General features: G+C 39.8%; 1 protein-coding gene across 1 annotated transcript; it reads right to left on the bottom strand.

Moving 5' to 3' along the window:
- Positions 1-32,205: 32,205 nt before the first annotated feature.
- CD28 (CD28 molecule) lies at positions 32,206-59,537 on the bottom strand. The gene is made up of 4 exons (XM_045806707.2): positions 59,379-59,537; positions 38,873-39,229; positions 38,507-38,631; positions 32,206-32,797 (listed from the first exon to the last, which is right to left on the bottom strand). Exons 1-4 carry the CDS (start codon positions 59,431-59,433, stop codon positions 32,669-32,671), a joined length of 666 nt encoding a protein of 221 aa, XP_045662663.2. The 5' UTR covers positions 59,434-59,537; the 3' UTR covers positions 32,206-32,668.
- Between the last annotated feature and the right edge of the window lie 12,552 nt (positions 59,538-72,089).

Raw genomic sequence — 72,089 nt, 5'->3', positions numbered from 1 at the left:
CTGGTTACAGTATCAGGTAATTCTGGCCTTATAAAATGAGTTTGGAAGTATTCTTCCCTCTTCAATTCTTTGAAGAGTTTAAGAAGGATAGGTATTAAATCATTTTTTAATGTTTGGTAGAATTTACCAGTGAAACTGTGTGGTCCTGGACTTTTGTTGGTAGAGGGTTTTTGATTACTGATTCAATCTCCTTATTAGTAATTGATCTATTTCGATTCTCTATTTCTTCATGATTCAGTAATGGAAGATCATGTTTCTAGAAATTTATTTCTTCTAGATTATCCAGTTTGTTGACAAGTAATAGTCTCTTAGAGTCCTTCGTATTTCTGTGGTATAGGTTTTAACTTCTTTTTCATTTCTGATTTTATTTATTTGAGCCTCTGCTCTTTTTTTCTTGATGAATCTAGCTAACAGTTTGTCAATTTAGCTTATCTTTTCAAAGAACCAACTCTTAGTTTCAGTGACCTTTTCTATTGCTTTTTATTTTAGTTTCCATTTCATTTATTTATGATCTTTATTATGTCCTTCCTTTGACTAACTTTGGCCTTCGTTTGTTCTTTTTCTAGTTCCTTTTAGTATAAGGTTAGATGATTTATATGAGATTTTTTTTCTTGTTTCTTAAGGTAGGCCTGTATTGCTAGGAACCTCTCTCTTACAGCTGTTTTTGTTGCATCCCATAGATTTTTGGACTGTTGTATTTCCATTTTCATTTGTCTCAAGGTATTTTTTTTATTTCTTCTTTGATTTTTTTCATTGATCCAGTGGTTGTCCAGCAGCATGTTGTTTAATCTCTAAATATTTTACTTTTCTATTTTTTCTTGTAATCAATTTCTAGTTTCATACCATTGAAGTCAGAAAAGATGCCTGATATGATTTGAATCTTTTAAATGTATTGAGACTCATTTTGTGACCTAAGGTGATCTATTCTGGAAAATGTCTATGTGCACTTGAGATAAATGTGTATTCTACTGCTTTTGGATGGAACATTAAGTATATATTTGTTAAATCTGGCTGGTCTCTGTGTCATTTAAGGCCAATATTTCCTTATTGATTTTCTATCTGGATGATCCACCCATTGATGTAAGTGGGGTATGAAAGTCCCTCTTATAACATTGCTATCAATTTCTCCCTTTAGGTCTGTTAATATTTGCTTTATATATTTAGGTGCTCCTATGTTGGGTGCATAAATATTTACAAATGTTATACCCTCTTGTTGGATTGACCCCTTTAGCATTATGTAATGCCCTTCTTCGTTTTTTATTATGATCTTTGTTTTACACTCTATTTTTTCTGATATAACTATAGCTATACCAGCTTACTTTTTGTTTCCATTTGCATGGAATATCTTTTTCCATCCCTTCACTTACCATTTATGTGTGTACTTAGATCTGAAGTAAGTCTTTTATGGGCAATATATAGATGAGTCTTATTTTTTTATCCATTCAACCATTCTGTCTTTTGATCAAGAATTTAGTCCATTTACATTTTAAATTATTATTGATAGGTATATACTTACTACCTTTTTGTTGATTGCTTTCCGGCAGTTTTTGTAGCGTCTGTCTATTCCTTTCTTCTCTTGCTCTCTTCCCTTGTGGTTTAATGACCTTTTTTATTTAGTGTTATGTTTAGATTCCTTCCCCATTATCATTGTGTATCTACTATAGGTTTTTTTTTAAGATTTTTTTATTTATTTATAGGACAGAGAGACAGCCAGCGAGAGAGGGAGCACAGCAGGGGAGCGGGAGAGGAAGAAGCAGGCTCCCAGCGGAGGAGCCTGATGTGGGACTCGATCCCGGAACGCCAGGATCACGCCCTAAGCTGAAGGCAGACCCTTAATGACTGCGCTACCCAGGCGCCCCACTATAGGTTTTTGCTTTATGGTTACCATGAGGTTCACAGATAATAGTCTGTAAATACAACAGTTTATTTCAAGGTGATAGCAACTAAATTTAAATGCATTCTAAAAGCTCTACATTTTTACTCACCCCCCCCACCACCAATGTTTTATGTTTTGGGTGTCATATCTTGCATCTTTTTATTTTGTATATCCCCCAACTAATTATTCTAGTTGTAACTAATTTTACTACTTTTGTCTTTTAGCCTTCATACTAGTTTTCTAAGTGGGTAATCCACTATTGTTACTATATATTCACATTTACCTATGAAAGTTTAAATTTCATATGTTTTCTTATTAGTTGGTCCCTTTTCTTTTCAGCCTGAAGAACTCCTTTAACATTTCTCATAAGGCTGGTTTAGTGGTGATGAGCTCCCTTAGCTTTTGCTAGTCTGGGAAACTCTTTAGCTCTCCTTCAAATCTGAATGAGAAACTTTCCAGGTAGAGTATTCTTGGTTGGAAGTTTGTATTTTTTTCCTTTCGGCCCTTTGAAAATATCATGTTACTCCCTTCTGACCTGCAGAGTTTCTGCCAAAAAAATCAACTGAGTCTTATGGTTCCCTTGTACATCGTAGCAAGTTGTTTTACTGTTGTTGCTTTTAAGGTTCTCTCTTTAACTTTTGACATTTTAGTCATAATGTTTCTTGAGGTGGATCTTTTTGGGCTCATCGTATTTGCAACTCTGCGTTTCCTGGAACTGGATGTCTGTTTCCTTCCCTAGATTAGGGAAGTTTTCATTATTTTTTCACGTAAGTTTTCTACATCTTTCTCTCTCTCTCTCTCTCCCCCTGAGACTCCTATAATGCACTTCATGTTGTCCTATAGGTCTCTTAAGCTATGTTCACTTTAAAAAAATTTTTTTGTCTTGCTTTCTGTTCAGTTTGGGTGAGTTCTACTGCACTGTCTTCCAGGTCGTTGATCTATTCTTCTGCTTCATCTAGTCTGGCTGTTTAACCCCTCCAGCATATTTTTCAATTCAGTTATTGCATACTTCAGCTCTGTGACTTCTATTTGGTACTTTCTTATATTGTCTATCTCTTTGTAGAAGTTCTTGATGTGTTTGTCCATTCTTCTCCTGAGTTCTGTTCTTTACGACCATTACCCTGAATTCCTTTTCAGATAGATTCCTTATCTCTGTTTTGTTAAGGTCTTTTTCTGAAGTTTTGTCTTATTCTTTAATTTGAAACATATTACTCTGTTTCCTTATTTTGCTTGACTTCTCTGTGTTTGTTTCTATGTTTTGGGCAAAACAGCTACCTCTCTCACTTTTGAATGAGTGGCTTTGTGTAGAAGATGAATCTTATTGTTCAACTTTGCCCTAGCTCTTGGTTGTCTCTTGAGCCCTTGTGATTGTCTAAGTAACCTAATTTATTGTTGATGGGTCTCAGTTGTTGAGGGCAAGCCAAGACCTGTCAATATTCCAAAGGGAGGGATTCTAGTCAGCACTCTGTATCAGGATAATTGGAATCCATCTCCTTAGGCAGCAGCTTTTGAAGTATGAAAATATATACAGATCTGAGGAACCACAATCATAGGTCCTGCTGACCTTCAGACTAGGAGACCTAGAGGTGCTTCCTGGGTGATAGTTGTAAGAACTGGGGCTTCAGATGAGTATACAAATTTCTTTCTAAGATGTACCAGTGAACTGTGGTGAGACCAAGGGAGGTCTTAAAGATGGTGTCTCCCTGACTGCATTTTCTTAGAGTACCTCTGTAACCTCTAGCCGTGTGGCAAACCTGAAGCCTATCCCTCAGGTTGAAGCTCTAAGACAATTAAATGAGCCTTTTTTACAGGCAGACTGGGGATGTGTTTCAGTCTGCTGTCTGTGCAGTACTCTGGGTGTGGTAGCCTGTCCAGAACTGTCTTTCTAATTATTATAGTCTTGTGAGCTCTAGGAACACAAACTCCTCTGGCCACCAAAGCCAGGAGATCAAGAGGCATCTCTGTGTGGACTGTGCTTACCTGCCAGCTTAGGCAAGGCTACAGGAGAGTTTTGAGGGGAGGGCACATCCTTGGGTTTAGCAATGCCTGGGAAGTGCACTTGGGGTGGGGCACAACCATGGCTGTAGCGAGGCCTGGGATGAGCACTGGGAGTGAGGCATGCTCACGGCTTTAGCAAAGCCAGGAAAGACTGCTGGCAGCTGAGATTTAGTGACGTAGGAGAAGGTGCTGGGGTAAGGCATGCCTTCAGCTTTAGCAAAGTTGTGTCCACACATGCCTGCCTACACTAGCAAGGTAGGCAGAGAGTGCAAAACTGGTGCTCACCAGTACCTCTGTCCCAAAAGAAAGTCCTAACTGGTCCCTGCTGTTCTACCAGATGCCTTGGGATTAGCAAATGAAACTCCTTCACATATAATCCAGTCTCCTCTCATACTGCTGCCTTTGTGCTAGTTCCTGGTGTAAGTGAGTCTCCATAAAAGCCCTCCAAAAGAAGCATCTCAGATCCCCATAATCCCTTGGGTCTCCTGGACATAAACCATGTTGGTTTCCAAAACCAGATGTTTTGGAGGCCTTGTTTCTCTGCTGCAGGTTCCAAGGGTTGAGGAGTCCAATGTAGGGCACAAACCCCTCACTCCTCAGGGAAAAGCTCCAAACTCTAAGCTCCTGCCCTCTTGTGTGTCACCACAAGAGGTGGGATTTTTGGTGAGACCTCATCTTTGCCTCTCCTGCTGGTCTAGATGTGGCCCTTTTATCCCTTGTTGTGGAGGCAGCTGGTTGGCTTCTTCCCAGTTCTTTTTCAGAGGGAACTATTCCACATGTAACAATAGATTTGATACACCCATGGGAGGTGGTGAATCCAGGCTCTTCCTATATCTCCATCTTGAACCACCGATGTTTTATCTTTTAAATCTGTATTGGCAACTCATCTATAATTAAATTTTGGCATATGATACGAGGTAGGGGTCAAGTTAGTTTTTTCCATTTGGATATCCAATTGACTCAATTGCCATTTATTGAAAAGACCATCCTTTACCCCATTGCATTGGAGTAACTCCTTTGTCATATTCAGGTAATAGGTCCATGTGGATTCTGCGTCTAGATTTCTATAACATTCCTTTGGTCAGTTTGCCTCTCTTTTGCAAATGCTGTTTTAACCAGTCCTGACACATCTGGTAGTGTACATCCTCTAACTACGTTTTCATGGATATTAATTTTCTAGAAGCCACTTTTCTCCCTTTTTTGGAACTTTAAGGACCACAGCTGTTCATTTCTAGTTTCCTATCATGCCTCCTATCCTCCACAATCTTTTAGAAATTACTGACAATAATCCTAGGGTGCTAATGAAGGGATATCAGATCTATGGGTTACGATCTATCTGTGCCTGAGAACTAAAATGCCCATAAGGCAACAAGGAAATGTCTTGCTATATCTTCAGGGTACCAGTAAGAAACAGATGACACACTTAAACTGGGTAATTGAAGGATTAGATTGCTTACAAAGCCCTGGGCAGTGTTTAGAATAAATGAGGAGTGATAGTACAATATGCTAGAGCTAGTAAGGGAGGGAGATGAGGAACAAAAGTATCCCCCAAGCCTAAATGAGTAAGTGGAGAGAGCTGCTGTTAGAATCCACAGAGATTACAGTATGGAATAGCTCTGATAGAAGCTATATTTGGCCTTTGATAAAGACCCACAGCCCAAAGCCAACCCAGCATGTCAAAGGGAGGGAGGATGGAGAGGGATAGAGGACAAAGGAATAAATATCCCAATCTCACTCTCCCCACCCCCATCCTCTGAAATCCTGTTGATGCCTCTCATTGACTGAACCCACCTGGGAACCAGAGAAAAGGGAGCCATTTGAATAAGTCCATACAGGGTAGCCTCCTAGACATGGAGCAAGAAGGACAATAGGGATAAGTAGATCCAGAACTGCAAAGAATAGCCAGCATAGCTCCTTTGGCCCAAAGGAACAAGAGGAGGAAATGTTACTGGAACCCTCTGCAAACTAGAATTGGAAGAGGAAGAGGGGCCATCTGGTGGAAAGCTGTAGATGTGAAGGAAGGAGGCACCAAAACAGGGGAGGGTTCAGGGAAGAACAACTCACCCCCTCTCTTATCTAGCTTTCAACTTCTCTCCCCTGTCCCCTGATTCAAACCCAAAAAGAAGCTAGTTAACAAAGGAGCTCTTGTGATATAATCCATTTAGGGCTATCTCCCAGAACATGGAGCAGAGCAGGCAAAGATAGAGATGGAAACTAACCAGCAAATTAGCTCTTAGAAATTATCTTAACCGTGTTTATTTTACATATCTCAGTTTGAAGATAGTTTTCCATTCTAGAAAACAGGGTAATGAAATAAGAATTTAATCATTTTGTCTTCTTAGTATCATTTCATATACTTCCTGGCCAAATAGTGTGCTTTTCTTTCCCTTTTCTCCTTTCTGTTAAGACGTTCTTCAAAAGTTCTTTCTTTCTTTTTTTTTTTTTTAAGATTTCATTTATGTATTTATTTTAGTGAGGTGGGGAAGAAGCAGAGGGAGAGGAAGAGTGAATCCCAAACAGAACCCTGCCAAGCATGGACCCTGACATGGGGCTCGATCTCACAAGCCCAAGATCATGACCTGAGCTGAAACCAAGAGTCGGTGCTTAACTGGCTGAGCCACCCAGGCACCCCTCTTTCTGTTATCCTTAAAATTCTTCACAAGTCATTACATTCTAAGTTTCAGACTCCCAAACATTTAACAAATATTTATGAGCTTTTGCCTCATAGAAAACCCTGTGCTAAAGAATCACCAGGTGTGTCCATGAACAAGTACAAGCCAAAGAGCAGTGCACAAGTCTCCTCTACTCCAGACCTCTATAGACATGCTGCTTCCTACAGGCAATTTCTTCCTACAGGCACCTGCAAGAGTCCCACTCTCCCTAAATACTATGCCCTGACCCAAAAATCTCCCATCCTTTTTTCTTAAAGACTTCTAAGGGCTTAAACTCTTGGAAACAAAAGCTAGAATGTCTTTTAGATGTTCCATCTTATCCACATATCTCTTCTTAGACAATGAAGTTTAGAGCCACTTTATTACTTAAATAGACAGGAAAGGAGGGTGGAAGAGAGAAATATAGTGAGAAAAAAAGAAATATAAGAGTTGATAGCTCAAACTATGACCCAGTGACATTTGGCTCTTTCTTCATCTTCATTTTTTTGGAGGTGGCCTTTTAAACTGAGCTCCTTCCTTATGGTTTTCTTAATAGTATTTTCTTTTCTCTAGCTTACTTTATTGTAAGATTATACATATAGCATGCAAATAAGTGTTCATTGACTATTTATGTTATCGGTAAGGCTTCCAGTCAACTGTAGGCTATTAGAAGTTAAGTTTTTGGAGAGTCAAAAGCTATACATGGATTTTGACTGTGCAGGGGATGGACACCCCATCCCCACATTGTTCAAGGGCCAGCTGTGTTCCAGAGTTACAGTTCTTCTTATTTTATTTTTTACCAGTATTGAAGAATTGGGTGATCAGAGTACTATGCTTAAAAAAAGAAAATACAGAAACCATAAAAATCCTAGAAGAGAGCATAGGCTGTAATGCCTCTGACATCAGCTATAGCAACATTTTTCTAGATATGTCTAGAAATAAAAGCAAAAATAAACTATTAGGACTACATCAAAATAAAAATTTTTGCATAGCAAAGGAAACAATCAACAAAACTAAAAGATAATCTACCAAAAGGGAAAAGATGTTTGAAAGTGACATATCTGATAAAGGGTTAATACCCAAAATATATAAAGAACTTATACAACTCAACACCAAAAGCCACAGTGGTTCATCAGGGAGTCCCACATTTTGCAGAAATAGCCTGCATTAGAATTCTCCCCCTGTTTAGTCATTGGCTGGTAGCAGCCCACATGAAGTTTGGGCCTCCATGTGAACACAGTGTTCGATCCCATTAGGGAGAAGCTGGGGCCATAGTCAATCATGCTCCTTGCAACAGGAAAGCTGAGTGACATGTTTTCATGTGCATCACAACTACATTAATAGGTAAAGACTAGAAAAGCTATAAGATTAACATTATATAACAAAAACATTGTTTGTATTCAGTGTCCATTTGTGAATTTAAAAGAATCCTTAGGAAACAGGACTAGAAGTGAATATACCTTACTGGTAAAGAGCACAAAGAAAGAAAGAAAGAAAGAAAGAAAGAAAGAAAGAAAGAGAAAACTAGAGCAAATCTCAAGCTTAGCAGTGAATATTGAAATCATTCTCTTTTAAATAAAGACCAAAATAGGAATACCTGCTCTCACCACTTCTGTTCAAAATTGTATTGAAGCTCTTACTTACAACAAAAAGCAGGAAAAAGAAATAAAAAACATTAGGCTTGGGAAAGAAAAGGAAGCTATCATTCATTATTCATATGTGAATATATAACATATGAACATATATAACACAAATGAATAGCCAGAAAAATTATCAGAATTAAAAAGAGGGTTTGACAAGATTGTTGGATATATGATTAATGTATAAAAGTCAATTACATTACTTTACACCACCAACAAAACATTAGAAAATATATCTCCAGTAAAGATTTTTCTCTTTTAAGGTATTACATATATTTTCCAGATTTGTTCCTAGATATCATATTTTTATTGCTTTCTACAGTGGTATTTTTTAGAAGACCAAATAAATGCAATGATCTGCCATGTATTTAGATAGGGAAATTTAATATTATAATCATGTTAATTATCCCCAAATTCACCTTTAAATTCAATGAAACTGCAATCCAAACCCCAACAGAATTTTTCATAGAACTTGACAAGCTAACATGTATAAAGAAGACCAAATAGGTAAGGTACTCCTGATGAAGAAGGCCAGAAAGCAAGATTAAGAAAGCACAATTTTAGCTCAGCAAAATAGACACCTAGACAACTGGAACAAAAGAGACAGCCGAGAAATAGATCCATACCCATATGGGAGCTTGATGAAGAGGTGGCATTGTGTATCAGTGCAATGGTGGGACAAATGGGTATCTATATGGAAAAAATAAAACCAGCTCAACCTCCTACTATATTCAAAAATCACTTTCAAACAGATTGTGGGCTTAAATATGAAAAACAAATCATGAAAACCTTTGGAAGCAAATATGTGTATGATCTCAGGTGAGAGGATTTTTTTTAAGACTTTTTATTTTAGAGAACGACTGCGTGCATGGAGGGGAGGGGTAAAGGAGAGGGAGAAAGAGAGAATGTCCAGTGGACTCCCCGCTGAGCACGGAACACAGAGCACAGAGCCAGATCCCAGGACCCTGAGATCATGACCTGAGCTGAAATCAAGAGTCAGATGCTCAACCTACTGAGCCACCCAGGCGCCCCCTATGGTAAGAGTATTTTCTAATGAGACATAAAACACACAAAACCAAAGGAAAAAACTTACACAAAGAAATTATCAATTTAATCTTAGACTTGTTTATTCAAAGTCATCATAAAGATCAGGCAAAGATAAGACACAAGATAGATCATATTTGTAACACGAATCAATTATAGGGAACTGGAATTCAGAAAATCTAAAGAATTCCTTAAAGTAAATGAGAAATCAGCCCTGCCCCACCAAAAATAGATAAATGGATAAAAGACTTGTCCAGGCATTTCACAGAAGAGAAAATACAAATAGCCCAAAAAATTGAAGAAATATACTAATTTGTAATCTGAAAAATGCAAAGTAAAACACGTTGAGATACTATTTTATACCCAGGATACTCACAAAAATTAAATGATAATGAGTTGACAAGGAAGTGGAGAAACAGAAATCTTAAACATTGCTGGTGGGAAAGAAAATTGATACAATACCTGGAAAGAATTTGGCATTATCTACAGAAGTTGGAAATTAACATAACTTATAACACAGCAATTCCACTCCTAGATATGTAGTCTTTAAAGAATATCTTCTGTGCATGCACTAGGACATACTAGCTTTCTTCCTTAAAATAGGGGAAAAACGGAATACAGCTTAAATTGGAGACTGGACTGATACATAGTCAACAGAAAAACCTTAGTTCAGTGAAAATGAATAGCATCAAAATGAATAAATAAACTGAACAGTGAGCAAAAGAGCAAGTTGCAGAAGAAAACATAAAATGACTCTTTACATAAAAGCCAAAAACATGCAAAACTAAAATGTATATTGCTTAAAGATGCATACATATATAACAAAATTAAAACAAACCAAGAAAATGACAAAACATAAACCAATATTTATCTCAGGTAAGGAGAGAGGGAGATGGAATAGAAGAAGAATACGGGAAGTTTCCAGGATACTGGCTATGTTCTACATTCTATTTCTTATTCTGGGACAGTTGTAACAGGTTTTCATTATATTATTTTGCTTTGAATCACGAGTGTGTGTACACACACATCACATGTACATTATTTGGACTCTTTTGTGTGTATGATATAGTTTATAATAAAATAACACTTAAGAAAAAAAAAAGACAAGCTCATGATGGTTTTCAACCCTTCAACCTTTCTCCTCAGTGTGCTATAGATACGATTCCCAGAAATGAAGCAAGTTACATGGAACCTTGAAGACAAGAGCCACATGCGAAAGATCGGGCGCGGGAAGACAGAACAAGCCTGGGTTTTGATCATGTGGTTGAGCCCCTGTACCAGCCCTAGACAGCCTAGGAAACTTCTTGTGATTGAGAAATTTACTACTAAAGCTGTCTTTTGTTCTCACCTGAATGAACCCTCGAGGAAAGAGTATTCATGAAACCCTCAGGATTCTAGTCCAACTATAGTCTTCTGTCTTGATCCCCTGATCACATTCACATCAGTGGGATATACTGACCCATACCCCATTCTTGTATCAAATCTAATAGCAACACGTTTACAACACATTCCCAATTTCTTCACCTGCTAGAACTTCCATTTTAACCTATACTTTCTAATTCAACCACTGGCTTCATTAACTCTGTCTCTATTGGTGTAACCCATTATGTTCCTATGCATTATCACACATGCAAATGCTGAAAATTCAGTAAAGATCCGACAGGAACTATGTTCCAGAATATTATCTGCAAATGGGATCCTACAAAAGATCTCTATAAAAATGTTTTCTATATCTATAAAGATTACATTTTTAGAGATCTCCTTACTTGAGGAAAGAAAATAAAAGTATGGCTTCTGGGCATATTGTGACCTGAATTCCTCTCCCTCCATTATTTATAAGTCTTTTTTCCTGTTATGGTTGTTTCTTGATTCTTACTATGAAAAGATCTCCCACCCTTGAATTCAATAGCTGATCTTAAAATTAGGTTTCTCATGAAGATGTTGTAGTCTAACTATATTGTGTTTCGTGTGGCTATATGAACATACATTCACACATGCACACAGAGTCACATGCATATGCATTAAAGATTAAAACTTTGATTTCGAGAGCAGTATTGTGAAATTTTTCACATGCCATTAAGAATTCTTGTTAAAAGCTTTTGGCTGTGACTATTTAGAAATCTTTCTGGGAACTGACAAATTTTACTGCCCTTGTTTTTATCCATGATCCAGTTACCAAATACAGGGATAAAATATTCTGCTGCTCAGTTGTGGCGTTGTGTCCTTTCTTCCCAATGATTAAAGTGTTTAGTTAAAAAGAATGTTAACTGAATCATTCAAATCATTATAAACATGGAGTCATCATGGAATCCATGTCAATAAACAAAATAAACCATGTTTTCCAGCATCCACTGGAGATATTGAAGATGGATGGATTCTGCACCCTTTGGTCTGAACTTTGAGTAGCCCAGCCTACCCTTCTCTCCTTAAACTACTTTGGTCTTCTCTTAGGGCAATCCTCTGGAGTGAAATACTGGCCTAAAGAGAACAAGAAAGCTCTCCACATCCACACATCTGCTCCAGCAGGAAGTGCTGGTTGTCCAGAGAAAGACTAGGACCTTCACTGATGTTCATACAATTGCACCCTTCTCATTCCTCTCCCTCTCAGCCAGTTACATATGCTCAATTAAGTCCACAGATTCACTAACAAAATTTCTAATAGTAAAATCAATATGGGTCTGTCATTTAGATGCAAAAGGCTAAGGTTCAACTCCTTTCTCTTGTGCAGGTCCTACCATAACAATCACTTCAACTCTCTATGCCTCGGTTCCCTCATCTAGAACATTGGGACAATATGTCTACCTCAGAGTACTGCCATGAAGATCAGCAGAGAAAGTATGTGACAGCGCTTCATAAGCCAAATTGTGCTATACAAATTTAGTTTTATTATTATTTTAATTCTCAGCTTCACACTGGGTAAGACAAGGATAGAAGCAAAAAGGATCCTAAACCAACATCCCAAAATGTGATGCAGAACACTCATTCATGAGTTACTAATAGTTACTGTATATTAACAAATAAGTAAAAAGATCAAAATTAGTTGGGAAGCATTTGTCTAAAAGGTAAATCAGTTTTGGGTGAGTATTAGTACAACAACATATAGAGTTGTCAAATCACTATGTTATACGCCCGACACTAATGTAACATTGTATGTCATCTATACTTCGATTTTTAAAAAACGTAAGCCAGTTTTTTAATACAGGACTTCTCAGAACATTTAATATGCTAATGTACATGGTGACTATCTGAAGGGAATATTATCTGCAGTGTTTCCCCAAATTTTTTGACCCCCTATTGGTTTTCTTTTTCCAAAATCCTATCTTTAGCAAGCACAACTTTATCTTTTGCCCATTCTCTTCCATTTCTGCACTTGTATTTTTGTTACCTAACTCTTAGGACACACTCTCTAATTTTTTTATGTTGGAAATCTCTTAATAGGCAGAGATTACTAGATTGTCCAAAACAATGTTTTGTTGGAGCAAAAACTACATGGGTAAGCCCATTCTATATAATATAGTATAGCATATAAGAATGCGAGGGAACAGGGGTGTCTGGGTGGCTCAGTTGGTTAAGCATCCAACTCTTGGCTTCAGCTCGGGTCATGATCTCAGGGTCGTGAGATAGAGTCCTGAGTCGGACTCCATATGCAGTGCAGAGTTGGCTTGAGATTCTCTTGCTCCCTCTCCCTCCGCACCTACCCTCACTTGCATAAGTGCTCCAAACAAACAAATACATAAAATCTTTTTTTAATAAAAGGAACACAAGGGAACAAAGTATTAAAAGGAATCCAAAACAACAAAACATGAGTTACACTGTAGTTATACTTCCTGACCTACGAAACAGGTTTTCATAAAGGTAAATAATCAATCATCATAATTTAATTCAATTATTCTTTCTTGTGAAATAATACTGTGATATGAAGTCTTACTTATAGGTCCCTTTACTGTAGATTTTCAAGACCCAACATCTCAGTTTTTCAAGTTTTGAGTTACATGGTAGTTTAGGTGATGCATAGTTAAGTTTTTTCATTTAGCACATTTTAGGCCTTAGCACAACTTAAGTGGCACTCAGTTCCTTATTTGGGGCATGAAAATTTTCCACACACTCTCAAAGTCACAAATTTGCTGTCCTATGTGTGTGCATTCATATCTGCCTAAAGCACACACCTTCCCCTTCTCTCAAATGTTTTCATGCTTCTATGAGTCAGATCATAAGTTTTTGGGCCAGACCCAACACCCCTGCCCCTCTTTTTTTTCCTTTTGTATTATATGTAGTACTTGTAATCCTTCCCAAACACCCAGAGGCCACCCAGGTGTAACGTATTTGCGACTGTGGTAGTTGTCTTTCAAAATATTGCCCACACCTCCCCCAGCATGACCCCCACACTCCCACAGACCCTCATGGCTCATTCTCTCCACTCCAGCTAGGGCAAGCAGGCACAAGCTCCACCTAATTTATAAATGACTACGTTCTGCAAAGACCCATCTATAGTCAGAAAACAACCTTGGGTTTGATTTGAGTGTGAAAACCACGTATTCACTTGTTTGTTAAAAGAGTTATGAAGATGTGTTAATCACTTCAATTTCTGGACTATCCCCCCCCCAGAAAAATGAAGAAAAGAAAAACAAGTGGGAAGGAAACCTCATACAGTATTATTTCATGCCTTGACACAAAAGCTCATAGGTTTGTAGAATCTCTGAATTAGAAGAGATCTTAAGGTCACAATGGTTTAAGCACCTAGCCCACAGTGAGATTGACACGAGCACTAGTGAAAAGAGAGGAAGCTTTGAAGTTGGATGAAATGGTTGGCTTTCCACTTCTTGACACATGGCCTTAGACAAGTTATTTAACTTCCCTGGGTCTCAATTCCCTTAACTGAAAAATGCTGAAAATAGTGTTCAGGTTTATCATGAGCATAGGAGGTTGTAGATTTAAGATGCTTAACATTGAGCCTAGCACCAAACAAATGGTAGCTATCATCTTATTTATTTACTTATTTAATTCCTATATATTTGACAAATGATCATCCACCTACCTTCACTTTAGAGATGAGAAACTCCTTGCTTGTTCCGTCTTTGGAAAACTGTCTAGGAGTTTTCCTTAATGTGTCCTTAATGTTGGGGTCGCCAACTGTCCAAGGAGGAAGAGACTGGGGCTGCATGGTAGCAAGGGCTATATTAATGACTAACAGAGGAAGCTGTGGATTCAGATAAATAGGAAGAGAATACAAAAATTCAGGCTCAGTGAGGGCAGCATGTGCTCATTAGCCCTCCTACACATGCATACCCTACCCTCAAGCCCCTAGGCTTATTCACAGAAGGTTGAAAGAATTTGACTATGTAGTTGCTAGCAAAAATGTGAAGGGACTGGCAGTGGTAAGCACTTTGGAACCCACAATATCCAAGCAATTCCTAGCACAGCTCATTCTCTAGGTAAGTGACTTGTCTCTGCAGGTGAACTGCATGGGGGAAAAGTTTTAGATTCACATCTAAGAAATTACCACAAGTCATGGGCACCGATGACTTGCAACAAGTTGAAAGAGACCATGTAAAGCAAAATGATTAAGAATGTGGCTCTGGAAGTAAATTCCCTGAGTCTGAATCCTTGACAACCCACTTAAATTCTCTAAGTCTTAGTTTCATTGTGTCTAAAAGGAACAAAATAATAAAGCCAATCACACAGAAAAGTTGTGAAGATTGGATAAAACCATGAATATAATGCACATGCTATGGTGCTTGGTGCTTGTAAGCATTCTCTAAACATTGGCCAAGCATTACTCTTGAAGATTCAAATATTAACTTCTTGAATACCAATATATGGAAAGCCGCATATATATATATGGCATTGGAAGGAATTAGAGGTAATACAGGCTACAGAGACACTGAATGCAGGTGAAGGATTCCCAGCAAACACTGATATTACATTTTGACGTCTTCATCTGCAAGCTTAAGAGCATATAGTTGTTAAAGTGATCTTACATAGCAAACTATCCACCAAGTCAAGTCTCCTGATTCCAAATGTTATACCCTTTCCCCTTAGCCATGCTTTGTTTCAGGGCCCCTCCTCCCACCTTGAGGTAGAGTTTAATTCTCCTTCCCTTGAAAATGGGTTAGTCTCAGTGACTCACTTCTAACCTCTAAGGCAAACTGCTTCTGCTGAATCTCTCAAGGGATCCTTGCCCTTGGCCTCCAGCTGCCATACTATTAGGAATCCTAGGCCATATGGTGAGGATCCATGTAGGCCAATAGCCTCCAGCTAATAACATCCCCTGAAATCCTAGCCAGATACCAACATCAGCTGCCAGACTATATGAAGAAGCCTTCAAGATAGAAAGCTTTGGAAAACTTTAGAAAGCCTGGAAGCTTTCAAGCTTTCAAGAAGCTCCAGAGGCCCAAATGAGGATCACCAAGTTGAGCCCAGTCAAACCTCAAACTATAAGAGATAATAATAATAATTAATAATAATAATAATAATAATAATAATAATAATAATAATAATATATTGTTGTTGTTGTGTGCCATTAAGTTTGGGATGGTTTGTTACATACCAGTAAACAACAGAATGAAAACAGGGGTACAGAGCGAGGAGAGAGCTCTCAGACCTTTCGGTACTATTTGTAGGTGTAGGCAACAACCCTCAAAGAACCAGTTAATCCTATGGAGGAAAAAGCTCTGTCCACACATAGAAGGAATATAGTGCAAACTCTGATGATTTGTCTTTGCCCCTCTGATATCAAGTCATCCTGTGCATTTTGCACCAAGAGAAGAATCAAAGAGCTTGCTTTGCAGAAAGCAAATCCCGCTTAGTCCATTCTTTTCCATTCAGTACATAGTGCAGCAAAAAGGTCAGAGTGGAGGGTTGAAATGGCCCTTCCCCATACTTTAAAAATAAGGAATGCTCAGGGCCCTCTGTACACATACGTATGTGTGAAAGGCGACCAGAATCACTCTCCAGGCAAGATTCACTGCTCTACCCAGTCCTAGATTCCCTTCCCCAGCACTACCACCCTACCTCATTGCTTAAAGATCTTCCACCATCTATGACTTTCTTTATTCCTTCAGCTTCATTTCTCCCTTTCTACTAGTTTCCCTGTTTCCTTAAATGGCTTAAATCTTTGCCTTCTTACAACAACAACCAAACTTTCCTTTACCTAATTATTTTCCTCTTGCTCACCAATCAACAAACATTTGAGGGTCTTCCATGACCAGTTACTACTACAGAGTGTGCTGAACTCTGGAGATACCATCAAGGAGCTCCCAGACCAATAAAGGAGATCAGGAGCCAAGAAGCTGCTCTTCAGAAGGAAATTTCTTGCCAGAAGTTCTACTCTTGATTTCCCATTTTTCTCTGTCTGATCACAAGTTTTCTTGCTAGGATTTCACTTCCAGCCCCACTGTTTCACTGTAAGGAGTCTTACCGAGGCCCATACACATACATGGGGAGAGTTCCAAAACCTATGGAACGAACAACACCAAGAGTGAACAACACTAAATGTGAACTATGTATTTGATCGATAATGAAGCATCAATGGTGATTCATTGACTGCAATAATGTGCCCGTCCTGTGGGAGAGGTTGACTCTGGGGGGGGTCTCTCCCCATGTATGTGTATATGGGATCTCCTTCTACTTTTTCACCTCATTTTGCAGTGAGCCTAAAGCTACTCTTTCAAAAAATTGTGTATTAATTTTTTAAAGGTCAAATATCAGCAATTTCACAGGGTTCAACCTAACAGTTTTATTTTCTTCCTCTCCAGAATCTTCTTTAGGTCTCCACAGGTTTTCTTCCCTCAGTCCTTTTCTTAGCTGTTGGTATTCCCCAGGGTGCTGTGTTTTCTTCTCACTCTGAATACACCCCAGGAAAAAGACTTCTGTCCTGAAGATCCTGTATACCAGGCTGCAGGAAAAGCTTTTCCACATCTCTTGTCCTGTGACCACGAAGTGCGGGATGAATGCTCTGAAAGGGTGTAGGTCGCACCCCTGCCCATTTTAGACGCAGACACTGCTACCAAGTTTTGAGGAGGATTGAATGCCAGAAACTTTTCATCTAAAGAAAAGTTAATCCTTTAAATTTTTCCTCTCAGTATAAATTCAATAGATCCTTTGCAACAAGATATCACTTCCCACTACGACTAAACATCCTTTTTCTTGCTTCTCTTTCAGTTCCAATTTGTAGTTCCAGAGATGCTCACAACTTAGCACATACTTGCAATAAGTTCACATAATATTTTGAAATATTTTGCAATATTAAACTATTTAAATGACTCCAAACTTTGTATATCTGTAAGCCTAGACAACATGCATGAAGATTGAGGCTGATTCTTTACTACCATAGGTTAGGTTTCCTGGGACCAAACTCTGAGACTATGAAATTATTAGAGTTTTTACAGGGGAAAAAAAATATTCAGTAGGGAAGAGCAATGAAGGAATCAGGATTGAGCACAGGGAGAAACTGAACTGTCAGTTGCAGTTATAACAGATACCTCAGTCGATACTACTAGAAGTTCTGGGACAGAGATGGTTGGCCCTTCTGAACTGCCCCAAAACTGAACCTTCAAATTGACCCACGACTAAACAAAGGCTGTTCTAATGGAGAAGGTATAACTCTGGGTAAAGCAATTGCTTTCAGCAGAGAGCAATTCCTAGAGAGGGGACCATCAGAAGCTAACACTCCAGCAGCTCAGAAGTGAAGGGTCCTGCAGGGAATCTGGATGGCACATCTTAGCACACACCACATTTACATGGGCCACTAAATGGACATCACATGGTAGAATCGCAAAGTATACAATATTTATAAAAACATCAATACCATTTATTTAAATCTTCAAAAGAAATAAACAAAGTAATTTTATTTAAATAATTTTTTAATTGTCAAAAAAAGTCTGTGAGAATGAGGCTAACATAGTTGGAAATAAAAATGTATGCAAGCCAGAATTTGGGCCCAAAATACAGAAGTCATATATGACTCACTGTTTGTGTTTGGCACTATATGAGATATGGCTTCAAATATGCTGTGAGTGATAACTTTCTTTGAAAAAATTGAAAGACTATACACAATATTTTAGGGATTTGCCAAAAGACAGAAACCTTCATGAAACAGTAAATTTGAGCTTACAACTGCTTTTGAACACATGAACCTTACAACTGCCAACTAGATACTGTTAAAGCAATTAGACTTACCTTAGACCTTAGAATCCATTAGAAGAATGAAGTGAAATAACAGAAGATCTTCAAATAAAAAACAAATTGTGGTCTTGTTAGAAAAATGAAATTTCTTCTGTACTTGTTCTGGCTACAGTTATTTGGTATGGACTATTACTTGTTTAATATTATAAAAAGAAATAAACCTAACTGTGGATATTTTCTTTTTAAAAGAAATTTAAAGTATTTTTATTTTAGAGTAAATTATTTTTCTAAATGAGAAAAAACTACATGTGAAAAATACAACAAAAGTGGCATTTTAATAAAATATAAAGAAATGGATATGAAGAAGATCCACCCATAAGTTATCCTGAAACTAATTTCTCTACAGACTATTTTCTGACCATTTGAGATCAAGGTACAATCTCAATTTAGACAAAGAATTACAATGAATTACAAAGAATATAGATAAATTGTCTCATTTAACATTACAGTCAATGATACACAAATTGTGTTTACAATCTTGATTATAACACTTATGATTTGTGCTGAAATAAAAACAAGAAGAATAAATTTTATGGCCTTAGTATCTAATAAATTTTTTAAACTCTTTGCTAAGGTATAACAATACAGAAAAGTGCACAAATCATACGTGTACAGCTCAGTGAAGTTTCAGAGCAAATAATAACCAGCACCCTGTTCAAGAAACACAAGATGATATGTGTCTTAATTTTATTGCTCACCCAGACATCTCAGCCAATTCACAGAAGATCCAGCCATGTGCGACAAACTCAGTTGTCGTTGACAACTGCTAACTTTTGGTCTTCACACATATTTTTCTATTTTATCGTCATGAAGGTATATTTGACCCAGTAGGGGAATAGAACATATTTGTTAACACTTTGTTGTCTTGGTTTATGATGTTTAGGTATTTAGTGGGGCCTCCATCATTTGGTACTGAGCTCCATGAAGATTAGGGCTTGGTCTGCCCATGACTTCAAATTAAAAAGGCCCTCTGTTTAAGACCTCCTTAATGCTCTGCACCCTGCAGGTCCATGTAGAGAAGCATTATCTACCCACATATTTCTCCCCCTTCCCCCACCCCAGTCTAAATTTGTTTAATGCTGTTATTCTATCTCATAAATTGTATTCTTTTCTCCATAGCACCTATCTCAATCTGTAATTATGCAAATATTTGTAAGTTTACGTGTTACTGTCCATCTCCCACCTTTCTGAAAGCTCCATGAGGTAAAGAAACTTACCTGCTGTCACCATTTTATACCCGGCATTTAGCTCATAGAAGACACTCAATAAATATGTGTTGAAGGAATAAATGAGAAAATGAATAAACTATGGATTGATGCCTGACTCAAAAATCCATCTCCCAGCCCAGGTCTGACTCCTGAGAGCCACAATTCTGTGTCCAGCTGCCTCAGAAGGCATCTCTACCTGGATTCCCAGAAACATGTCAAACTCAACATATCCAAAGTGAAATTCATCATCTTCCTTCCCCGCTAAAATTAGTCTCCTTCTGCATCCCTATCTTAGAGTGTAAGTACCACCTGGTGTAGCACCCGTTAGCACCCAGAGAGCACACTTTCCCTCCCTCTAATAACTTCTAGTCAGCCGCCATCCTAACCTTTCCAAGTACCTTCCACTAACCCCTCCCTCCATCCCACATTCTTGCCCCCGTACTACAACAGCTACCAGAGCACCCTCACATTCCAGCAAAATTCTCTTTCCAAAATGCTAATCTAATTAGGTCCCTCGTATGCTTAAAACTCTTCGAAAAAATTGGGAGGGTGGGAGTTAGTGGAAGTGAGCTAAATTCTTCATCTTTCACTGTGGAGAGTCCATAAGTACTGTTAACTTTGATAAATCAAGAAATATGAGCATAAACATATTTAGAGTTATGAAAATAAATAGAAACTGTAAAAACTGAAGACTGGAACTGTAGGGGAGAGGAAGACTTTTAGTTTTCATTTTGTGGCTTTCCATATGTAAGTTTATTAATTATAAATTATAATAATTTAAAGTAAAGAGATGATAGATAGATAGATAGATAGATAGATAGATAGATAGATAGATAGACAGATAGATATTATTAGCTTTCCAGTGCCCTTGGGATAAACTCCAAATTTTTTGGCATGCTTTTGTCATAGTTTGTTGTCAACCCCACTGCTACTCTTAGCTCTTACACTCTCCCACATTTAATCTGCTCTCCAGCCACTCTGAATTCACATGCTGAACTCCTCAAAGGCACCGTGCTTGTGTTTTTGCACAAGTTGGTCTCTCTGCCTGAAATGTAAATCTCCTCTCTGTGATCTGGTTAAGTCTCCCTTGTCCTTTAAGATTCAGCTGGTGTCACGTGCTCCACGAACACTTTCCTGAGTCTCCCCAACTCTTCCCATGGGTTAAATGATGCTGTACCCTTGAGCTCCGATATCTCTCTATTCATTGTTTATAATAGATCAAGAAAACATGGGAAAGGTACTGTATCTCCATAGCCTGGAAGTTTCCTGAGGATGGGGGTTATATCTAACTCCTGTGCCAAGTTCACTGCAGGCACCAAATGAGTGTTTCATAGGTATTGATGAATGAACAATGAAACAACAGCTTACATCACTAAAATGAAGAGTTACAAGCGAAGGACTAGTTTCCTTAAAGGGTCCACATTAAAAGGCAACAGTACAGCTGAAAAGAATAAACAAAATTATGAGTTGACAGTTCACAGAAAATGAAATATAAATTACTCTTAACCATATGAAAAGATAATGAATCTGATTCATAAAAAAGGAAATGCAAATTAATTCAGTGATGAGATATCATTTTTAAACTTTCAAACTGGCAAAGATCAAAAGTGTTGATAACACTGCATTATTGGAAATAAATAGGATGACAGCTTCTCTCAAACATCAGTATGACCTCTATGCAAAACAAATGGACAATATTTCTAAAAATTAAAAATGCAAATACTCCTCCTCGAAGCAATTCTATTTCACACAAGTTTGAAAAGATGTGTATACAATAATACTCATTCTAGTCCAGAGCCATATCTGAAGTTCCAGTCCACAATAATTTTTCACCTCTGTATTTGAATTCTGTATCATTTAATTGGAGCTTAGTATTTACTGTTTATGACCAGTTATTTCTCTAACCAGATAGTAAATTTCTGAGGTCAGGACTATGTGTTAAACCTCTCTGTCCTTCTCAGTGTCTATCACTATCATGAACACATGGGTTCAGTTTACATTCTTTTCACAGGACGCAAGGCTTCCTCCAGGAAATCCCAAAGCCACTCTAGAAGTTAATGTGTCATTCCAAGGAAGATCAGTGTTACCGAGTAGCCACTGCCAGAAGCTAAGAGAGACTGAAGCAATCAGGGTCAAGCCTAGTAAATCTACTTTGACCTTCTGATAAGATTTCATTAAAAGAAAGAGAGGGTTTTTTTCCCCCTAATTTTAAGCCACTGGTCTAAATTAATAACGTAATCTTTTAATTTATATTTTTAACAAAGTACATTTTGTGTTTTTTTAATTTAATATATTTTTTAAATACTTACTGTCTTACACCTACCAGGACCTCCCTCTCCTACTGGTCCCTGGAGTTTAAGGAGTGTTAAGAAATACAGGAACACTAGGGATGTACTGTATGGTGACTAACATAACATAATAAAAAATTATTATAAAAAAAAAGAAATACAGAAACAGAAGGAGACTATTCAGCTAGAAGAATCTTGAAAGACTTAACTGGTGTGTAGTGTCCTATACTGCAAGGAAGTAAGCCAATGTTCCTGTTCTTCACATATATATTTAATTCAAAAATAACTATAAATTCCCCATACTTCTTTCAAGAGGTTCTCCTTTCATATCATCTATTCATATAATAGAAGGAAGAGAAGGAGAAAGTCTTACTGATCTCTTGTGGGGGTCTTGTATCTTCTGCTGTTCTGTAATCTATAACACCCTAACAGGCATCGTGTTCAAGGAAACAAGCTTTCCAAGTTTCACATGTCACCAGATATGAATACTGTCCTGAGTGTGGTAATAACATTTAGTTATTCAGAGTTATCAGGGACTAATTATTGAGCAGGTCAACAAGACAAGATTCTGTTTAGTCAAGTTCTGTGTATCCCCAAGTAATATAATCTATGAGTATTTATGAACATCAGTAAGCATGAAGATGGAGTTACTAGTTAAATGCTTTAAGCTTCTCACAATAGAAAATCCAACTCAAATACCTTAAATAGTACAGCTGTTTATTGTCTCACATGACAAGAAGTTGAAAAAAGAACAGCTTCCGTGTCGGTTCCATCTGCAGCTCAACAATGTCATCAGAACCCGGGTTCCGTCCCTCTTCCTGCTCTGTCTGCCTCAGCATGTTCTTCTCAGGCTAAGCCCTCACAGTCCTAAAATGACTGTTCCAGATGCTGCTTACAGACACAACACTCTGTAGCAGAGAAGAGACTCTTTATTTCCACAGACCTCTTTTTAAGAGCGAGGAAAAACTTTCATGGAGGCTCCTAGAACACACTGCAATGGCTATTGGTCAGAATGTTGTCACGTGTCCCTGCTTATAACAGTCAGTAATGAGAAGATAGGACCACTTTTCTGGCTTAAACCAATCATTATCCCTTCCTGGAACTCCCCAGAAGCACGTGAAGGGTAGATACCTGAACACAATTAGAGTTCTGTTTGTTGCCAAAGAAGGGGAAATGGGTATTGCTTCAGAACCTCTGAACAATGTCTGAAAATGTATATACTAATAGAATACATTTCACCATTTTTAGAAATGCTAAATCTTTATCAGTAGTCCCCAATCTTCCCAGTCTTTTCATAGTAGCTAGTTCATCTAATCTGTCAAAGACCAAAACAGGTTGCAGATATTTATCAGTTAAAAGATGTTCATTCATCCATCCATTTAGTCATTCAGTTAAGAGTACCTGGGCACCTATCATATTCAAGATAGAGTTCACCATGGGAGACTAAATAATATAAAGTTTATGTCATCAAGAAGTTTATTATTTCAGGGGTGCCTGGGTGGCTCAAGTCTGTTAAGCATCTGACTCTTGGTTTTGACTCAGGCGATGGTCTCAGGGTCGTGAGACTGAGCCCGGCATTGGGGCTCCACACTGAGCATGGAGCCTACTTAAGATTCTCTCTCTCCCTCTCCCTCTGCCCCTCCCCACTGCTCACACGTTCCAAAAAAAAAAAAAGAAAAAGAAAAAGTTCATTATTTGGAAAATGACAAACTCTAAAAATGATGTAATAGTTTCTTATGTTATAATGTGAAGGTGCTTTTTAAATTAAATTCACGCAGAAAGCCTACAAGTTCCAAAAATTTTTCAAGATTTCCAGCCTAAACTCATGAATAAAATTCATTATTTTCTTAAGAGAAAGTGATGGAAAGCTTTGTGATAAATTGTTGGATTTAAAAGTTATAGGAAATTGTAGGTTTATTCCAAATAATGCTTATTGACAAATATCGAACATAAAATATTTATATCTATAAAACAGGAATGTGATGACGGGCAAAAACACAAAACAAGGGCATTTATTTTGGAAAGATTATCCTGGCAGAGTAATAATAAGGAATATGGAAACTATTATAAATATCAGACTTGACGTCATTTAGTCTAAACCCCTCATGTACTGATAACTATAAAATAAGGGTAGACTCTGCCATTAACTGAAAAGTTCCAAGGACATCCCAAGAACTAACTCCAAACCTAGTGTTCTCCAGGTCGCAGATTTTTTCTTCTGAGATCTGAGCCAGGAAGTTTCTTCTCACATTACTCCTAAAAAACAACCTTCCTTCAACCCCACCAAGTTGTTATTTCAGGAAAAACCAACCAACTGAATTAAACTGTGTAGAAAAGACTAAAGAAGGGACCCAGGAGAGGAATTTTTATGGAAATTAAGAATCATTCCACTTTTTTGGTTGATTTTTAACTCTTGTTCATCCTAGATAATTCCGGTTTTGAGAATGAGGATCAAATTTATTCTATAAAGAGCTCAGTAACCAAGTGGCAGAGAGGCAAGCATTCTGTCAGTGCCTCAGTAGCCCATATGTGTGGGCATTAGAGAAAGGCGCTCTCCCCCAGTGGACATAGCTCTTGCAGGTGAGCAGCTTAAGGGGATCCTCCTACGGGATTTCAGCCCCCTCTAGTCCCCTGGCTCGGGGCCCTTGTCCACAGCATACAACACATAAATGTACACAGTGGCCCTGCATGAGGGAGAAGAAAAATCTTGGAATTCCTGAGGCTGTTCATGCAGACCCAAAACTCGAATGTCATAAACAAAGTCAGGATAAATTCATTCTGCCAGAATCTTTATTCATTACTGACATCCTAGACTGTCGGCATAATGATCTTAATCATCTGACCTTTTAGAGGCAATTTCCTGATCTTGGCTGGATAGATCAGGCTAAATGCTACATTTGGCCCTATTTTTAAATTGCCCAGATGGTGTGAATGGGTGTGTGGCTTGGGGTGCCCACATATACTGGACTGCTTCCAGGGACTGTTTGTACCTTGGGTGTAACGAGCAGCTGTAGACGGGAGTCAGGAGTGGGGATGAGGGAATGGTAAGGGCCAGGTCAGTGCCCTTATCTGAGTAAAACCGATTTCACCAGTTACCTGTGTAAATTTGGATTCCAAGGGGGTCACTCTCGGTCATCCATAAAATGGCAGCCAAGTGCAGACTGAAAGCACTGGTGATGGGCAGAAAGTAGGGGGCGAATTCTGAGACAGCTGCTTCTGACCTCTGCTGCACCCAGCCCATGTTGGACTTGACTGTGTTATGTGTGGAAGAGTTCATAGGGAATGTAGTCCTGTTCATTACATAAGACAAGGTCGTATTTTTTGCCCCCCACCTGCTGTGACTCAAAATTTACTTTGTTGCCTTAGAGATGAGAAGGATTTGATGCTTAGAAAAGGAGGAGAGAAGGTAAACAGGACTTGTGAGGAGAGTAACCACAATTCCCAAGATTTGTAGGCTTTTGGCAATAATGTGCAGGGGACTCCATCATTCTTTATAATCTCCCGTTCCTTCCACCTAAAATGGCTTTCCCTCCAAAGCAGTTTCTTCTTCCTTCTTCTTGAATGAGCTGTGCCCTTCTTTCAAAACAGGTATTTAACATTCACCACCCCCAAGAAGCCTTTACACATCCAAACTGATTGCTTCCAGCCCTAAAATTGCAGATGGTGGCTGAAACTCAAAGACACACTTGTAGCTAAAATTGTGGCTTGGGTCTAAGTCAGCGAACTGCAGCCTGCAGGCCAAATCCAGCCCACAGCCTGCCTTTGAACAGCTCATGAGCTAAGAATGGATTTTACGTGATAAATGGCTGGGGAAAAAAATCAAAAGAATACTCATATTGTGTGACATATGAAAGTTATATGAAACTCAAATATCAATGTCTACAAATAAAAGTTTATGGGAACGCAGACACGCTCATTTGTTTACGTATTGTCTATGGCGGCTTTCGCACTCCAGTGACAGGAGTTGAGCAGCTGCACAAGACTGTGTGTTTGCAAAGCCTAAACTAGTTACTCTCTGGCCCTCTCCAGAAAAAGTTTGTCAATCCCTGATCTAAGACATTAAATGTATTAGCAATGTGAAATAAGAACATCTCAAAGAAGTAAATTTCAGGCAAACTAACCAACCAAAGGCTATCAAATACACCCCTGAAGGCGTGAGCCCATAATTAAGACTAAGTGGTTATCCAGAGGAGGAGCAGACATTTAAAGTAGAAGGGGAAGAAGAAGGGCTAGATGAAGTCTACATTTTATACTCGGCCAGGGAGGAGATAATGATGCCCGTGTTGCTTGCTGCCACATCCCCAGGACCTGGCACACTTCTTGGAGCTGAGCAGGGGCTCATGAAGTAGTTCTTGAGTAAATGAAGAGGAAGGGAGGAGGAAGAAGCATAAAACAAGTGAAACAAGGGTTGGGAGTGGAAAAGGGTCCCCAACAGCAAGCTCAAGTGTGTCTCCCCTTGTATAACAGGCCGCAGGTTCTCAAGAGTTAGAAGCTAACATACCATTTGGAAGCTAACATAACAGATGTTAAGTATGCGCCCAGGAGACATGAAAGAAATGACTTCACTGTAGTAATGGCCACGATGCCCATTCGAGCCCACCTTTTCCACCCCTTCCTCCAACACCGGACACTTACATATTTTGTCCAGAGACTAAATTGAGACTTGGAGACTAACAAGGGGAAGGAAATCGAATATAAAGCTCATGAAATAAACAGCACTACTTGTTGATCTTTGATTAACTGGCTCTTCTTTCCGAAACAGGGCCTCTTTTTCTTTCTCTCTTCTCTTTGCTTGCAGGTGACACCCACACATATCCTTCAGTGTCGGCAGAGATGCTCACTCAGATAACAACTGGAGTTCGTGCTGCACATTTTCATCTTCATGTGTCATCATCACCAAGTAAAACCACAACTATAGGAAAACAAAGCTGTTTGCTGCTCTTTTGTCTCAACTGACATTTCCAGCCAGCTCTCACAACTCGTTCTCTGGAGCCAGAGGAGCGTTTGAGTCTGTCATTGAGATAGCATTGTCAGGCGCAGTGTAAGGAGAATCCAGTCCACCCCTACTCTGGGATAAATTCACCCTTCTGTGACTTTTTGTCCCCTCGAATTCCTGGCGCACCGCAACCTTTCACACTTTCAGCCGACAAATAGGCTAGGAAACAGGGCTTGGAAAGCATGCAGTCTGGCCTTCAGAGTGGCCTCAATAACGGGGTCAGCTTAGAAAAGACAAAGTATTGTTGGATCACCCATATTTCATCCCAGGCATTTTTCAAGTATGGAGGCCAAGTGTCCACACACCCTGAAAAGAACAAAAGGACCGCAGAGAAAGTGTGCTCTGGACAGTGGTCTGGGTTTCTAAGTGCTGAGAGCCTGTGAATCTTCGAAGGGAAAGCACGTATTCTTTGGGATGCCAAATCAGAGAAAGTTGAGAGATCCACCCCCTCAGATTTGTTCCTGAAGAACCAAGCTTCTTTTGAGGACCAGGAAAACTGAAGAAAGGTCAAGAGTTAGTGCCTCAGTTTAAGAGACACCGATAAGTTACCAAACAAGGGTCTGGTCTCTCAGACCATCCCTTTTGCTGCTGCTTAGTGGGATAGTTAAGCATCCATTATGATGGATCCAGAAGTTTCTTTGATTTTCTCACTCATCCTTTATCTTTGATCTGGGCAAGATGATATCAGAGAAATGGTACTCTTTAAAAGAAATCCCTATACTTTATCATACTGGAGGAAAAAAGTTAATTCAGGGCTGTGAGCAATTACACCATTCACATAGTTATGTAATTAGAACATGGTGGGAGGTCTGCTAGGTGAAGTTATGACATTTGTATCTTATTTCTCTTTGAACTTGGGTTTCGAGGTACTAGAACCTTTTACAGAACTAAGTTACACTATTTTTATTAGCCCAACAAAGGAGTGCTTATTGAGCAGATTCACTTAATGGCTAGTTTTGACCAACCTTGTCCCTTTCTGATTGAATTGTTTTGTCCAGTTGAATTCATGAGTGACTAGCTAAGTTCAGTCTTTCCTGGAGTGGAACAACACATTTAAACTCATCTGTGTCAAGTTTACCTTTATTTAACTTCATGAGCTCTATTTCAACAAAGAAGAGTCTCTTTGGAGAAGAACTCATGGCACACCGATTTGACTTCAGGCCACCTTCAAAGCACAATTTGCAATGAAGTAAATAGGAGCTGCTATGTAAATTACCAGACCAGCTCTGTGTCTCTTGTTCAAGGGCTTTCCCCTACCCACAAGATAATAGCTCTGTGTATGTGTGTCTGTCTGTGTGTGGTGATTAATATGTCTGATTTGAATTTTCAACTTACTCCAAGGGCCACAATTTTGTTCATTGTTGTTCTTTTATTTTTAAATTATCGCAAGCCATTAGAGTGTTCAGTTATGAACATAACAGATAAAGAAGCTGAAATTGTCTGTCCCCAGCATTCTCATCTTTGAGCTCTTTTTGATTCACAGCCAGGCGAGACATCTATAGAATTTGTTGGGACCAAAAAAAAAAAGAAAGAGAAATGAGTAGCAGCTCAATAGTAAGATGGGGATTTAAACTACAAAGGCAATATTTTTAGAAGTCTTAGTCTAAAGGAATGTTTAAAACAGAGTCAATACTCCATTAAGAGTAGATTTGGGGACTTCAGTGGAAAATCAGCTTACTCTTGACTGTGGCTTACTTAGCATGACTTTTCAAGATGTTTCTTTCTAACACCATTGGTTTTCCTCACTGCACAAAAATTTCTAAAATGTGTATGAACTTCCATCCCTCAGGTTTTCTTTTACCAATTTTGGCTGTGTATATGTATTACCTCCTATTTCACTGATAAAATGGATTTTGATATTTATTAATAGGAAAGTAGAAAACAGAACTGTCTCTTCTCAGATTGTGATTAGTACATTTAAACTGACCATTAATCCATAAGGTATATGAAATTCATTCATTCAATCAATAAATATTTATTTTATGCCAGGTACTATTGTAGGCACTAGGGATATGGCAATCAACAAAGCAGACAAAGTTCCATCTCTCATGGAGCTTACATTCTAGTTTGGGGAAACAAACAATAAACAAATAAATAAGTAAAAAATCTAGTGTAAGAGAGGGTGAAATGCTATGGAAAAAAGGCAAGCCAAGAAAGCAAATAGGGTTTGGTGGGGCGGGGCAGGGAGGTGGTTAACTAAGGTAGACGGTGACATTTGAGCAAGGGCCTAAAGGAAATGAGGGAGCAAGCCAGGTGGATATCTGGGAAAGAACATTCCAGACCGAGGAAACAGTATGTGCAGAAGCCCTGAGGTGGGAACATGCTTGTGACGTCTGAGAAGGAATATGTCACTGAGTATGCATATACCTATAACAGACATTTCCTAAGCCTCATATCTCAAGACATCACGCGGCCAGGACTTGAGAAAGTCCTTGCCACCGTCCTTGACTTGGGTTAATAACAGGTCTACGGCAGTGATGACCCTGGTTCTGGGTCCATCACTGCCACCATCTCCAACCTCCAGCATGTTGAATCTAACACTTTGGGATCAGTCCCCGGGTAGGCTGTAGTTCCTATCCAGCAATACCAAAACCTGGAATGAGGGATCTGACATCCATTCAACCATCAACATTCCCATTAAATTAGCCATGAGAACTAGTGGTTCAGTTAGTGAACCCAAAGGACTGAGGGGGTCAAAGCTGAAGTCTGATTTCTCTCACAGGGTATGCACATCACACAGAATGCACACATCCCAGAGATATAAACCATTGGTTTGATGAGAAATTGTGACTAAAGTCAAGTAAACAAACAAGGCTTGTACCTTGCTTGAAATAAAACTAATATATGAAAGTCTGGATTCTTTTTTAAAAACCTAAACTGGAGATTTATAAAAAAATATTTATCCCACACCATTTTTAAATAGCAAGTTTTCTCCAGATTCATGGCCAAAAGTCAAGCATACATCCTCTGAAAGACAAATACTAAAGCACAAAGTAAAAACAAGCACATGGTAGTTAGAAATTTTACCACTGAATACACAGAATATAATGTACACTTGGTCTCTTTAACTTGGCACGCTCAACCAAAATAAGTGAGCTCACAATCAAAAATTATAGAAATACTGTTAATTATGAGACTCTTACAATAATAGCAGCAAATGACATTGTTTTCTTCATAATTATCACATCTGAAACTGTAAAACCATTGCTCCAACCACTGTTTTTAAACCATTTCTTGGCTCATACTAATAGTGAAAACGGACTTCCCTATTAACATTTCTACTTTGGCTCTGTTCAGAGTGAGTAAGAGAAATCTAAAGTGTGATTCATCTTTAGTAAACCTATTTTTCCCATCAGAAAATAAAACCATTTTTTTAACCAAAGATCAAATCTTTCCATTTTTTAAATTTATTTTTTGCTGTTGCTCTTTATAAAATTCTCTAGCTCTATCATTTTCAAATCCAATCCAGTAACTTGGATTAAAGAACTCTGTGTGCCAAGAGGCGAGCAATGCAGCCCATGTGCCAGCATAAACTCAAAAGTTCTTTGTCACCCAAGTACTAGTGAGTTTGACCTTCTTTGGATTAATTATATTCGTGGAATAGAAGCCCATTTCAAAGTCAACTGAAGTACAATATTTTCTGTCTGGAATCATAGGATTCCCCTCCCCACATCACAAAAAAAATTAAAGACCTCTTTCTATACATAAAAGTGGGAGGCAGAACACTGTACATTTCATTACAAGCTAAAGTACACCAAAACAGGAAAATGGTGGAAGTTAAGAGGCTCTCAAATTTTATAGCACCTTACCCCTGGGTAGTGGGTTTAAATTTGTGTTACAATATTTTTTCTCTTCTTGGAGCATTGCCCAGTTTATCTTTTTTTTTTTTAATTTTTATGTATTTACTTGAGAGAGGGTGAGAGAGAGAGAGACAGAGAGAGCACAGAGGGAGAGGGAGAAGCAGACTCCCAGCTGAACAGAGAGCCTGATGCAGGACTTGATCCCAGGACCCTGAGATCATGACCTGAGTTGAAGGCAGATGCTTAACCCACTGAGCCACCCAGGAATCCTCAGTTTAATCTTTATACATTACTTATACAGCAATAATAATAGTAGCTAACATCATTTGTCAGATATGGTACTAGTGCCATGGACAAGCAGGGGGAAAAAAAAAAGACAAACTTGGGCCATGCCCTGATGGAGATTATAGTATAGGGACAAACAATCATGATCGCGACCTCCATTTTATAGTTGAAAAGTAGAGTCTTAGAAAGTCAGTGACTCTCCTAAGGCCAACTAGAAATGAGACTTGAACCAAATCTATTTTATCTCCTTCTAAAACCTAGACTCCTCTAACATCTGAGTAAACTGAAGCACTGAACAAATTGTAAAGGCAGCAGTAAAGCTGTTCTTCAAGGTCCCCAGGCACAGCCAGTTGACCCCAACTAGAAGCAGAAAAATATCCATGGTCATGACAAGATCAGGTCTTACAGGGTCAGGCTTTGCAGGGTATCTTGAGAACTTTGATGCTGTCTTAAAAGACACACTCCAAAATACTTCTCCATGTCAATAGACCTCCAGCTGAACCCACAGAGTTCTGGAGCTCTAGCCCTAAGGCATATAAAGTCACTGTAAAGGAACTCTCGCCATGTCTCCTTCTCCCTGCTGTCTTCTGGCAATCTTCCACCAGATGTTGGCCACCCCCTCAGTACATTGGCAAGAGTCATGTGATTCCCTTCTATTCTCCTCCTCCAGAAGGAGTTTCTTGGGACTCATCCCCCACGCCCTAATGAATACCAACCCCCTTTTCACAGTATCAGCACTGCTCTGGATGCGCTTTCAGTGTCCCACTTCAGATTTCCACGCAGACAACAAAGAAACCAACCAGGCAAGCCTGAAATACAGCAAACAGAAATCCCCCTATACGATTGGACTAGAATGATCTGCTAAAGAAGTAACTCTTCAGAATATTCAAATGATTTTGACCTCAAGTGGCTTCATTTCCTGACACATTCTTCCTTGGTATGGGAGGACTATTTTATTCTTTTCAAATCATATTGTGAATACTGCACTGAATTCCCATCACAAGGAGTAAGGAGAGCAAGACTGTTTGCTTCAAATTGCTTCGAAAAAATTCCATTGGTCAAAATGACTAAATATGACCAGAGTACATAAAAAAAAATGTCTATATCTTTCTAAACTAAAACAGTATTAAATAGGAACTAAGTGGCTCATTTCATGAATGAGAGACAGTGTTTTAATGATTTTTAAAATGTATGAGTCTCCCTCCCCTCTCCCCCACTCTAACATATCCCCACCCTAAACCCCCACTTAACCAAAAGGAATGAGTTTCAAACCTTTCCTCTCCATCTAAAAAGTCCTTCCATATCACACTTCACTTGACCACAATGTTCAGGTGAGTGAGATAGGAGTGAAATGGAAAGCAGATTTCAAGGCTAACAGAATCCATGGGGTTTTTGTTTTGTTTTGTTTTGTTTTCTACTGTAACCTCTTAAGTCAATAAATACATGGTAAGTTGGAATTTGGGTCATGGCACTACAAGATAGAGCCTGCCACAGGAATATTCTTTAACTTCATTTCAGAGTCTCAAAATAAAGTTATTTGGTCTAGTCATTCTAGAAAAATTGGCAATAAGAGCCTAATAAGAGCCCGTAAAAGGAGCCCGTGGCCGGCTGAAGACGAGGCGGGTTTTTCCTATCCAGAGCAGTTGTGTTGAGCAGGTGAAGAGCTGCCAGCCGGCTCGCATCTGGATAGGCGTCCATGTCAGGAGCGGTATGCCGCAAAGTCGCGTGCTGGGGCATAGGGTTGGTAGTGCCTTCGGGTGGGCCCCGGCCTCCGGGGGGTCATATTCATGTAGTCACTCTGAAGGATCCTGCTCCTCTTATTCTTCATCTGCAGAAAAGAGAAGTGTCACTGTGAAGGGGGCCGGGGAACAGAGGGAGATGGAGTGGGAGGGGTTCTAAGACTTGTTGGGGGGAGAGGGGGCAACTACTCAGAACATAGACTGTCAAAGGAAGCCGAAAATACCTGAATTCATTGAGCACCTTGGACTAAGATAGTGCCTAATCAAACCTAACTACTTGGGACTTTTCTAAATTAACATGCAAAATATGAATCAAAGAAGGTATTTTAGTGTATCAAAGAAGGTATTTCAATGTACCCATGTTACCCTCAATGCAGTCATTTGATCTGAATTCCAAAAGCGTATCTAATTAATATATCCACTGTTGATATGTAAATACTCTTGAAGGCCCTTCCTCCTTTGAAAAGGTTAAGCATCCCCACTGCAATCTTCTTACAGCTGCCATTTGCTTAACAAGCTGTTTTTCCATCATTAATCCAAAAGGACCTTCAGCCCTCTAGAGTCTGAAATAATCATAAATTCATAGCCCCGGAGTCCAAATTAGTGGAGAGGTATAGTTCAAGATAACTAGTTACATTCCTATTCTCTTATGTCTATGTACATTTCCATAAAGACAATAGTGTCACTCAATCTCTGTTCCTGAGACTCAGCTCCTTCTGGATGAATTTCTTTTTTTTTTTTTAATTTTTTTTATTATATTATGTTGGTCACCATACAGTACATCCCTGGTTTCTGATGTAAAGTTCGATGATTCATTAGTTGTGTATAACACCCAGTGCACCATGCAATATGTGCCCTCCCCACCACCCATCACCAGCCTATCCCATTCCCCCACCCCCTCCCCTCTGAAGCCCTCAGTTTGTTTCCCAGAGTCCATAGTCTCTCATGCTTCATTCCCCCTTCTGATTACCCCCCCCCCTTCTTTATCCCTTTCTTCCTCTACCGATCTTTCTGGATGAACTTCTATCAGGGATGAGGGAAGTAGGGGCAATACTAAACCCAGAGCAAGAGTTATATGCACCATGAATCTTAACATAGTTTTGACTGGAGATGAAGAGCATCTTTTCTGAACCAATGTGATGGTAAAATTTACATGTTTGATAAAAGACCCATAAAAATTCTAAAAATAGCTACCCAGGTTTCTGAATTCAGAATTCCCTATTATGAAAAAAATATGTCTATTTCTGGGCACCTAGGCCTGATGCGTAAGTAGATACATGGCACATGAATGACATGAGCCCTTGAACAAGTGAGCAAGCGGCTTCTGCCCTGGCTTTATTTCCATGAACTCCTCCCTGAGCCTTGTCAAATGAGCATGAGCAAGTGTTAAAGAAAGGCTGGAAAACACTGGCCTCCACATTACTAAATCCAACTAACATGTTTTCAGTCCTCATCTTTTGAATTCTCAGCAGTATTCTCTATTAATGATTACTGTTGCCTTTTTGAAACACTCTTCCACTTTGCCTTCCATAAGATGGTACCATGCTGGTTTTCATTCTACCTGTTTGGCTACTCCTTCCCTGCCTCCTTTGCAAGTTCATCCTTCTCTAAGTAGCCATTCAGTGACACTGCTATATATACTGTTGCCCAAGACTTCCTAAGCCTCACCCTTGACACCGCCAGCTCCCTTACCCCTTGTCCCAGGGGACATTTGACAATGTCTGAAGGCATTTTGGGTTGTCACAACTGGGAAGAATGCTATGGCATCTAGTGGGTAGAGGCCAGAGATGCTCCTAAAAACCTCTGGTGACAGGGCAGCCCCCCGACAGCAAAGAATTACCCAGCCCAAAGTGTCAAGAACGCCAAGACTGAGAAATCCCGATCTATGGGGTCTGATCATGAAAAAGAATGGAATGAAAAGGAAGCAATGGATACAAAATATGGGACCAAATTTAGAATGAATATTGTTGGCTTGCTTGACCCTTCTTGCTCATCCCCAGAGATGACCAATTTTTTGAGCCTGGGAGACTGGAAAGAGGCTGTTCCATCCAAGATATAAGGTGGGACAGTAGGAGAAGTAGATTTGTAAGAGAAGATTACAAATTCAGCTTTGGTCATTTGGGATTTGAATGATGAATGGGTTATCCAGCTGAAACTAAGAAGAGGATAGCATTAAACAGACATAACTGGAAGATTCATTCAAGAGAGGTAGTCATGGAAACAAAGTGGGTGAGGAAAGTTGCTCTTCAAACATCTTGGCTCTACAGCCTTTCTATAAATAAAGACTAGAGCTCTCTTGGGCACAGGGTTATGGCAGGGCAGGAGTAAGAGCAAGGAGACCTCTGCCTCCAAAAAAATGTGGAAGGCTTCTGCTGATACCCTGGAAAGCACTTTAAAGCACTTTAGTACTTACTCTAGCTCTGAGGACTTCACTTGCCAGACTCCCAAATAGTAGTCTTTGCCTCCAGACACCCAAATACAACTATAGCTGGTAGAAAGGCCCCAATAATGAAAATGTCTTGAGTCTGAGGTTCTCTGGATTGCACAAAGACTCTGAAAGATCTGCTCAACCAGCTCCCATGCTTCCCCTCATGCTAGTTTCAGATAGTGGATTTAGTCCACTAAACTGTAAACACAACAGTGGAAATGACACATGCATGGCTGGGAACATGAATCCAGAACCCACAGGGTCCATATGCACCTGCATGTATGTGTGGAGAGTACTCGCCTTATGTGTCTGTGTGACTGGGTCCTCTGTTCTGCCCCTTCACCATTCTGCTATGTCTGATAAAGATGTGTGATTTCAGGACCACTCCTCCCTTGCCCTTGCTCCACCCCCACCCTTACCGGCCTCTTTCCTGGAAGCAGCAGCAAGACACAATTCACTTAAACACACAGTCTTCAAGACCACAGTGGATTTAAAGGCAGATACCACTTATCCACACACTGTCCATATTCCCCACATTGTGCCTGATAGTGGAGAACACCATGTTTTCAAGAAGGCTCCTTTAGACTAAGAAAGAGAATAGGTTTAGCAGCTCAGCTGAGTGAGTGGAGGATTGAGTGATAGTAACAGGTGCTGTTTGGCAGCAGCCTGGCAGAGGGGAGCACTTTATTTACCCAAGTGTCAGCAAGAGGTCAAGAGCTGGGATAGAATGTGCAGCTGCTTCCAGAAACCCACTCAGCCTACAACTGCCTACGGTAGCACATCCCAAGCCCTCAGGAAGTTCCGGAGAATAGCAGCTCACACCAAGGCATAGTGCAGACCAGCCAAAAATAGGCTCCCAAAATAGGACCCAGGAAATGGCTAACCTCTAGGGATCCCTAATGGCCCATCTGCCTTGCTCAACAAGGTGCTGGTTGCTTAAACAGTAATAGCAGCAAGAAAAGATGAGCCAAGGGGAAAAATGTGATGTTATCTTATGAATATAAATATATGTTTATTTCACACCCTTATGGTCAGAAAGTACAAAGACCTAGGTGGAGATGCAAATAAAGGGTTCTTATTAGACAACCTAATTGCCCCTAAGAGGCCACAGAAGATAAGATCATGCCAACCACTGGCTCTTCCTAATTCACAGGGAACTTATGAAACAGAATAAGATCAAAGTTAAGTTTTATCAAGACAAAGCAAGTGGTGCTACCAAGGAAAAATCCATAGCGTCTATGATGTTTCCAAGTTGAAAGTGAACTGTTTAAATTCACTGAAAATGAGAAATGGCTTTTGTTCCTCTGGGTGATTCCAGTCACTGAGCAAATTAGTGCCTGATTATACTAACTGATATTCTAACGTGTATTTATAATAAGTTTTAAATGATGAGCAGTACCCTTCTGGCCACTGAAAGTTAAAATAATTCTCAAAACTACTTCCTGGGAAGCTGGTAAATTACATTGACTTAGGTCAGCATATTACAAAGGAACACCTGTCCTGGACCCATAAAGCCACTGCACCTATATTTTAAATTAAGAAGTTGAAATTCCCAAGGGATAAAAATAAGGACTAAGATTCTAAATTCTAAAATCATTGGCCAACACCACAGAGGTTCAATGTGGGATGGTACCTTGTATGAAGACCCCAAGATCCAGAAAGATGAGGGACTCAACTGACATCAGAGGAAGAACTTAAGCAATATTTCTCTAAGTAAAAGGCTCCCAGGTTTGACAACTTAGAGGAGGCAAGACAGGTAAATACCAAGTTGCTATCTAGTATAAGGGATTTCCAAGAACAAACAGACACTTTGTTTCTACCCTGCAGAAGGGACAGTCTAAGCAACAGGCAGCCTAACAAATGTCCCTCTGCCCCTAGAGTCTTCTGAAATGTTAGAAGCATGTGGGGAATGATCGAGAGGCAAACTTTGGAAATAGGCCAACAGAGTTTAAAAGAATCTCAGGCAGGACACCTGGGTTCCTCAGTCAGTTAAGCGTCAGACTCTTGGTTTCAGTTCAGGTCATGATCTCTTGGGTCATGAGATCGAGCCCCATGTCTGGTGCTCAGCAGGGAGTGTGCTTAAGGATTCTCTCCCTCTGCCCCTCCCCCCACTCGTACATTCATGCTCTTTCTCTCTCAAATAAGTAAATCTTTAAAAAAATAAAATAAAAGGATCTCAGGCTGGATCTATCATTTACATGACTGCGAACCCAAGGCTGCCCTCCTCACCTCTACCCACTCCCCCAGCACCAAGTCTTTAGTAAATAGGATGGTTTCACCTGGTATGGGTTCCAGAAATCACTGACCCATATATGGATTAGTTAAATGTGTAGAATATGTCTTAATGATATGTTCATTTAAGCCCTTAGTTTGGCCTTTTTGAGGGTTACCAATTCATCAATTTGATAAGCACTCATTAAACATTAAATATGCTTAATACCGGATGGATGGTGAATATCAAAAGAAATCGTCCTTTATCCTTGAGCAGCTACATTTCTTATTGACGAAATGACTCATAGAGGCATCTAACTTATAGGAAGGAACTCAAAGACAGCATGGAATCAATGCAGGAGCTATTCTGTCCCACACAGTGTACATGAGAAAGGGAGGTTTCTGAGTAAAGAAAAGATCGTTGGTAAGGGAGTCCCATCATAACAGTGGATGTGGTCATCAGGATGTGTTCAAAACTTCAACTTTGAAGAAGGTAAAGAAAAACACACCAAGTTCATTACATGAACATTTGCACATATCGGTAAACTCTAATTCAGTGCTGAGAGCTCAGAAAAGTCTAACTCCCATTATGGTTTCATAATGACAGCAACCATACTTGGCCTCACGAAATTCAACTGCTTCAGAGGAGATAAAAATATGACTCAGATAAACAGACCTAGTTTCTTTGCTAGGTTTGAATGCATAATTTCAGTAGCCAAATTTCTCACAATTTTTGACCCTGAACCAAAATTGTTCATTGGTTTCAGTGCCTAGATTCTCAAGTTGCTTAGATTTTTATACATACGTGTATATTAAAACTATTTTATATATCATCATGATATTGCAAAATGGGGAGAAGAAAAGTAACTAGCCCTAAGACTCCCAATCCCCACCCCCCGATTTACCCACTTAGCTTCTTATTCTGCCTGGCCACCTAATTACTGCCTTCTGGAAAATAGGATTCACATTAGATTTTTCATCTCAGATAAAGTTGAACAGGCTAAAAGAGAACCTACCCAAACCTAGCAGGGAAATAACAGCAATAATAATAACAATCACACGTTAAACAGAAAATGAACCACATAGGTAAAATTCTTGAACATGTTCAGATTACATGTGCAGTGGAAATGTTACACAAAAGCAGTGTTGCTTCTCTTACCCAGCAGGCACAAAGAGCCACTGTTACTAGCAAGCTATAGAAAACTAGGACTCCACCAACCACCACCAGTGCCCAAAATGGCTTAGAAGATTCAGGAGACGGCTGCGCTGGACAATGATGTTTCTCTGAAAAATAGAACAGAGTGGGTTAAACAACATGGGAATGGCACTTGAGTACATTTCCTTCCTTCTGAACATTATAGAAGAGTGGGAAAAGGACCAAAATATGCAAAATATCACTAGTGTAGAATTTGTAGACTTCCTCTCTGGGATTTATCCAACCCCACCCCAGATCATGACTTGGTTTTCAAGACGGCCACTGAAAACCATTGCTTTAGAGCGGCACACTGCTAGAGTTGTGTGTTACCTTTCACATGGATAATGGTCCCATTGCTCTTCTCATTGTCTATGTAAGGAGGTGGATACATGACCTCGATTTTGCAGAAGTAGATATCCGTTTGGTTAACAAACAACTTCCGGAGGTAGAATGTCACTGTTTCGTTGCCCATTTTCCCATCACAGTCGAATCCTGTACTTGAATAGAACTGAGGCTGATGGGAGTAATTTCCACTCACAACACAGACTTCCACAGCACTATCTACTCCCTTATAAAGGGATGCCCGGAACTCCTTTGAGAAGAGGTTGTGGGTATACTTGCAGCTCAGGTTGACCTCGTTGTCGTACACCACAAGCCTGGGCAACTGCTTCACCAGAATCTTGTTTTCTAAAGAAGGAAAAATCATTTGCTTAGAAAAAGGGCATGAGGACTTTTTTTTTTTTTTCTGAAATCAAGACATCTTAAAATAAACAGATCTCCAGCAAAGGCTTTGTCTTGGCAGAAGAAGATGCAGGAGCTCTTTGGAAGATAATTATACTGAGAGTTTAAAAGTTTGCCTTTTGATATTATTTTCACCCTCCTTTGAATGGAACAATGAAGCGTGTTTTCACTTGGAGGGCAGAATGTGGCCTTCTGTTGGCGCTGAGCACCGCAGCTATGCATTTGGAAATTTTGAATCTGCACTAAGATCCCAAAGATGTTAATCATGCTTAATTGTGTGTCTTCCTGATTGAGTGGGATCCTTGGAAATGGCTTTTTAACACCTGACACGGATACACAAATAGATTTGGTTTTAAGTTCTGATACAGGCTTTTGTGAAGGAATTAAAATGTTTTGAAACATTCAGACTGTGTTTATTGGCCATTCCAAGAGTAGGATAAAAATTAAGAGAAGACATAACCCAAAGAGTTTAACTTACCTTCCATAGCAAATTCTGAGAGAAGCCTTCTCAAGAACTTCACATAGCCATTCCCTTAAATCACAGGAGATGGAAGAGGTGTACAAGAGCTGCCCCTCTACTCCATTTTTCTACTTCTACGCTATTCCAGTAAATGATCAAAGAATCTGGAGACCATCTAGTTCAATCTCTTCACTTTTAAAGCAAAGAACTAGGTATTATAACCTACACAAGGAAGAGAACACATCTATTCCATCTTGTTTCCCACCATATCCCCATTGCCTGGCATATGACTATAATGACAGTATGAGGCCCAGAAATATTAGATGATTTGTCTAAAATCGCTGAATAGATGGTGAGCAAAGCTACGACTAAAAACCCAAGTAAACTACAACCACCTGAGAAATAGACCACTTAACCACTAAGAATCAACTTTGCAAATTTCTCTAAATTTTCCATTACTCTAAAACAATGAATTTCTCGAAAACAATGAATGGCTTTGTGTCTCTGATTCAAAATTTAATACAGACCCAAAAAAAATTGCTGTTATTTTGGGTTATGTTAATAATTGTCAACCTATTTGCATTTTTTTTAAAGTTTTTTGAAGCAACACCCCACACACCCATACTGAAGAGCCAAATAAAATAAAAATCTGTTAAAATAAAACCTACAATTTAAACTGGATTTGCATTCAAGTGCTCAGGTGTTTTGTTTTTGCTTTGGGAAGAAGGAAAATGTGTAGAACTAAGTTACTAGTAGCTTTTTGTCACCTGCATTGTCCTCAACTCTGGCTGCACATCAAGAACGTAAAAAAAACAAAAACAAAAAAAACCCTATGTCCGGTCCCATTCCCAGAAATTCTGATTTAATTAGTCTATGCTGGACAGGAGAAGGGATTTGTATTGTTTCTTCTCATTTTCTTTTACACAACTTACTGAGCTATAATCCATTTACCATTAAGCCACTCTTTTTTTTTTTTAAGTTCACCCTTTTAAAGTATACAATTCAGTGGTTGGGTTTTATTTTGTTTTCTTTGAGTAATGTTGACACACAATGTTACATTAGTTTCAGGTGTGCCACATAGGATTCAACAACTCTATAGTTAAGCTATGCTCACCAATGTGTAGCTCCCATCTGTCACCACACAATGGTATTACAATACCATTGACTGTATTCCTTATGCCGTACCGTTCTTCCCATGTCTTACTCATTCCCCAAGTGGAAGCCATATCTCCCACTCCCTTCCACCCATTTTGCTCATCCCCCTCACCTTCCTTCCTTCTGGCTGTGGTTTTTTCATTATATTCACAAGTTGCAAATGGATGAACACTATCTGATTCCAGAATATTGTATTTTATTGCTCCCAAACCAAAATCCCATACCCATTAGCAACCACTCCTCCTTCCTCCTTTCCTCTAGGCCCCTGGGAACCACTGAATATTTCTGTCTCTATGGATTTGCTTATTCTGGGACTTTCATATAAATGGGCTCATACAATATATGGCCTTTTTTGTCTGGCTCCTTTCACTTAGCATGATGTTTTCAAGGTTCATTCTGTTGTAAAATGTATCAACTTCATTCCTTTTCATGGCCAAATAATATCCTGTTATATATATATTGCTTTTCCATTCATCATTTGCTTTCACTTTTTTGCTATTCTGAATAATGCTGCTATGAACATTGATGTATACAGTTTTGTGTGGACATATGCTTTCAGTTCTCTTGTGTGTATACCAGGAGTGGAATTGTTCTGTTATACAGTAACTCTGTTTAACTTTTTGAGGAGCTGATAAACTGTTTTCCAAAGCAACTGCACTATTTTACATTTCTACCAGCAGTGTCTGAGGATTCTGATTTCTTCACCTCCTTCCCAACACTTGTTATTATTCATCTTTTTTACCATAGCCATTCTGGTGTATATGAAACAGTATCTTATTGTTGTTTGATACGCATTTCTCAAATGACTGACAATGTGGAGCATTTTTTACATGCTTTTTAAAGAATTTGTCTGTCATTTATTTTTAAAGATTTTATTTATTTATTTGACAGAGAGAGAGAGAGTGAGTGAGCACACAAGCAAGGGGAGCAGCAGAGGGAGAGGGAGAAGCAGCTCTCTGCTGAGCAGGGAGCCCGGTGCAGGGCTTGATCCCAGGACTCTGAGATCATGACCTGAGCTGAAGGCAGACACTTTACCAAATGAGCTACCCAGGTGCCCCATTTGTCTATCATTTTTAGAGGAATGTTTACTCAGATCATTTGCCCACTTAATGGGGCTGCCTTTTTATTGTTGAGTTATCTGAGTTCTTTACATATTTTTGATGCAAGTTCCTTCTCAGATATGTGATTTGCAAATATTTTTCCCATTCTGTGGGTCATCTTTAGTACTATCATAAAAATTTCCCCCTTTGATTCTAGTATTTAGTGAGGGTTGAAAATCATCGTCATGTAACAGATTTCTCAAGCTGACAGCATATTAGAATCAGCTGCAACTTTAAAAACCCTTGATTCCCAGGTCAATTTAATCAGAATCTCTGTGTATAGGACCCAGCCATCAGCATTTTTAGTTTCTCAGGAGATTCTAATTTGCAGTCAAGTTTGAGAACCAGTGACTGAACAATTGAAAATTCACTTCTTATCCTCAAATACTAGGCCTCCACAGATTTTTCCAGGCTCATCTCCTCAAACCCAATCCTCCCAATTAGCCGGACTGTCTAAGTTAACATCCCGGCAACATAATGTGCGCACGTTCCTCTTTCCATACTTTGCTAAGTTCATGGCCTAGAGTGTCTCTCCCTTCTCAGGTCTCAAAATGATTACTATCTGTTTACTCATTTGCCATTTGGTCAGGTTCTGCATGTGGAACACCTCTTGTTTCACACACTTCGAGTTTTTGATTTGTGTGTATTTATTTCCCCTAGGCTTCTAGTTTCCGGTATTCTTTGAGCAAGGACAATCTGTTATGTTTCTTTGTATACTACCGTGTGAATGATAGGATCTCATTAAATAATCAATAAATGAAAGGTGGTAATCTGACTGTGTCATTGTTATCAGAAGCGAGGTCTGATTACCATCTCGTTAATTCCTTATTCAAAATTTGCGTCTCAACAACATTAGCTTCATTTATTATTCATTCAAACACCCCCTAGAAGCACTGAAAAACACATGTAAGGAACCAAAAAGTTCAACCTGTCATGATAGGGAAATTCAACTTGGTTTTTGTTGTGTTACATTTTGCTTGGTTTTATTCTTTGCTTACTTAGAAAGAATCACTGGGCCAGTTCTGATTAAAAGAACCAAACCCGGCAAGAAATGCCAGCATCTCCCCCTGCTTTTCAGGGAGTCCAGGTTAGGTATTGATATTTCTGTTTACTGAGCCCTCCAGGGATTGTTTCTGTTCCTAATTATTTGGATTCTGTGTTAAGGGGGAGTCAAATTCTTCCTGCTCTGCCTTTGAGAGATGACATAAGGAAAAAAAAAAAGGGGGGATTGGCTAGCATAGGACTTCTTTGCTAGGGTAATAAAAGGGAGCATAAGCAGAAAAACCAAGAAAAGCTGGAGAGAAACCCTGGATGGTGACCCAGTTTGGCTTCCTTCTCCCAGCACCCACAGTGAGGTGGAGAGAGGAGAAGGAGAGGGAAGAATGAAAAGAAGCTCAGCATCTATACTCCAGTAGTTTGCTTAATATGTCTCGACCACTCAGAATGTGACACCCTCCCAAGATGCACACAGAAGAGAAAAATCTATTTCCCAAAGATGAGCAGGGCTCAGTTTCTATCCTTGGGCAGCTTACAGTCTGGTGGGAAAGAAAGATACACCAACAGCTACTTTTAAAATAGTGGCACAGTGATCTGCACAGCATTTCTGTGGGCAACTCGAGAATCAGCTAAGGATTTCTGAAGGTGACTGCTGACCTGAGTGTGGAAGTATGCATACATTTATTCAACAAGTTTATTAAGTAAAAGCCTTGCAAGATGAGCCTTTGTGTCAGGGGTGAAGTGAAGTAGGAGAGTGTGTGGTGGAGAATAGGGCATGAGGTAGTGGACTACAGGGAGTACAAGACAAAGAGAGAAAAAGAAGAGTCTTTGCAGAGGAGATAAGGACAGATGTAGAGAGTTACAGCTGCCTCTGTTTGCTGGACCATGACTTGCAAAAGACAAGATTCGCAAAACAAGCGTGGTTCACAGCTTGAGCTCTCCTGCTGGTGGTGAGGACCTATTGAAGTGTCATAAGCAGAAAGGTGATTTCATTTTATATATACCACTTTAGTAAAAATATGAAGGTAAATTTAAATGGCATAAGATGACAACAGGGAGACCAGTTAGGATACAATCGTAGTAGCCTAGACAAGAGGTGATCAGGGCCTGAAATATGATTACAGAGAAGTAGATGAGCTCAAGAAATATTTACAGGTTAAAACTGGCAGAACTCAGCATTGGCTTAGATGTGGTGAGGGAGGGAGAAGGAGGAGTTTAAAATAATTATTCTCAGGTCATACAGGCCAACCAGTAATAATACTGTTTTTCTTTTACCTACATCTCTTCTTCACTCATTATGAGAAACTGAGGTGAAGTTTAGACATCTGGGCTATGAAAAAGACATTCTTCCAGCCTAAAGATCACTGCAAAGAGAATACTAGTTACCTCAAAAGTTCCTGGGAACACAGTTGACTGCCTGGAGCTTAGTTCACTGTCTTCTGTTCTCACAAGGTAGAAGTGGTGGTCTTTCTCTCCTGAAACTGTTTTTCATTCACAAAGCATAATAAAGCGAGATAACTAGAAGATAGACTTTCCTTCTGTTCATCCATGGAGCCCCCAAATTCAAAACCTCACCAAGGTTAAGGGGATTTCTCTGAACCCATTCTAACTCAGCACTACAAATTGAGCAATCTCTCACCGAAAAGCAATCCAAGATCTCAGGGTCTTCACTGGCTGTTACATATTCAATATTCTCCTGCTTGATGGCACATCCAACAACTGCAAAGGGGAAGGAAAAGTCCTTTTTTGTGTGACTCCTTGTACTAAAATTTATTGGGAAAGAGCTTTAAAAATATTGATTATATGGCCATTTGATGAAAAAGAGATGTCCAATGTATTTGTCAATGTTTACTTTTCTCTGTCTTCCATGTCAACACATAATTTTAAAGTTAGGTGCTATGCTTGAAGTGGTTTCCCAAATATGTGCTAGTGTGTGGCAATGGTCTCCTAGCTTAGGGTTCAACCCAAGTTAAAGACTGGCTGATAGAACTTCTTGTTTTCAACATTTATACCCTGATAGCCCTTGGTCCCACCTTGGTTCATGTCAATCATACAGAGAAGCCTAGGTGAGAAAGCATCTCATAGGACTTCAAAATCTACATCTGCTTTGAAGAGACACTAAATGAAGGAAATTCACCTGTGGTGGTAGAAAAAGATAACCAATTTCTCTAAATGATACTGAATATATGTGATCAGTATAACTTAACAGTAGACACAACAATTCTTATGTTTTTCTTAAAATGGAGCATTGTGAAAATGCACACCCCTTACTCTATTGGAGTAGAGTCTTAACATGGATAAGTCACAGCTACCAATAACGGAAACATCAAATGACATTTGGCTTTGAAATTTATTTTTGGTTCTCTGAGTTTCAGGGAATCCACAGGACTTCAAATAATTTAAGAACACATTATAAAATTTAAGAAAATATCCAGATTCAGAAGACACTAGAGAAATATTTAGCTTGCCTATACTAACTTGTATTTGATTCCTTTCATGTTAGGAGTGAAAAGCACCCATTTTCAGGTTAATTTGGTCTTAGCAGACCTAGCCTTTCCCTGTGGATATTTGGTTTTCCTTCTTGTGAGTAGTTAGACAGGGTCCACCTAGGTCAAACCTACTGCATTAGAAGAGAAACATTGTCAATCCATCAGTTGTATTTGCTTCTGGTATCAAAAGATTCGCTTGACTGACATTTCTCTAACTGAATTGATAAGTTGTTTTGATGATGAATTTAGTGCTTTGCTTTCAAAGCCTTTCCTAGCAGCTAAATCAGCTAAAGGTGTGGAGACAGGAAGCTGTAACCTCAAACCTCTTTTCCCTCACAACTCCTCCTTAACAACAGGCAACATGAAGAGTAAGATTGGAGGTGAAAGGGTACTTATCTGCTCCTTATAAGAAAGGCAGTGAGAGCTAAAAGATTTCCCACAGATAATCTGTGAATCTTGTGACAGTTGACTTTTAGAAAATTGGAAGTTACTTGTGCTTCCATGAGAATTGGTTACAAAAAAAAAAAACTTTCCCTTTTTGCCTGTTGTAAATGGGTCAATTACTGTATTAATAACCATCAACTCTCTGCACAGGTGGAGTGGATAACCATCTCTTGAGTGTGGTTCCAAGCACCAGAGAAGGAAACCTGCCCCTGAAAGGACCCTCCTCACCAACTCAGTTAATGCTTGGATTTCAAAAGAAGATGAAGCCTTAAAGGCAATGTGGGAAACACATTGACTTAAATTAATAATTGTGGCCTACATTCATATGGCTACAAAGTGCTTTTTCCTATTTTATCTCATATGAACTCCATATTAACCTGTGAGGTAAATAAATAGGACAGTCATCTTTATGCCCATTTCACAGATGGGGAAACTGAGATTAAAGAGGTCAAACAAGTTGCCCAAGTTTATAGGACAAGTGGCTCATGCTTACAACTTTGCTCATGCTTCATGACTTCTAGTCTATTGTTCTTTTCCCTCTTTTAGGTTGCATCGAAATTTCAACACAATTTCAGTGATTGATTCTAGATCTTCTCAAAGTTGGACAGATAATTGGACGATACTAGAAGTGAGAGTTAGGAAAATACCATTGAGTAGGGGAGTAAATGGAGTGGAAGCAGGACAAAACTAAGTTAAAATTTTGTTTTCTCCACCATTTTGCTGGAATACCGTCCTGCAAAAAGTGCTCAGCTGGAAGGAACATTGGAGGTGATCTAAGCCAAAACCTTATTTTATAGAGGAGACAACTGAAAACAAAACAAGTAAGTGACTTTTTAAGCAAGGTCACACAAATAATGGAAGAGCTAAGGTTATTTATTTAATGTTTCTAGGATAATGTTTGAAATCATGAATGTTCTATTCAGAAAACCAACCTTGTGCATTCAGCAGATTGACTTGATTTCATGGTCATATTTAGAAAAAGTATGTTTCCAAACTTTCTTTGCCTGTAATGCATGCGCACAAAACATTTTGCTTATGATTTCAGAGACTTCCTAAAGGTTCTAGATGGACCCCAGATAAGGTCTACAGACAATACCGTCACATGAAATGCCTCTTATAAATTATTTCAGATCCACAACCAATAGTTATGCCATCCCAGCTCTTTTATTTCAGCTTGCCTAGGTGTGTACGAAAACACTTTGAACATGAACATTAGTCAATACACGAAGTCACTTTTCAGTCTAAACCTCATTGGGCAAATTCTTAACCTCAGGACCTTTGTGAATTGCATATATTTATCATATTTAATTTATGATATGCCATCTTTCCTTTTCTCTATCATAGCACCATAGAGAAACAGAATGGCACCTAGAGGCTAGTGAACCAGAGAGTAGAGTAGACAGCACTCAAGACTGACATTTGCATTGAGACGTTAAGGAAGCAGTAAAAGGAGATATGATAGGTCTTTAATTAGCAATGTGACTCTCTCTCGGAACCTCTTAAGAACTTCATTGGGTTCCATCTCTGCACATCACAATCAGTTTCTTTTGCAGCTTAAAAATCAGATCGTAAGATCCTAATCACGCCGTTTCCTTTTTTAAAATTCTGACTGAACAGAATTTAACATGTCAGGCAGGAACCAGAGAAAATGAAAGCTTTCTATTTTCAACCATCTTGCCCTGCGGTGTTTGTGAACATTCTGTGAAGGTGACGCTGGTTTCCTTGGTGTAGAGCACCTCCCTCCTGACCACAGAGCTGGTGAAGTTACTGTAACTTTCCTCTGAGTACATTTCCTGTTCAGGCCGAGGATACCCTTCAACACGTGGCCACCTGACCACTTGCTCCTTTTTAGGCTCCATAAGGGACAGTCTTGCTCACAGACCAATCCAGTGTTTGCTCAGGAACCTGTGAGACCAGTTGTGCTTTCTGGGAGGAAAGTGACTCTTTCCTCTGTCTGTGACTCTAAACTCTAGCTGGTGGCCCAGCCTCATACAGATGTGAGACAGGAGTACAAAACACTCATCGGACTTTTGCCATCTTCCTTGAGCTACTAGGAAGATAAAAACAAAGCTATGAATAACCTAGCACACCTTAAATGACGCCAGACTCTGAAATTCATGATAAAATGGAAAAAATAGTCACACACACATTACATTTTCAAAATAACTTTGCGGTCATTCCATCTAGTTTTCTAATGGCTGTCATCTTGAACTCTCCCCATTTTCACAAGGAATAAAGATTTAAAGAAAGCTCCCCCCAAAAAAGGGCTTTGAAAAAGCATGTGGTGTATACAGATATGTTGTCTCATTCAGGATCCCAGCAGAAAACAAATGGCACACTCAAACTGGGCAATAAGAGGAAGGTGTATTTATAAAAGGACTGTCGGCAAAGGTGTGGAACCACAGGCAAATGCTAGAAACTGCAGCCCATGGCAGCAGAGTTATGACCACCCTTAGGTCTAAAAGGGCATGAGCAGGATGAGGTTACCAGAACCAGAAGGAAAGAGAATCATGTAGAGGAGGCCACATGTCATTGCATGACATGTGCCCATGACAGATGCAATGACTTTGTTCAGAGAAATAGACCACGGGACCAGCCCTACCCAAGATGGTGTGCGTACAACTATCAGTTCTGTCAAGCACATTTATTCTTATTGAAAGGGTCACTTTATACAAAATCTAGAGATCTTAGTTCAAACAAATACAAATGATTATAGATGGGTAGCAATAAAAATAGAAATAGAAACCTAATTAATACATTTACTCAACAAGCTGCTGTTAACCAGCACCAAGCTAAGCTCCATGTTCCACCCTCATCTATGTTAATACACAGGAAGACACTAGAGTGTAGAGGACATTTGTTCTTGTCCTTTTAAAAAACTATTGTGCTTCATGCAACTGTCAGAAAGTAACTCAGAGGTCAAATAGTTCAGTAGCAAAAAGTCCCAATTGAGTACCTAGTCATTAATTATGAAGAGAGAAAAATTACCAACATGATCAATGAGTACTTTCTGAAAAGAAATTTCGATGTGTCAGAAAATTGTTCTTTGGTATTCTGACTTCTGCCATGATGAAGTAATGCATTATTCAGTAAAAAAATAATAGAACTGAATGTACTAGGTTCTGGGAGATGGGAAAATGTAAAAGATACAGCCTCTTTCTTCTAGGAGAAATCCTAGGTAAATAGACAGTTAGCTACACTCCAAAGCCATGTATGGTCCATGAGCCCTGTCACAACAGTCATATAAAAGAGGCCTTGTTTCCAGACAAAATGATTTTGGAGGCTTTTATGTGGACAAACTGACCTTTAGCTAGGCCATGAAGTCCGGGGCAAATTTAGACAGGCTAAGATAAAGGAAATAGCTTTTAGTATAAAGGTTTATTGGGGACCAGCAGAGCATTCCATTTACATAAAGAGGAAATAGGTAAAGACATAAAGACGGCTGATACCAATCATAGAGAGCCTTTAATGCCAAGAAAAGGCACATGGATTTTATTAAGAAGGCAATGGGAGATGCTGAGGACACCTGAGTTGAGAAGAGGGTAGTAAGTGCCCCTTGGGGAAGGTTAACACAGTAGCGCAGATGTACTCGCTGGAGAGAGGGCAGAGCCGGAGGCGGAGACCCATCCGGAGCCTGTGACAATAGCTTTGATGCGAGCTCACAGGGCCTGAGGTGCAGAGCGGGCAGCTGGGATGGAAAGGACAGATGAGGAGTCGGTACTCGGTTGTGCTCACTGATGGTGAACAAGAATAAGAAATGACACAGAGTTTGTGGCTGGGCGAGGGTGAAAGCAGAGGCATTGTTGACTAAATTAGGGAAGTCAAGAGAGGACATTTCTTTGGAGAAAAGCTGTTGGGTTCGGTTTTAGATATACTGGGTTTGAGGGGTGGGTAAGGCATCCCAAAGGAAAGGTCCAGGAGTTAGATGTCTTGGACTAGAACTCAAGAAAGTCAAAGACAGATATGTATATCAGGATGCCATCTGTGTTAGGATGACAGTTAATATTAAACCTGCTGAAAGCCATTGCCTGCATTATCATCCACCCCTAATCCTCATTGATACTGCCCAACAATGCAGGGTGTGAGCACCCTAGGACTGAAACTTCCTAAACACAAAGCAATGTAAATGGGTGTGATGTGACCCAGCCCCTACAATTCAAAGGTCTACAATTGTCCTCTCAGCTCCTAATGCTAGAAGGATAATCTAAGAGTCCAAAAAGGCAGAGCACCTGAGATTATATGAAAGCTGCCAAACCACACCCAAATACCCAATTTTATTACCCTAAAAACCTGTAGTACAAATAGTGGGTAACTAGGGCTTTATAGCTTTCTACATGAACGGTATAGCAATAATTCAATCTTACATCTCCAAAGAGCCTGACACATACGAAATCTTCTAGGCAAACATCATGACCTGGAAGTTTGAAAATAATTACTATGTGGAACCTTAACGTTACATAGGAAGGTGGAGGAGAAAGAGCAAAGGCCAAGTCCTGCCATAATTTCTAAGCATCTTTGTACCTAACATCCTGGTTTGCAGTCTCTCCAAGCAATTTCAGAGATGGCTGCTCAGCAGTTCTTCATATTTTCTCTCTCCGATCATACAACCATCCACAAAGGGGTGGGGTGGTTGAGTTGTCTTGTTAAAACTGATAAAAAACCAGCATTTTTATTCCATGTAAGAAGCATTTTTAAACCAGAAATAGACCTGAAATGTCTTCAAGTCCAACCCCCTCACATACCAGATGAGGAAATGAAGGCCTCGAAAAGTTTTGTCACATTTCAACAGACTAAAACTCCTAATTACATCCCCCCTACCTTGAGAAATCAGTGGCTTTAAAGTTTGAAAAAAAAAAGGGGGGGATGGGTGTAGAAAAACAGACATGGCCTCTCCAAAGCCAAGGGCAAGAGGCTACATCCTTGGTCCCAAAAACACAGGGAGATGCTGAGATTAACTTTCCTGTCTGGGAACTGGAGCCCTGCCCATGATGTTGGGCATGATTGATCTGAATCTTCTGACCCTCTTGTTTCAGCCACAAGCTGATGCCAAGCCAAGCCATATTGTACATTTTTGAAGGCTCAAGCAAATTTAAAATAGAGATGGGCTGAGTCTTCAAAGTCAAGGTATGTAGTATCCAGTGGCCTTTGTTGATATAGGTTTAACACTATAGCCTGTTCTGAGAGAATTAAATATGCATTTTTTTAAATAAAAGTTTTTAATGTCAGGAATGCCAGCATGGAATCACTCACCCACCCCTGCTTCATCCTAACATATCTATCTCTGCCCCTATAAATCTCTTCTCTTCCTCCCCAGTCTTCTCAGAGGTTTGTCCTCCTCTCTCTAATACTCCCATCCTCTGTGCTCCAAATGTCCCTCCCCATCTCCTAGTGAGAACTGCCTCTGTTCTTTATTTTTCTCCCTCCTCCTCTTTTATTTCCTAAAGACCCTCTCTCCCCTCCACCCCATCAACACTGCACACACACACACACACACACACACACACTCACTCACTCACTCACTCACTCAGAAAGCGCACTTGGTTCCTTCCACATCTCAAACATATTGAAGTCACTCAGTCTGCAAACATTTATTACATACCCACCATGTACAAGAAATGGTGAACATTATAGGTGATAGAAGTTCCCAATTGTCTTCACTTTACCTAGCAATTTCCTCTTTCTACTGTCTCTATTTTGTTCCCCTTCACTTTTTCTTGACCTTTTGAAGTCTTATCTTCCTTCCCCACCATTCTGTCTAAGCTCAAGAGTCCCAACTGGCCTCTTTTTAGTCAAAATCGATAGCCTTCCCAGGCCACTATCCACTTCTTCCCTTACGCAATTAACGCAATTAAGCACTGTCTCTTTTTGAAATTCTTTCTTCCTTCGGCTTTAGTGATGTTCTGTCACACCTCTTTCTCCTCTTATCTCTCCAAACACATTCTCTGTCTCCTTTACTGGTTCATCATCCTCTTTAGCTGACTTCTAACCAGAGCCATTTTCCAGACTCAGTTCAACTCTCTGCTTTTCTACAGGTATACTCTCTCATTTCTATTATCCATTCCCATGACATCAACTTTACTCCAAAGATGGGTTTCCTAGATATTTTCGTTTTACCCAGCTCCCATTCCTTCAGGTTTGTACTGGACATTTTTCTGCCATTTCAAGCCCTTACTTCAACTCAATGTGTCTAAAACTAAACATTATTTTGCTCCAAAACTCAGTTGCACATCTTGATTTCAGGTGGTAATACCACCATTCCTCTATCAAGCCAAAAACTTTGACATCACTCTTGATCCCTCCCTCTCTTTCACAAACCAGGCACTACATCCTGGAATTTCTACTTTTCAAGCATCCCTCAGAATAGTCCCTTCTTGCTGTTCCCACCTTTGCTACCCAAATTCTAATCTACTACCCCTCATCCTGGCACAATGGCAGAGTTTTCTAACATGATCTCTTTGCCATTAGTCTCTATACATTCTAGACCATCCTGCTTCCAAAAGCTTCCAGCTGCATCACAATGCCTGAAAATGAAGTACAAACTTGGGGTATCAGTGTTCAGCCCTTGGTTTGACCTGATTCTACCCTACCTTTCCACGCTTCCACACATTCAGTTCTGGCCAAGAACACAGAACAACATTCCTGGTTTAATTTCTTTATTTGTATTTCTTCTCCCTCCTGAAGTAACATGGAATTGGTAAGAATATGAACCCTTGGAGCAAGTGCCTGGATTTACTTACTTACCAGTTGTGTGACCATAGGCACATTGCTCTATTTGCTCCATCCTTCAGTTTCCTCACCTTACAGAAAAGGTAATCATAGCAACTATTTCAAAGGATTTCAGGGAAGAATACATGACTTGATATAGGGAAAGCCAGGGAGAACAGTGCCTGGCACATTATAAGTGCAAAGTAAGTATTAGCTAGCCATTATTATTAATAACATCATCCATTCAAATTGTATCTAGCTTTAATGTCCCATTCAATTCCCATAAATGTTAACTATTCCATATTAATCTTACTAGAATATTAATGTTACACTTGCTCATTTTAGTACTAACTCATTTGTTTCCTTCTTCAACAAATATTTGTTGAACACCTATAATGCTTCCAGCACTGTGCTGGAATAACATAACTTCACTGTGCTGTGAAGTTATAATGATGAATAGACATGATCCTGCCTGCAAAGAGCTCATAGTCTGGGGGGGGGGGAACAGATGTATCAATGCACTAACAATTTTGGGAAACTGAGAAGGAAGGAAGCCCCTCACTTTGCCATTTAGGGTCTCAGGGAAGGCTTCTTCAAGTGGGTGGTGTAGGGAACATTTCAGATTATATTACATAATGTATGCAACGTCATTAAGGCATGAAACAGCAGGGGAAGTAGGCAAGAGTTAGCTCTCCATTTCCCACTGCTATACCGTGTCATATATGGTCTTCTCAACTGGATCAAAACGTCTGTGGAAGCAGAGAGAACTCGATTAATTACACAAGCAGTTCTTGTGTGCTAAGTTAAGTCCTTACACTTCTTTTCCTCTTTTTATATTCCTTCAGACTCCAATAGAGATTAAAATATAACAGGTTTAATAAATCTTTGTTAGATTGAGTTATACTCCTGTTGGAATGCCTCTTAGAAGTACATAATAAAGGCTGAATACCCAGGGAGAGCTTCCTCAAAAGAGATGAATCTTGCACTATAGTCATAAAGCGAAAGATGAGTAGGATTTGGATAGGTGGAAAGGGGGAGAGAGGGAATTCCAGGAAGGCTACAGCATCAGAAAGGTCATTAACACAGAGGGCAGGTAGGTGAGACCGTGAAGAAAGCTGCAATTTTGGGTTTAAGGATCTCATATTAGGGTGTGAAAAAAGATTGATTGGATATGCAAAAGGCCTTATCATCCAAAACATGCCAGGAAACATTGTTAGCATCTTCAAGGAGCCATCAACACAACCACCTTTTCAATAGCTTGAGAGATATCTAAGTTCTCGCCCATCTCTAAATGTCTGGGGTTGAATTCACCAGTTCTTATAACTGTTTGCCATAAAATAAATTACTACAAACAGAGAATCATTCACAATGATGCTAAATTGAAAGAAAAAAATTCTAGAAAGATCTCACAATTCTCATTTTTACTTCACTGAAGCTCAAACTGGGTTTTTGTATCAGTCATAGAACCTAGAATAGCACCTAGAAGATGTTAATAAATACCTATTGAATGAGCACATGAATGAAGACCTGTCTTGCTAAAGGGTAAGAGGAAGGAGGCACTTTACAGAACAGGAACCTAGTACTTTAGAAAACAGTAACCTAGTAATACCTTGTTTTAGTCCCCCCAGAGAGCTTCAGTAAAAGGAAACATTCTTCTCATGTGTGCCCATTCTCACCCAGTTTCAATGGGACAGAGTCTGTGAATCAGAAATGGAACCCTCCTGGACCCCATGTTCCTAAAGATTGTCTTAAATTATGTAGCCTTGCTAGTAGTAGTGTTCAATACCAAAGAAAGTCATCAGGTTACATGGAACCTGCAGACACAGCCACAGTGATGTTCTGACACTTCATCATCCGTCAAGTATCCCTAAGCAATGAAAAGCACAACAACCCTCTACCTTCTCAGCAAGTGTAAAAAAAAAAAAAAAAAAAAAAATCAAACACCCACCTACATTCCTAACAAGGGAATCTATGTCACTGTGACAATGTAAGACATGTCAATAATGCAGATTCTTGTATGAATGAGTGGGTGATGAACAGGAATTCCTGCCATAATCAATACCTTACATGGTGAATTGTGAGCCACAAGGTTCACTTAGATACTGAAGAAAAGGGCCCCTGATCAGATCAGAGGTCAGAGTGAACTATGAGTGGGTGACATTTGTGACACCATCAGGAACCATTAACACAGTTACCTTGGCCGAGTCCCACAGATAATGAAGATGATGACAAATGAAAAAGATGACGATAATGGTGATACAGAGATAAAGTTGCAGCTCAAAGTTAAGTAAGAAATTCTCCACCACTGTGCAGATTTTCATCCAGCACTGAAAACATAAACATACGTAACCCGCATGGTGACACACAGACCCAGTTGAGATGCCTATGACCTTAACATTGAAATACCAAGGCCAAAGAAGTCTAAATTCTCTTTTTCACATTCTCTAACAAATGACCAAGTAGCCCTTGACCCCATCCAGAGCTCCTCTCTTCTGATGTTCAGAGTCCTCAAAGTGAGGGTAACAAGCAAGAAGTTAGACACCTACTTTGCGACCACTTCTCCATGGGGCCTTTGTCACCTTCCCTCCAGCTTCAGGGATCTATTCTCATGCAACAATTGTCAGTCTGAAAGCTCTGGGTACCATTTTTTTTTTATGACAACGCCATGTTAAGATCAAAAGTAGCAAGAAGTCACCATGAAAGAGGCAGATTCCTTAACACAGCTTCAAAAACCAGAGACCCCTTCAGTCAGTCACAAAACCACCCAGATGTCATTTTTTCCAGAAGTTCAGCTAAATCATCCACCGAGAAGAACAGTACCGACCTCTGTGAAGTTCCACGAGTAACAAACGTCTTGAGAAAAAGGCAAGCAAAAATTTAACCAAGATGGAAAGGAAAAATGAAAGATTTTATCCTTCTCAGAGTCCTGCTACAAAATAACTGTGTTTTGAAAGATGGCCTGCCCTCTGATTTGTAGACAAGAAAGTTCGCAATCATGTCTCCTTATCAATGCCTATACTAGTTAATAAAGAGTTATTGTTTTAAAGATGATAAACCACGAATGGAATTTTCTTCTAGGACATTGGTGGCATAAAAATTTCATTTTGTAAATGTCAACACACTGCCTACAAGAAATACTTGAAGGAAAATATCCACACATGGTAAAAGCTGAGTGGTAGTCATGTGGCATTTGTCTACTCATGAAAACAGAATGAAGACATTAAAAGGGAGGACAGTCTATATCTTAAAAAGAGACAATGAAATCCCCACCCCCACCCATAAAAAAATGTGAGAGCTTCAGAATTATGATCACAGATTCATTTCTCTTTCTAATCAGTCTGTGAAAATGACTCATTCTATTTCTTGATATTGACATATTGTTATTGATTTTATGGTCCTTTCTATAAAAGTCCTTTCTAGATGGTTGCTTTAAAAAAAATAGAAAGTAATATATTGTCTTAAGCAATGTCTATACATTTGAAATGCCCATTGAATTTACTTGAGATGACAAGACACCAACCCGATTTTTTTAAGTCAAATAAAACAGGCTACCGTGCAGTGGATGACATGCAGATATGGCAATCTGCAGATGACATGGCCTTTTCAAGGTTCATCTCTCTCTCTCTCTCACTTTCCCAAGCCCCGCCTCATGGCAGCACTTCCCTGTAAGAGGCCAATTACTTGCCATTATGAACAACTACCTCAAAGGGGGCATTTGCTGAACTAAAAATGAAGTCTTTAATGACCTTGCTTTGCTGAGGATTTTTTATTAAATATCAACTACCTTCCTGCCTCCTGTGCCTCTCTCAGAAAAAGAAGTGCCAAGGGAAATGCAGAAGCCTTGGAGAAATCAATCACGTTCCAACTGGCCATTCTGACGGTTTATTTGCTGAGGTTTGGGGAGAAATGAAAAGAAATCCTCTCATGGAAAAATAAGTGGCGTTGTCCTAATTTTTATCTTCATACTGGATGATTAGCCTTGCTGAAAAATAACTGATATTGGCTGAAAAACCTCTGAACAATGCCATCTATGATATGCACACTCTTTCTATCATCAGTCACAAATTGGTCCCCTTTCAAAGGAACTACAGTTCTAAGCTACCTCTTTGAAAATCCAAAAAAATCCTCTCAATTTGTGGATCTCAAATGCACAATTACTCAAATCTGGTAGGAAACATGGAACTTTAGTAAAGGAATTGTCTAAGTGAAGTTTTCCTCATGCTTCCTAAATTATACTTCTTTAAATTAGCCATAAAAATCTTTCTACAGCATCATTAAAATCATGAAGAATCAGGTTAGGTTGAACCTTCATAGAATAAGCATTTTAAGCTACGCTGCAAGCCAGTGAGTTAGAATTTTTAAATTTGTGGAAAAAAAGGACTGTTCTTCCTTTTTTCTCTTTTTAAAAAAGTTTTTATTTAAATTCCAGTCAGTTAACATACAGTGTAATACTGTTCTTCCCACACACACACACACACACACACACACACACACACACACACCAGATATCTCTCTTAATGCTAGGGAGGACAATTACACTGTGACCAAAGAATTTTACCTTATCTATAACTTCTTCATGGAAGGCAAATACAGAGAGACAAAGAGCATATGGCAGGTTTTGCACCATTGATTAGAATAGATCATGCATTTTTTTTGTATTTTGTAGTTATTTTATCTCAAAAGTTTTTTTACTGAGAGAAGAATTTCAAACGTGCCTTCTCTACTTCTTCCCTACTTCATTAGGTGGCCACTCAGCATCAAATCTTCAAAGTTGTTATGGGGGTGAGTTGGCATTTGCAACATACTTGTATCTCAAAAAAAAAAAAAAAAGGTCCCACATATGTGTATCCTTAACAGGGTTTTTAACTACCCCCCTTTCAATGCACGTTCTAAAGGAAAAATATGAAGCTTTGTGTCTTACAAAAAACATCTTCCAAAGAGATTCAGGGAGTTGATGACAGATGGATGTCCACAGAGCACATCAGGAAAGCATTTTGTGTACAAATACTTAAATAGTTTCTGTGAGAATGAGCTTCTCTTTCCATTCTGCCTATTCTGTCTATCTCTTACTGTGTCATCAATGAAGAAATTATAAATATCTTTAAAAATAAATTTTAAAGATCCCTTAAAAATAGAGTTTAAAGACCTTTTTTAAAATAAATTTTAAAGATTCTTTTAAAATATATTTGGTAACTCTAAATGCTTGGCACCAAATACTGGGGCATAACGTAGCTCGCCAGCTTATGTCTTTCACCGAGGGGGTACATTTTATAAATACACACAGTTTGTAAAAGTACTCACTGGCACAGAAGGCAACAAAATAGATGGGTGTATATGTAAATATTTCACTAGTGCACGTTGGGAGCACATGCACACGATGTTAAGAATAACAGCAAATAATGCAGTCTCCACACCCACCAAGAGAAATGAGAAAGAAAATTGAAGATACTGGCTTTTCAATGTATCTTCAAGAGAAAAAGAAGTATTCTTACTTAAGTCTGCCCATTTTTTTAAAAAGATTTTATTTATTTGACAGAGAGAGACAGCCAGCGAGAGAGGGAACACAAGCAGGGGGAGTGGGAAAGGAAGAAGCAGGCTTCCAGCAGAGGAGCCTGATGTGGGGCTTGATCCCAGGACCCTGGGATCACGCCCTGAGCCGAAGACAGAAGCTTAACGACTGAGCCACCCAGGCGCCCCAAGTGTGCTCATTAATCTGTACAAATCTTGAGCCAAGTGAGACACTTTTCTAATTCTGAGAACAAGTTGAGCAAACACCTGTCTCCAGCCCACCAAAGCAACAAGCTCTTTCTGTTTGGAATTGTGATTTTCCAAAGATGGTATAACCCTGGATATATCTGGAGCTATGAAATTATAAACCATATCACGTTAGGTGGAATAATGTCATGGTCAAGGGCCTAGGCTGAAGAGTCAGATGAAGGTGGTTCAGACCCTGACTCCAATAACTAATATCTGTATACCCTTGGACAAATTAACATCCGTACCCCTTGGTCTCTTCATCTGACATGGGGTTCTGTTACAATTGTGTTAGGTGTATCCTCCTCATCATCATTGGGAACTTAAGGGATTTTAATCTAAGATAACAAATTTCAGTCAATTGTAAAAGAAAGTAATTTTTGGGCATTTGCATTGTGCCACCTTCTGTAATGACTCCGAAATTCATTTTGACACACTCAATTCAATTTGAGTAGACATCGTAACTACAATTAACATTCATCTTGCAAGCCTACCTCTAACTGTACTGAACATTTCACACAAATTATTTCATTTTATCCCCACAATGACCTTGAGAGGAGGTTATTACCATCCCCAACTTATAGAGAAGAAAACCGAGGCTTAGAAAGTTCACATACTAGTCTAAGGTTAGCTAGCTAGTAAGAAATGGATGGGCGATATGAATCCTGGCAGTCTAAATCCAGATCTTTCAGAACCAACCTACTTATAGCATTTGTCTTAAAGTTTTTTAAAAAGCATAATTTGTATAGCTTCCTGGGACACTACCAATTAATAGCTAAATAAATCTTATTTAATTCCAAAGAATGTTTGTTAAAATATTATACGGTAGACTGAGACTCAGTGAGTTTCTTCATAAACCGGCTGCCATGTGAGAGCAAAACTACATTTCAAATGTCCACATTTCAGAAGTCGTCTGAAATTTAAGATGAGCCAAGCCAACCGAAGACTAGGCAAGAAAAACTGAGAGGAGGAAAGAAATCAAAAATGTTTACCTGTTACTTGAATCGAGGGGAAGAAGTTGAGAGCCAGAAGCAGCCTGAGGATCATTGTGCTAATGGTGGGCCAGGGCTCCAGCCCCTCCTCCCCGAGGAGCCCAAAGTGTGAGGGGAACTGAAGACGCACCTGCCACAGCCCTAGCGTCTCGTCATCCACAGCTCCCACCAACTTCTTTCCCTCAGGGCACATGATCAAGGGACTCAAACCACAAGGCATCATGACTGCAACATTTCACACAGGATATTACATTGTTTTGATGACTTTAGACTTTTCCTCTTCTTTTAAAGACAAGCTTTTCTTGTCACTGAAAAAGAATGTCAGTTACTCTATGATGGGCTCATGAGAATTATTCTCCGTACACACGTATCCGAGCTATACAAACAGGTGCTTAAAATTCAGCAGGAATTTAAGGGCAAACAAAGTATTCTAAAGGAGGAAGAAAGCCAGTCGCAGAGGAGAGATTTTCGTTGCATGGGAAGAGACTGTGTCAAAAAGACAACAAGAATTACGTTGAGGATTTGGGAAGCATCCACACTGGCGTGGGAGGCGTTACAAATATTAGGAATTGAACTTTTGTGTTCGACGTAGGTAACCCTACAGAGCATTTACCACACACTGCTTAGTTTATACCGAGCCTCCCCCAACTCACTTCCAGGAACTTTGAGGAACACACCCCACCTGCAAGCACCAACCCAGTGAGCATCTGAAGGGGGTTTCCTGAGCAAAGGGAGAGTCCAAAAGCGTGACAAGGAACTGTTCAAAGTTAAGTTAGAGGCATGAACGCAGGCTCCATTGCAGGCTCCCCGGGCCAGCAGCCACACCCCTGCAACCCTCTTCTGCGGGCCAGGCCGTCGGCATATAGTCATCCCGCTGGTGGGGCCAGTCCTGCTCTCCTCATCTGGCATCCGGGTCAAGGTCTTGTATTCAACGGCTACCTCAAAACCTTCCTAGTAATTTTTTCTCCTTTCCTGATAATCTAAACCCTAATTTGGGGTGTTCTGTATTTTTTTAAGATAGCTTACATGGTTTTTTATTCTGACTGTTAAAGTAGGATATATTTCACATGAAAATTTTATTAAAAGAGACATTTTACCTTTTGAAATGTTTAAAGTAATTATTAAAACAAAACTCACCCATAATCTTACCACCCTGGTTTAAACGCTGTTAATATTCTGGCCCGTTGCCTTTCATATGTTTTTCTATCAAGATTTTTACATGTTTAATATCATGTTTTATTTATATTTTTCAACAGGTATATACTATTATGTTACACCTTTAACATTTTCCCATGACTTTTAAGTATTCTTTATAAACATCATTTTTAATTGATACAAAATATTCCATCCTATAATTATATCACAAATTGCTTATCAATCCCTTAGTGTTGTTAACAATTTTTTTTTCTATTTTAAAATGCTACCATGAATATCTTTGATGATCTAGCTATAATCGGAAGAAGTCTTCATGTCTCTTCCTCCTCATCTGATAAATGACAGATCAAAAGTATTTTGTCTGCTGACAGGTCCTCTTTGTCCTCATTTCAATTTTCTCACAAAAGATCTTGGTGACCCTTTTGTACTGACATCTCTCTCTGCCGTTTGGAACAATTGGTCTTCGGAAATGTTTCGCTTACACTTCTGAATTAAAGGTAAATGATAAAGTCATGTTCCCAGTCCTGCGGAAGATTCACTTCTAGAATTTGACCCAGTATTCCTGCATCTGACCCTCTATAGCCTACCCAGGGCCTGATGCCTTTCCAGGGACAACTTATAGAAGACAAGGTGCCCTTCTTTAAAAGATAGTCCCAATTATGGAGCCACCAGACTACACAGGTCTACAGTCTGAGGCTCTGAAACTCATTACACAGGTTAAGAATACATACAGGAGAAACAGACTCCCCAAACTTTCCTATGATTGATTAAAAAGGCTAAGGCATGAGTTAATAACTATTTTCAAGTATATTAAGGATGACTGTATAACATCTAGTTAATATTGTATCTATGGCAGAGCTTAATAGAGTCAAATTAGGTGGAAAGAAACCATGCAATTATCGGGTCTAACTCCTTTATTTTGCAGAGGCAGAGGCTGAAGCCCAGAGAGGTTAGATGACTTCCACAAACTCACAAAACAATAATTAAGTGTACTTGATTTCACTACTTGACCAACCTTATTTGGTTTTCATTCTTTAGAATAAAAAGAAACACAAACTGAATTTTTTTAACATGTATTCCACTAAAGAAGTAAATCATTTCATGAGAATCCTTTCACATTTCCTCTTGAAATTCAACAGCATTCACATATACTGAGAAGTAGAAATGATAGAGATAGAATAAGGACCCCATTTCAGTACAGGGGTATAGTACTGAGACCCTACTACATTTTCCATAATAATAGCAAGTACTAATGTACCAAGCGCTTTACACGCCTGGTCTCGTTTAATACACAACATGTAAGGAAGATGCTATTATTATCCCCACTACACAGATGAGAAGACTGGCCTTGAAAGAGAGTTAGGAAGTGTCGGGAAGGAGTGCAGCCAAGATTAGAACCTAAATCTTTTGGGGTGCCTGGGTGGCTCAGTGGGTTAAGCGTCTGACTCTTGATTTCAGCTCAGGTCATGCTCTCAGGGTCAGCACTTAGTGGGGAGCCTGCTTAAGATACTCTCTCCCCCATCCTTCTGCCCCTCCCCCCCACTTGCGTGCACACCTTCTCTCTCTCTCTCTCTCTCAAAACAAAACAAAAGCCTAGATCTTTCAAACTTGAACTATTCCCTCATCACAGCACTCGACTGACTCCCTACTTTCAATCCTCCCCAGTATTGTGAATTCCTTCAGGATGAAAGAAAAGGGAATGTGTATTACCTTTCTGTTGTAAGGCGTATTTAACAAGATGTCTTATTAGAGCCTGTGTGACTGGAGTATGGGGAGGAAAAGAGCTAATGGCCCAAGATGGCATGGAAGAGATATAAATCAAACTGTGTTTCATAAACCTGCACCTGTACATTTCTGAAGAAATTCCAGATTGCTTAAATCCACACATGGTCTTGAAATGCAACGACATATACATCATGATGAAATAAATGACCTTAATCAACCAACAAGTATACTGAAATCCTAACTACATGGCTTGTCAGGAAAAATGTATAATACAAGGGACCAAATTCTGTAGGCTATTTGAAACATAATAGGAGCTAAGGCTGGGGGTAAGAGCCGTGCAGGGGGTGGGGCAGAGAATCTCAGAACATGTAAGACTGTGATATAAGACATATTTTGGTCTTTGTCCTTGGCTTCTGCCAATAGCTCTTAAAACATTTGTAACTTCCTAATCAATAAAGGTAGGTGCTAGGAGCATCTTCTGTTTTACTATTTGAGTCTTTGACCCTAGTTTCTGACCCACAGCTCCTAAGTCCCTTGGAATTTCCTGAGTGATAGGAACATCTTATATTCTAAGAAGGCAACTTTGGTGGGTTCCTGAACAGCTTTAGGATGGGAACTGGTCACCAGAAAGATCAAGCCATAATTAAAAGGTTGGAACTTTCAGCCCCAACCCTTATCCTCCAGGGAGAGAACAGCCTGAGAGTGAGTTAATAATTGATTATGCCTGCATGATGAATCCTTCATAAATATCCCTGAACTACAGGGTTCAAGGAGCTTCTGGATTGGTAAACATATCACAGGCTAGGAGGGGGGTGCACCCCAACTCCACAGGGACAGAAGCTCCAGCACTTAGAATCCAGACCTCACCCTATATATCTCTTCATCTGGCTGTACATTTGCACCCACTATCATATTCTTTATAATATAGTAAACCGGTAAATAGGTATTCTCATGAGTTCTGTGAGCTGTTCAAAGCAATTTATTGAACCTGAGCAAGGAGTGGTAGGAAACCATTTCATAGGTAAGTCAGATGGAAGTACAAGTGACAATTTGAGACTTGGAAATGGTGTCTGAAGTGAAGACAATGTCCTGGAACTGAGCCCTTAATTTGCAGGATCTGACACCACCTAAACAGTGTCAGAACCAAATTGAATTGTAGGACATCAAGCTGGTGTTGGAGAAATGGTAGATATGGGGAGAAAATCACACATCTGGAATTTCAATGGCTAAAAGCACAGGATTTGCCGTCCTGTGCTTGGGGGTCAAATCCCAGTTAGGCCACTCTGTAGCTATACGATCCTAGAAATTAGAAGCCTGAATTCTTCACGTGTAAAATGGAGATGAAAATACCTTACTCAACAAGTTGTTCATATCTCACAAAAATGTGTGAATCTTTCCACCCTGAGAATAGAAATAAGATTTAATGGATCTCCATTTCATACTCATTTACAATGGGCTGAATAAATGTTTGTTAGATCAACCAAAATGGATTGTTGAATATATGTACGATATATTTTTGTGGATTGGTTTTTCTTCATAGCATGAGTACCACCAGAACTCTGTTTTAGAAATTAGCAGTGGTACACAATGCTTTAATAATAACATATACCAGTAAAAACTACGAAGTACCATTGAAGAGTGTAAAGAATTCTAGTTGTCAAGCCAATCAACCATGTTAAGCCCTGTGGCTATCTCTAACTCATATAGAGCAAGCCTACCAGGATAATATCTTCTTTGATCTAAATTCCAGCAACTTGCCTTTCATTTTAGTTTCTAATTCTCCCCAGAGCTCTGACTTACAGAGGTTCAAACGCTCACATGCTGATTGTGGGAAAATAATGAAGTCTGAGATTCTCTCTATGAGCTGTGTTATGGTATCACCTCAGTTGTTGGTATGAAAAACTTTTTCAAAAAATAGACAGGGGCTCCTGGGTGGCTCAGTCATTAAGCGTCTGCCTTCAGCTCAGGTCGTGATCCCAGGGTCCTTGGATCGAGCCCCGCATCAGGCTCCCTGCTCAGCGGGAAGCCTGCTTCTCCCTCTCCCACCCCCCTGCTTGTGTTCCCTCTCCTGCTGGCTGTCTCTCTCTCTGTCAAATAAATAAATAAAATCTTTTAAAAAAAAAAGTAGACAAAGATGACATTAAGAAAGCCATGCATATTAGCACAAGCCAGCAAGACCAAATCCTGCAAAAAATTACCCCTAAAAGAAATGAAAAACAAGAAACAACCGCCATATTTGTTGACAACTCCCACTGAGTAAACAACTATTACAAAAAGATCTTTCTGCGTGAACAGTCTAGAAGGTTTTATCAAGGATTACATGAAAAATATGGTAAAAAATTTAGCCTAAAACAATTACTTAGAAAGGCCTACAACTCCAAGGGGTAAAAGCTGCAGCTAACATTTCCTGGAGGCTTTCTGCTGGGCGCTATTGTAGAGAAGTATTACACATCCATTATCTCATTTAATCTCTACAACAAGCCCAGAAGGTGGCTACTATTAATATCTCCATTTTATAGATAAGGAAACAGAAACTTACAGAGGTTAAGTAATTTACCCACAATCACACAGTAAGTAGCAAATCAGGGATTTGAGCTCAATTTGGTCTAGATCCATGTGTCATGGTAGAAGCAGATGCAATCCTGGTCAACCAACAGCTTGAATATGTAATTGATAGTACAGTGGTGAGGAGCAAGGCTTTTAGAAAGAAATGTATCTTTTTTATAGGCTTATCTGACCTTTAGCACCAACTTCATAAAGAAGCAAAGAAACAAACAAAAAATAGACTCTTTTTTAAAATTTTTTTAGCATTATGTTCAATTAGACAGCAAAAAAAAAAAAAAAAGACTCTTAAACACGAAGAAAAAACTGGTGGTTGCCAGAAGGGAGGTGGGTGGAACATCAATGAATAGATAAAAGAGTTTAAGAGGTACAAACTTCCAGTTATAAAATAAATAAGTCACAGAAATGCAAAGTATAGCATAAGGAATTTAGTCAACACTATTCTGACGATATTATGTGGTGACAGATGATGACTACGGTTATCTTGGTAGCACTGAGTAATGCATAGAATTGTTGAATCAGTATGTTGTACACCTGAAACTAATGTAACATGTTAATTATACCTAAAAAAAAAAAAGACTCAGCAAGAATTCTATGGGACTTGCAAAGTCTCCCTGCAGTGAGGAGTATGAGGCTGCTGACCCAGCCAAGAGGAAGAAACGAAATGTGTGTAGTTCTGGCATCGTCAGTAAGGAAATCCATCATGACAAGACCAGGAACCTGTGTACCACCAGCAGAGACACATCATCAGCTAGGCAACGCTAATCTGAGCTTTAGGACAGTTTCATGACAACCGGTTCATTCACTTGGTAATCTGGGAGAGGTAAAAAAAGGCAGAAGGGGAGTGGCAAGTATAGAAAAGATCAATCACCATCATGAAATATTGAGAAAGACTGCTACCAATCAGGTTCTGGCTAACCCATTATGACCTTGTAAATTTGTGGGTTTTAGGACCCCGAGGTATTGTTATGAAGGAAGTCTACTATGCTATTCTCAAATCTTATTATTCAGGAAATCTGAGGGTCTCATGGAGCCATGTTCTTTCAGTTTCCTAGAAGACCAGTGGCCTGCCTTATTGCTGGCATTATACAAAGGTACCAAAGTCCTGAGTCAGGCTGAAGTTTTGATTTTTTGAAACCACTGGGACATTTGGATATTTTCTAGTAACAAGAATGTTAATTAAATATGACTGGGGTTGGGAGGGCAAGGTAAGGAATGTATTTCACTCCACATCTTGTACTAAACCTGATTTGACCCTCTTCTATTCCCTGCTGTGCAATCAGTGGAATGGTAAGGAGGAAACCTCTGACCTCTCCAGGAAGTGCAATCTTGTCCTGGCCTTGGGAAAACTGTGATGCCTGGTTTTCCTCATTTTAGAAAAAAAGTTAAGGGCCTTCGTCCCCTCACATGTTTTTAAGCACAGAACCTCCAGGAAATTGAACTGTTCACTTCAACACTATTTTCAGTGATCTCTCATGTTACTGGGCCCCAAGGGAACCTTCCCACCCTCCCTGCTGTGGCATCTCCCCTCCCCCTACCTCTTCCCACTGGTTCCCACACTCACTGAATAAGGAAGGTCAATCTGAATACATCTGTCCACATCTCTGGAATGCCACAGAGGAGGAACAGCTGTTGACCTCTGTTCCAAACACATGATCCTGTTTGTCCCAAAAGTAGCTTGGATGAACTCCAGCTAATATATACAATCTCCACTTCCTATGGAGAATGTAGGCCCAAGAGAGTATGTTCCCCACACATGCTTTGGTACAAAAACAACCTGCTTTCAGGTACTGGATCCTATTATACTAATAATAATATTAAAAATTATAAGAGCAATTGTAGCAAAAATTTTTTAAGCATTTCCTATGTGCCAAATGTAGCACTAAGCTAAAAGCACCCCAAGTTTTTTAAGTTCTAATTTTTCCTTTAAGTTTTAGAAAAAACAGGATTTTCCTGTAAGTCACTACACTTCCACATCTTCGTACACACACACACACACACGCCTTTATTAACCTTCTGTGTGTACAGGTAATAAATTGAAGATTTTATGTTTTCTCTTAGAAATGGTGGAGGGGGGAAAAGTAAGGTAAAGAGAAAAAAAAAATTATAACAGAGATGGTACAAGAAGCCCAACAGTAAGGGAGCAAGAATGTTATATGGTGACAGACGGTGACCACACTTCCTTGGTAGCACTGAGTAATACGTAGAATTGTGGGGAGCAAGGCTATGGTCTGAGGCAAGGTCCAGACAAATCTAGTATTTAAGACTCCATCCAGAAAAATCCATTAACACCACAGTGTGTATGATGTCTTTCATACATGGTATGGAGGAAAATTTCAGACTGAACTTGTTTAGTTTAGTTCCTATTATATGATAGGCCAGATATATATATATATATATATTTTATACACATTTTATATCTATATTATATATAGCCTATATATAATATATATAATATATAATATATATAATATATTATATAGATTTGAAGTGACTAAGAGCTAACTCATCATTCTCTTCATTGAAGGGCCAGAATCTATATTGGGAACACGGGAAAATCTCATTCACGTCAAGAAATCTAATCTACTCTGATTTCTCATGCTGTTGTTCATTGTATGAAGTTTATTCAGCTTTGCTATGCCAAATTGTTATAGGAATTTTCTAGAGAAATGGGAATTATTTAGTGGGCTTCAAAGCAGAACAAACAAGAGTAGGAAATCTATAGTGACCTTGAAAAGTCACTATAATAACAAACCCATTCTCAGTGCCTGCAATAGAGAAGGCCTTGTTCTATGCCCTGACGGTCCAGGGGAGACTCCAGTCTGGAAGAAATACTGAGGAAGAAGCTCCTAACTGGCTTAGAGAAACTTCTCAGGGCAGGGATGCTGCAGTTAGGAAGATAAACAAAATTGGCCCAATCAGCAATAGGAAGAATGAGAACTTCCGTCTGGGCAAAGTATATACTATTTGCAAAACCCCAAAAGTATATGGCTTATTTAAGGAACCACAAGAAGCTCATTGTGGCTGGAGCAGAAAGAACACTGAGGAAAGGCACTGAGGTGACAGGCACTCAGGGCAGTCAGGCCATAGTAAGAAGTTTGCTCATTGTCCTGGGAACAGTCTGGGTCAGCGTGCCTGTCTGGGCTGCCGACACAGATTCAGGAACACCAGCATGCTGGCTCCAGGCTTTCAGGTAGGTTTAGTCTCTCACGTCAATTCCAGTTGATGGATATCAGCTGCCCGAATCACAGCGGTGAGCAGGATTTCTGAGACAGCACACGGGTTCAGTAGGAGCATGGGAAAAGCCAAGCGGAGGATAGGAACAGCTCTCTGTGGCTTCCTGACCAGGATTATAATAAAGCCATGAACAGATCAGATTGCAGCCTCCTCTTCCCCACCTGTCCCTTAAATCTTGGCATCTCTCCATTGTTGGGGGTTAAGGAGGCTAACAAATTATTCCCTTGTACTTGCTAATTCAGTTCTAAATCAAGTATGACTAAAAAAGATGAAGGAGTCAGGTGGGTGGAGACGCAAATATCGCTGATCCAGAACTACCCAAGAATGTGCCTAAGACGAGCAGCCCAGCAAGCACCCCAGAATCAGGCACTCCTACCCACCGGTTGGGGCTTTGCTAGAAAATCACAGGCCCACGTCCAGGAGCAGAGTCTTTACCACTAAGCTACCGCTGGGGCCAGAGCAGAACACAGCTCTCTGAAGACGGATGAGTCCCTATCACGGGGACAGGAGGCAGCAGGAGCCAGAGGGAGATGTAAGGTCAGGAGGAGGGTCTGGTTAAGGTAGAAGATATAGGAAAGCAAGCATGGTTCCATGCTCAGGCAAGGAAGACGCTGCAAAAAGAAAGACTGAAGAGATAAGATGGACCATCTGTAGGAGAAAGAAAGAGGGCGATAGGAAAGAGGCCTAGGTCCTGATCTAACACCCTGGCATTCATTAAAAAGGAGGACACTTCTTTGAGACCTAGCACATTAGTCTAGGAAAACAGAAGTTACAGCAATCCAGATTAATGAACACTGACCAGGCACTTTTCAGTTCCTACACATTATGTCCTAGAAAACCTGCATAGGAACCATTATTATCGATTCATTTTATAGATGAGAAGATCACTAAGTAGCAGAAAAGGACTGGAACACACTGATGGAGCTCTGAAACTGATCTTGGGGAAGTGGGACTCTCTGATTCCTTGTTTCATGCCATTAAACCATCATTTCATGAAGCCATCCCTTTAGAAAGCGCCTCCACTACACCACAAATCGACGGGAGAGGCATTTTCAGAAACTATCATTCGGTCTGTGTGGTGGAGAGCAGAGGATGGGAGCAAGTGAATGGCCTCTTAAGCTTTCAATTCCATATCTAAAATCTCTGAAAAAGTGAAGCAACATCTCCTTTTCCCTCTCGTCTCCCTCTCTTCAAGATGCAGAAATAGAGGGACACCTGGGTGGCTCAGTCAGTGAAGCATCTGACTCTTGATCTCAGCTCGGGTCTTGATCTCAGGGTTGTGAGTTCAAACCCTTCAGTGGGCTCCACACTGGGCATGGAACCTACTTAAAAAAGAAAAAATAAAAGATGCAGAAATAGAAATAGTTTAATTTAAGCAAAGGGGCATAAAAGGATTTCTCATCTCTGGGTGCCACCTCAGACTTTTGGGAAACCAAGCTGACTTCTCAGGGATTGCTATCAGTGCTTTGTCTCCGCTGAGAAATTAGACTTCCTAAAAATAGCACCTATCAGGTGGCTAAGCCGTGGGAGGTGGCAGACTCGCTAATAATTTACATTGTGGGTGTTTGCAGTGTCACCTCTGAGGACCTTGAGGCTACAGCCCAAGGAAATGGGGAAGGCTCAGGCTGACTGAATGGGCTTCTTCCAGGAGGTTCAGAGTTGTAAGCCCTTTTCTGGCTCTCTACTTTGGAAAGGGTTATGAAAACGCACTCTTTGTACCCTAGATTGTGGGCATGTTCCCTCCCCTCTGTCTCTAGTCTCCCTAGATCAGTCCCCCTCTTTTTATTTCTCAGAAACTCAGTGTCTGGGTTGATTCACAAGCTGAATAAAAATACATACGCACTTCTGCACAAACATGGAGTTGACGAGTACTGATTGCCTCGGTCAGAAGACAAAAACACTTCATATAAAAGTGGACGTTCTGTCCCCAACATTCCCCTTACATCCAACTGGCAAGACTGTGTCTATGAAGTCTGGCAAGTCTTAGCTTTTTTTGTGTCAGAAACCCGTTGGTGATCTGGAAGCCTAAAAACCCCTCTCACCATCACATTTGAAATGTAAAACAATAAAATACGTAGGATAGGAAAAACACCAGAAGTACTGACATGCAGTTTTCAAATATTTTTAAAACATGATCTAGTAATAAATGTGTTTATCAACACATTAAATAACAAGCCCTAGCTCCGGCATGATAACCACTGTGGTGTTCAAGTGGTGGTACGGGTAAGTGATATTTTGAGATATCCGCAACAACTACGGGATATGAAAATATCTGTGATTTCAACTGATGACCAAGTCACAAGTACTGCTGAAATTACTGTGATTTGTTGCCTAAGTATATTGTTGCAATGCTAAATCTCAGCTAGAGGGGTTAGTGAGAACAAAGATGTCATTTTTTTTCCTGCCCTAGATTACATCAGACCCCTGGTTAAGAACCCCAGGATAAGCCAGTGCATCTGGCTGCCATCAGCAGCTCGTCTACCAACCTGCGGGTCACACACACACGCACACACATGCACAACCGCACCCGCACCCCATAAGCACTACAACCCTGCAGTCTCAACCGGAATCTGACAGCATCTTAATGACATGCAAAGGACACTTCCCAGATGTCTCATAGCCTGAAAGATCAAGGAGCAGAAAGTGCAAATAACATTAGAGACCTCAGTGTCCCTATTCTCTTTAGCCCCCAGTTCCCAATGCTGACCGGGCATGGATGGCCACTCCCAACCATGGTTCTCTCATGCGGGGCCAGATATGGGTCGGAATCATAAGCGCTACAACTCCACCTGTATCTGTTTTTCTCCTGCGTTTTAGATGAATTCTGCCCACTGCTCCTCAGCAGGGTGAGACATACAGCGCCGAGACTTGCAACCCACAGTGGAAGGACCACGCTCAGGCTCAAACCGCTGGCTCTGCAGGATGACCTCAAGCCCCCTGAGCCCTCCGCAAGCACCCCACATCTTCCATGTGATATCGTCCTTGCCGGTAGATCAAAAAATCCTTGGAGGTCTTCTGCCAGTTAGAGCACGCTCCTCACCCCGCCCCCACTCTGCTGCAGACCCATTTCTGCTTAAATACCCATTTCTTTTAGGCATCAGGTCATTCACGTGAGGTCTTTCCTCTGGAATGTTCTTCCCCTTCCCTCTTTCCAAGGTTTGCTTCTCCTCCTAACAGTCATTTCTGGCCACCTTAGATAAATTAGGTACTTCTTTCTTCCCTACCTCAATATCCAGTTTATTGTTTGAAGTGCCCACAATATATAATTATTTTACATTTCTGTGCTTTGGTCTATCTCTTCCATTAGAGGCTAAACTTCTTCAGGGCGAGGACCACATCTGGCTTGTTCACCTTTCTATCTCAACACCAGTGCAATGCCTGGCACATAATAGGCACTCATAAAAAAACTGGGGAGCGCATTAATCAGGACTGAGCGTTGCCTTTCATAATCTACAGCTCCGTAGGTTACACAGCTGTAAGGTACACACTGAGCTCCTGCACCAGAGCAGTAATGGAAGGTGAGGCAGAGTAAAGTGGCAGATGGTATCTAGTCAAAACATCCCTCGGCTTTATGGGGCAGAAGTGGGGTCCCATTCAGCCTAATTTGACTGTCTGTCACCTGTTGATCCAGCTGCCACAGTTCACTGGACTTGCTCTGCCAATATCTAACTGGTGTGGATAATTCTGTGCCTTATTTCTCTGATCCCAGGGAAGTTGATGGTAGGAAGTTGAATCTCTGGGACCATAGTGTTTGGTGCCTCGGGGATGCTCCAATCCTAGCTGGCCAGGTGCTCTTTTGGAATAGTAGCCCCCTCCCTGAAAGTCACTTCCTTTACAAGCCGTATCTTCACGCACAGATGACTGATGAGCATTGTGCTTAGTGATGGGGCTGTTAGTGTGGCCTGGAAAAGACAAAGGCAAATGCAGCATGCCCTCAAGTGGCTCAAGACAGACTAGTAAACCATTAGCAACTTGCACAAAGTAAGCTTCTGCTTTTGCATTGAAAGGACCAAAGAGCAAGTGAATCTCCCT

This window comes from Ursus americanus, chromosome 1 (assembly GCF_024610735.1).
Source record: "Ursus americanus isolate L20-20 chromosome 1, mUrsAme1.1.p, whole genome shotgun sequence".
Classification (NCBI taxonomy): Eukaryota; Metazoa; Chordata; class Mammalia; order Carnivora; family Ursidae; genus Ursus; species Ursus americanus.
The sequence above is the reverse complement of the archived record's forward strand: the minus strand, read 5'-3'. Positions and strand labels throughout refer to the sequence as shown.

Excerpts from the sequence above, each read along its gene's own strand:
- CD28 (XM_045806707.2), bottom strand. The coding sequence starts at position 59,433 with ATGATCCTCAGGCTGCTTCTGGCTCTCAACTTCTTCCCCTCGATTCAA. Across the intron at positions 39,230-59,378 it reads CCCCTCGATTCAAGTAACAG|AAAACAAGATTCTGGTGAAG; the intron begins GTAAACATTTTT and ends TTCCTTCTTTAG. Across the intron at positions 32,798-38,506 it reads TGGCTCTTTGTGCCTGCTGG|ATGAAGAATAAGAGGAGCAG; the intron begins GTAAGAGAAGCA and ends TCTTTTCTGCAG.